The sequence below is a fragment of the Limanda limanda genome, chromosome 8, assembly GCF_963576545.1.
Source record: "Limanda limanda chromosome 8, fLimLim1.1, whole genome shotgun sequence".
Lineage (NCBI taxonomy): Eukaryota > Metazoa > Chordata > Actinopteri > Pleuronectiformes > Pleuronectidae > Limanda > Limanda limanda.
Window position 1 is genome coordinate 9,993,010 of NC_083643.1, and position 72,089 is coordinate 10,065,098.

At 41.6% G+C, this 72,089-nt stretch overlaps 2 protein-coding genes across 4 annotated transcripts; both read right to left on the minus strand.

Moving 5' to 3' along the window:
• Positions 1-1,302: 1,302 nt before the first annotated feature.
• On the minus strand, positions 1,303-29,009 carry pdhx (pyruvate dehydrogenase complex component X). The gene is made up of 11 exons (XM_061076285.1): positions 28,870-29,009; positions 26,255-26,338; positions 22,789-22,889; positions 16,233-16,429; positions 15,227-15,325; positions 9,952-10,120; positions 9,219-9,366; positions 7,362-7,420; positions 5,715-5,873; positions 3,071-3,135; positions 1,303-2,197 (listed from the first exon to the last, which is right to left on the minus strand). The coding sequence occupies exons 1-11, from the start codon at positions 29,003-29,005 to the stop codon at positions 1,942-1,944; spliced, it is 1,473 nt and encodes a 490-aa protein (XP_060932268.1). The 5' UTR covers positions 29,006-29,009; the 3' UTR covers positions 1,303-1,941.
• Positions 29,010-33,061: 4,052 nt separating this feature from the next.
• Positions 33,062-41,238, minus strand: ehf (ets homologous factor). Of its 3 annotated transcripts, none has more exons than XM_061076706.1 (9): positions 41,075-41,238; positions 37,950-38,062; positions 37,216-37,473; positions 36,058-36,102; positions 35,925-35,969; positions 35,752-35,814; positions 35,589-35,633; positions 35,296-35,491; positions 33,062-33,592 (listed from the first exon to the last, which is right to left on the minus strand). In XM_061076706.1, the coding sequence occupies exons 2-9, from the start codon at positions 38,050-38,052 to the stop codon at positions 33,493-33,495; spliced, it is 855 nt and encodes a 284-aa protein (XP_060932689.1). In that variant the 5' UTR covers positions 38,053-38,062; positions 41,075-41,238; the 3' UTR covers positions 33,062-33,492. The 3 variants fall into 3 exon arrangements, with proteins under 3 accessions (XP_060932689.1, XP_060932688.1, XP_060932690.1); XM_061076705.1 differs by having other exon boundaries at positions 41,029-41,238; XM_061076707.1 differs by having other exon boundaries at positions 33,524-33,592; positions 35,585-35,633; positions 41,029-41,238.
• Positions 41,239-72,089: the final 30,851 nt, after the last annotated feature.

Genomic DNA, 72,089 nt, shown 5'->3' on the forward strand with positions numbered 1-72,089 from the left:
CAGATGATGGATTACAGACTCAATGTGTTATAATAACCTGTGTATAGCTAACAAAACGTAATGCCCAGTTAATATATATATTAAAAAGAAAGGAATTTTCAGCTTAAAAGCAGTTAAAATATAAGTTGTTTAACAAATCACAATGAAAAACTAGAAAAATACCACAAAGCGGTTGTTTACCTCTTGGTGCAGGTTAAGTCAACATACTTTTTTTATTTCCCCCAAGACTCAGGTCACCGTGGCCTTTGACCACTGACATCTAATCAGTCCAAGGGTAACTATTCACAATGTGAAAGAATTTCCCAAAGGCAGATTTGTTTTTCAAATGCAGAAAAAAAACATTTGTGGTCAGTTGATCGGTTAGTCTAATTGAACATTAGTGAGACATTCATTAAGCATCCTTTAGACCAAGTGAATATTTGTACCAAATTTGAAGAAATGTCCTGAAGGTGCTTTCTCCGTCACTGAGGCCTTAAAAAGTGCATGTGCACTCCTGTGTTTTTTCAAGGGCACTGTTTCTTCTGTCATCACTTTTTATGGAGCCTACCAAGCATCACCGTGGTAACTAGCCCTGTTGAAGGTGCATGTGTGTCTTCAGAACAGTAGCCACACTGTAGAAAACAGTGGGACTGTGCCAGTTGCCTGTATGGCCCCCATGTACCCTCCCTGTATGTCTCCCTCCTAAACGCAGAGTCACGAGAATCTGATTCCACAGCAACCACAGAACAAAATGTCCTTGCTCCAGTCACTGAGAACTTGGTGTAAAGTTCCAGCAAAAGCAGAAAAATAGAGAAAAGGCCCTTTATGGGGTCAATATCATGCGAGTAACGTAATCAGACTGGGTAATAATTCAGTTCCTGTACCTTGTCGTCCTTATTTCACCTTAGAAACCAGCACCTGTCCTCATTGGTAGATTCTTTCCATGTAATATGTGAAAGACAAATCTAAGACGGAGACAAATGAAAGACTGTGATCGCAGGTTCTTCCTTTATCTCCAAAAGAAACAATACCGGACTCTGCTTATGAATATCTGGGATAAGCTCTGCCTGACGGGTGCTGATACATACTGTATGTAAACAGCTGTTCTGCCCACGCTTACAGCAAAGATACACATCTGCCAGTGGAGGCTGACCCGGACACTCCGCTCAGCAAATTATCCTAATTGGCTTCTTTGAAATAATAATTATGTAATCTCTTTAGATTTTAATTAAATAGGAACACACACACCCACAGACACACACATCTGTGGTTTCCCTGATCGCTGTAGGTGGGAGGAACATGTTATAATGAGGCGCAGACATCTGAAGGTTGAACAGTGTGTTTTATTGGCATCTGAGGACACCCAAACCTAAATGGTTGTATTTAGTCTGTATACACATGGATTTAATGGATTAGTTCTTTTTAGGGGATATCACAGCATTTGTTTTAAATAAGTTAAAACATATCAACATGAACAACGTCTGTTTTTTACTTTGAATTTTGTAACAGGAAATGTGGGTTTACCCTTAGTGGGCACAGCGTCGCCAATGATGTTCTGTAATAAATATTTCGGACAAATGTACATAGAAGGTTTTTCAGTCCCATCTTCCATTGCATGTGTCTGAATAGTGACACAGAATAGATGCACTGGTACTGAAAAATACAACTTTAACTTTATATATATACACAAACTGGTGTGATAGACCAAACATTGCTTTTACAGTATGCGGGCTCTGGGCTGCGTCGGTTCGGTCTTGGTAATATTTGGCACCACTGCTAGAACCCTGTGTGACAGAAGCCCACTTCATCACAATGCTTGGTTATTATGTGTGAGACACTATATACACAAGACTACTTTCTCAGCCTTAATCCAATGGGAATCAGATTCTTAAGAACCGTCTGATTGTGGCCGCATGAGACAGGCGTTATCAGGAAGGTGTTTCTTGCTCAGTCTCTGTGTTTTCAGGCGAGCGCCATGCGTTGGGGTCGTTCTAGGTTAGCTCGGAATTTATCCAGAAACCGTGAGGCTAATTCGTCGTCCACTAGTCGTCCGTCGCTGGACAGAGTGACGGTCATCAGCTGCAGGGTGCGCAGGGTCTGGTCGTCCTCGCGGAGTCGCAGCTCGGCCCTGGAAGTCCCGACGGCGAGGATGCACGCCTGAGGAGGGTTGATCACTGCGCTGAAGCCACTGATGCCAAACATCCCGAGATTGGATATACTGCCACGGAGAGAAATGGAAGAAAGAAGTCAGACTCAGCGGGGGGGGGGAGGGACAACGCATCAAAATTAACTAACTGCACATAACCGTGGTTCTAAAACCAGCTCCTTGATGCAAAGAAAAGAACATTACCACATTGAGAGAGTGAATTAAAAAAACCAGAGGGTGAATTAAATCTATTAATTATAATTGGCTGTGAGCATCTAATTTATACAAAACAGAACACTGATCAGTAAAGATTCATACGGCAGATCCAGCCTTCTAATCTCTTCCTAAACGCGGTGTAGGGTCAGTAAGACTGACCGGGGGGTGGGGGGGAGGGGCAGTTTGCCTTAATGAGAACTCTAGCTCAGGGGGGAAGCAGGGCAAATGAATGGAGGGAGGGCAGACCCACACATATCCTCAGGAGGACATGGAGGACTGCAGCTCCATCGGAATCCATCGCTCTTGCCTGACACAGAAACCCCATTTATGTCTCAATGACACCATTAATTCTAATGGGCTGAAAAGCCTCCCTTTCCACTTTTTTTGCAATTGATGGTGCAGCATCTAATGATCCTTGTCATCCACGACCATGTTCAGTTCAGTACCGCATGAACTATAGGATATGCATAATACATATTGACTCCTTGTTAAATCTGATTTAAGTTATGAAAGTGGAAACAGATATAATATCACTGCGTTAGAAATGAAAGAGAGAAGGTGTTAGAGGTGTTAGGGTGTTAGAGGCCTCTGTTGCCACACATCAGGAAATCATTCTGTTGACGTCATGATGTCACTACTGTTCATGTGCCTCTTGTTTCCCTAAGAACTCTTGTGTCAGGTTTATGTTTACAGAAATGTTTTATGTTCTATTCAAATCTAAATGTTTACCTGAACGAGCCTCCCTGGTACTCCTCAGGTAGAAGTTTTCCATCTCGAGCCTTCTGGGCCAAAGCCTGTGGAAGAAGCATTAATGTTCATCATTTACACAAGACATCACCAGAGATCTTGATTAAAGAAAACTTTGACTTATTGGTTGTTCTACAGGTAAAGTTCAGGGATCGACAAATTCATTACATTTCAATCTCTAGGACCCATTGATACATAAACAACATTTCATGGCAATACATCCAATTGTTGTTGCACTATTGGAGTTAATTGGGAAAACATAACAAAAAGACCTCAGCTCTATCCCAACAGTAATACTACTAGCATAACAAAAAATGTTTCAAGACAAAATGGACGTATAATTTTTGTAAAGCTAGACACTAACTATTATGACATTTGATATTCTATCAACTGTGGTGTAATAACACCAGAGCTCATCTAATCCAACCAGACAAAAAGCCACAATAAGCTTTTAATTTAGACAAACTTCTTATTCACTGCAATTCAGCAAAAGTGTTGAGAGTGGTCAATTTTGAAATACCATGTTTAAGTAAATGATCCAGTGTCTAACAACCCGTGAGATAAATGAAAACAACCAGACTGTGCAATGCTAAAATGAAGCAGGGGAACAGGACAACGCCCGGAGGGAAGATGAGGAAAACCAACACATCACTGCAGCCAGTTCCTGTGAATGCATGTTCTATCAGAGCATGAACCAAACTGGAGAAAACACAATGCATCTGTCAGATGAGAATAAAGTATGAAGATGGTGTCATTTCCAGTGCCTGGTGTTTGCACATTATCCACTTTATGTTTGCTAAGGAGGATTTCTGTGATCCAAGAAACATACACCGTCGTCATTTCAGATTTAATCTTTTAAAATCTGATGAAAATACCGGCTCTGCATTAAACTCCAGACTTTGCTGAAGGACTGAGTGAGCTACTGATGAAAAGGTTGTGCTCTGTGAGGTTGAAACTGTTGGTTAGCCACAGCATCTATATCTGGCATGAATTTAGGTCAAATGTTAATGTAGCAAAAGGTTAACGAAGAGGTTGCAACCGACACAGAACATCAAGTGTAAGTATCCGGATCTTTGAGACACAGTGGGACATGAGGAGCACATTTGAGATAAGAGTCGTCAGTACAAAAAGAGTACGACATTCCTCTCCTTCGTCAATAGCTGGTGGCAGCTGACCTCTCCAAGCCTCAGTCAAACCACATGTGGATTTGATACCATTAAGGACTTGCACGTGTAGATTGAGCTCAAGGCAGATTTTAACTAAACTGAAGAGCAGTGGGAGGCAAAGTGCGTTTTGAAAACTCAAGGTGTTTGAAGAAATGTCTGCAGAGTTCGTGCCAATGCCATATACCAGCTGTTATATTGTTGTTATCATCACACACAGGGTCGACAGATTAATTTCTTAAAAGTTCCAATTACAATGCAGTTATAATATTCTGCACTGTATTCTATCAAATCCCACCTTCAACACTCACGTAAGCCTTTAGAACCATTTCTTTGTGTGAATGTCCAAATACAACTACATCCTTTCCACTAACTCTGAGACATCATATTCACAGCTGGATTTTTCTCACGGCACAATAAATCACTGATTTGCTAAATTACCTGTCCAGACAAACAAACAAGCAATTACAATCCATTTCAGCATCTGATTGCACCATGACTGTGTTTTCATAACTGCTGGAATGTGAGTAAAAGCAATAAAGATAATTACACACCCACTCCCTCAACTCAGCACACAGCTCTCAATGATAGGTACAAACATGTTGTGTGCTTTTTCCCCAAAAACTACAGCACATATATTTTTATATTGTCACTGTTACAAATAATCACCAACTTCAGCCACTGTCACGGGTGAAAACATGAACTTTCTCCCCTTTTCTGCTCCGTGATGTCGTCGGAGCAGACACAAAAAAACACCTGTCCACCACAGTGCTGCTAAACCAGAAGCACCTAAATCTAAACTGGCCTCAGAGAATGTGCTGGGCCTTGCAGGTTTTGTTGTTCAATGAAAATCATATCTTCATAAAGACATAAATAGCAGCCCTGACCATTTGTGGAATATTGGACTGGGTCACTGCTGTTGAGAAACATTACGTTGCATTACCTTGATCTTCAGAAATATATTTTTTTTAGAGTTCCGTGTGTCTCTTCAATAAGGAAATGGCTCATAGAGAGTGTGTCTGTATATGAATTTCAGATTTAGATTTGTATTTGCATGTCTGTCCCCAGCTGCTGACTGTGGGCAGGGAAAAGAGCAGACCCTGTAACTTTGTACTCCATCTGTGGCCAGTGACAGCTGTGACCTGCAACCTAATGGCACAAACATCAGAGTGTCTGAGATCTAATGAGATCTATCAGGCTGATATGAAGACCACTTCTACTCTACACGATCCGAATAACAGGAAATAGACGTGATAAGTGACCCACAGTTTGTGTTTTCACATACAGTTGGGCTACAGTCGAGCCTGAACTCCCTGATCTATTCCCACAAACAAGCCAACAGCAAGACCCCACGTTATCCTGAAGTGGAACACGGAAAAGCAAACAACCATGAGGGAAACTCCCACAAAGTTATCCATTAACAAACTGACAGAGTTTCTCTGGAGTCTGTGTTTTTTTTTTACCTTTGCATTGGCTGAGATCTCCTGGACCCCTTTGTTTGCAGCATCCTTGATGATGGGGGTGATGAGGCCTTTGTCCGTGGCCACAGCGATTGAGATGTGGATGGAATCGAGCGCTCGGGGTCCATCACCAGACCAGGTCACATTTACTTCTGGCATCTCCTGCGATAAAAATTCAAAAAGGTCAGTGCAGATTCTGACAAGGAAAAAAACAACAACCAGACAAAGACAGATTAAAAAGCCGACTGCTTCCTGGTTACATGGCGTTTCCATGCAGTTCATAACTGCAAGTCTGATATAACACCAATAATACTGTATGAGACTTTTATAAGTAGTAATATCTTGTATGTTTTTCTCCAATAAGGAAAAATGACCACCGCTCATCCAGGATCAGGCCTGGCTGAGGTGCTTTAGCCTAAAGAACTCAAACTACATGTTTATAAATATATAGATATGTATCTTTATATAACACTAAATGCGGAAGAATTATAAATCAATTTGTTGGTGATTGTACACACTTTATATCAGGAAAATGTAAAACATATTTAATGTATCTAAACAGATACAGTAGATATGTATATAAATCATCAGAGTCAGACTGTGACAGACTTTGATTATGATTAATCTAACATAACAGGTTACTCTACATTACAAAGCATCCGCGGTGAATTCCTGGGTCAGGTGAAGACAGAAAATGTTTATCTGCTCGCATTAACTAGAGCAGATCACTCTGCCAAAGCATGCCAGTTGGTTAAAGTGGTGACACAAAATTGGCCTCAGATGCCACTTCCTGATGTACTTAGATCAAAGAAGGAAGTACGGTTGTTGTTTTTTTTTTACAGTTTTCGGGGGGAACGTAAGTGAATCACATATTTCAAATTTGAGCAGAAGCCACAGAGGTATTTAAGCCACATGAGGCATTGGACTAACAGTACCACAGTGTTTAGACAATGAGATAGTCTTGTGTTGCTTTGCTGGGAAACACGTCAATGTTTCACATTCTTCACATTTAATGTCACACTCCCATTGAGGCTTCACACGACACGATTCATACATGTCGTCTGTCGTCTGGTACATTTAGATGCTTAAGATGGACACATTCACTGAAGCATGTACATTATGCCATGCTAAATAATAAACATAAGTGGGTTGATAGGCTGGGCTGCTCTTATCAGATGCTGCTGAGACATTCCTCGCTGTAATAATTAAATTACCAGAGGGCCACATCTATTTTTAACCTGCATTTCCCCCCGTCACACATTCCTTAGATCAAGCAGTAGCTTAAGTTGCAATAATCATTTACAAGAAAATATAAATTAAACATGTATTGAAGAGGTGTCCCTCTATCTGTTTGGGTTTTCTTCCACTCTTCAGGGAGTTGAATACCATAAGTAATTCCTCAGAACTTCTAAGAAAAAAAACGATCTGAGAATCTGCGTATATATTAATTTCTTTGTATGATGGCCAGGCTCCTGCCACCAGTTGAAACACCAGCTGAAAATGTAACCAAGGAAAGCCACAGAAGTCACACACTGTGTGGCCGCAGACTTTAGGCACAGCTTCAGGGGGTGATTTCATAAAAAGATTGACCTCAACAGATTTAAGGGACAAAATGACGGCAAATGGAAAAAGATTCTAAACAATACTTACTTTAAGTGTGACCGCAGCAGCCTTGATAATGAAATCATTAACAGACACTTTGATCTGTTCTGAAAAGACAAAGAAGACACAGTGTGTGAGCCTGATTCAAACCCTAATGAGAAGTAATTTCTGCTTATCACAACCAGTTAGAGCTGGTCTGGTAGATGGTGTCAAAGAAGTGCCAAAGACAGGGATGACAATACGACACTGTATTCTGCTCAACACATTTGACATGTGCTAATGTACAAGGTCGATTTGTTATGGCATTTTGCTGAATGAAAAATATTTGCTGAAATAGGCCGAAAATTGTGTTGACCTATAGTATCCATCCCTCTCTATCTGAATCAGTCCCTAGCAATTGTTCTGATCTTCCTTTTCTCTCTCTCTATCTCTGTGTGTATGTGTGTCACAGCAGACTGAGCGGGTTCGGCCCGGCAACGCTGCCAACTTTTACTAGTGTCCATTAGTGCTGTACTAGACAGTCATGAATGCTGCGAGCGGGATGATTAACGAGCTAACCGTGAAATCGCTCTGCTCCTGAACAATGAGGGTCCGCAAAAACAACCGGAGAGAGAATCCCTCATACACACACAACCTTCGCTAATAGGTCTGGTATGGCCGAAACCGTTTCCTCCGCCAAAGAGACGGAACCCAGAGAGATTTACCGTTTGTTTGACAGCTTGGCAAAGTTAGGCTAAATAAACCCAATTAAGAAATAGTGTGTTGAACTGTTTAAAAAATAGGAAAGTGAAAAAGCGCTCGCTATATAAACATGAAAAAAAAAAAACGGAAAAAAAGCACAGACTACATTGAACGAATCCATGAAGAGAAGCTGTTAATGATAAATGTCCTGTAGCCTCAATGTGTCAGAATGCTGAAGGGGGAATGTTGTGACACATGTTCAGCTTAGAAACACACATCCTGATGGCTGTTGCACAAGAACTTGTGGTCGGCTCAAAAACAGTTGCCGGAAGAGGATGTGAGGCGGAGAAAGTATTTATTTTTTTTAAATAGTTTTTGTATTCAAACTCTACCAGACTCGTGCTAACCATACAGTACAGACCTTACTGACACTGTGGGGATTGGACACAGCTATCCGCAGGCACACGTGCTCTCTGAAATATCCCTTTTGATGCGCTTTGTTATCGTGAATACTGTCGTTTATCGCACAGGGTGTACCGAAGAGAAAACACTGGAAAGAATCAATTTGCAATACTCTGACGCAGAGAGAACCGATTACTCTGGTGGAATACTTCACTCTTCTGTAAGCACAAAAGAAACAGCTATTATTATGTAACTGTAGTTTTCAATCACGGTTGTTAAAGTAAAACTGCTTCCATTCCTAACGTTAGTTGTCAGTGAGCTTGCTTGTTGATGTCATTTGTTGTCTCAACTGTAGTGAGCTGAGATAGGAGAGGCAGCCACTGCATTAATCAGATGTGAGAAACTGCAGATAAAAACTATGTTATATGATGATGACTATATGCATCTTTTCAAAATATGATCAGCCTTGTTGTGATGTGTAGTGTGAAGAAAGATAACTGATTAAAATCACATAATGCAACATTCAGCCCAATTTATATCCACTTCAGAAACCACAAAGCATGTTATATATATATATGTACAGTATGTGTACATCAATTTCTCCAAACATGTCTCTGAAATGGAGATGTGTGCGATGTTTGCACCAGGGGAACATGACTGGGAGGACATTTAACTCAGCTTCTTTCAATGACTGTCATCTTTGTCAAATGAGCAGTCATGTGAAAACCCTGAAATCTAGATTTTCATGGAAAAGTTTCCTCCAAAACAGTTTAATTACAGCGCTAACGTGTGTGCGCTCCCTTGAAAGTCTTGTGTTTTCACCTTTTGCTAAATCTTTGCGGAGCTTGGTGACGGCAGCCATGTCACAGTCGACGGAGGCGTACGCATGGGGGATGGTGGTCTTCGATTGTGTCAGTCTCTGAGCGATCACACGGCGAACATTCGAGGCTGGGATCTCTGTGAACGTGCCCTGAGGGGGAACAAGGGAAGGGGAGGGGTAAATAATGAGGAAAGGAGTGAGGGAAAAAAGAGATGGCAGTTTGAGGGAGACAACGAGGAATAATGAGGATCAAGAAAAAGAGTGATAGACGTGTCTCACCTGCTATCTATCACTCACAACATGCAAAGGGCTGACGATGTTGAGATTATATTGACAAGTTTGTTACAATGAGTTTAAGATTGATTAGGAGTGACCATGTGGAGATGTGTCCATCTGCTTACTTAGAGAGCCTGTCTCTCACATCAACGGTTTGGATTTTACAGCAAATGCACCAATGAAGACTAATGACCAATGAAAAACAAAAAGGGCCTGTTAATAAGATTTAAAGACCAAACAATAAAAGAGCTATCAGAAGCTGTTTCGATGAAAACTCAGCCTGTTCACACAGAGACGATACTACAGGTAGAGAATACTCAAGAGGGTGAGTCATCAATCCCTTTAGTTCCCTGACATGAGACATAAGTATGACAGGTTGTTGAGTGTTTTAATTGTTCCGCAGCACTATCTTAACAAGACAATGAGGTATGTCAGTGAGTGAGAGAGAGGAGTGCTTACTGGTGCTCCTGGTTTCCCTGGTACAGAGAGAGGAGGTATGTTGGGTCGGCTGCCTGGGGCTTGAGGGGTAGCGACCGGGATGGGAGCAGCACTCGGGGCAGCTGGAGCAGCTGGGGCCGCTTGTGCTGCTTTGGGGGCAGGAGACGTCTTCAATAGATTCATCGCATCTCTGGTGAAACAAACAAAAATAGATATGGTGAGTAAAAACAATCAAAAAATACACAGGTCTCATTTCATATAGAAATATCGATGCAATACATTTAATATAATCATAAAACTCATACAGGACTGAATTATAATGCTATTCTCTGCCATGACTGACTAGAAACCCAAATACTGCAGCTCACTTTTTGACAGCATGTCTGTCTTAGTGACGGGCTGCAGAACTGAGTATAGATGTGTGTAGGATGAAATATTATTGATGTTAACGCATTTATAATCAAAAACATGTATATGGGAACAAGTGCTTCTCACGGTATATTCCAAATATATTATGCAGACTAAAGTAACGTTTTTAACTTAAATTTGGATCCGTCTTTGTACACTAGCTGATTCCCAGAATACCGCTGGTGACCAGATGACCGATGCAATTTCAAGCCAAGGACAGACTTTGTCTTTTCATCATGTTTGTCTTCATTTCTGATATAACTATTAATGATGGCCTTATTATTGTTACTGTTGCAAACAAATCAAACATTTCATTATTACAAGAGTATTTAACAATGTACTGTGATACATTATTAACCCATCTGTTCTCACTTGACAAGCTTATACGTCGCTCTCTTTGTCACTTTTGTTTGGTTTCTATTTGTGTCAGGCTTGTAGAGAGCAGGGTAACTATCGGTCGTCCTCCAGTGGATGGGCGTCATGAGAAACATTTGTAAGTCACAAACAAGCTCCAGCGGAGCAGGAAGGATCAGGTGACAGCTGCAGCCACGGAAAAGAGGTTTTGTTTTTTTCCTTTTTCCCTTTCCACTGATATCCCTACTTTTCATGTGGCATTTCATTAAATACTAGACTAATTCAATGTTGGTGCATATGCCTCATGTAAACCACCTTTCTGCCATTTCATAAAGTTTGCATGTCTGATTGTACAGGACTAAGACAACTATCCTGTTTTTTTTTCACTCGCTAGTTTTGACAGTGAAAACAGTGGGAGGGTCAGGTATCAGGTGTGCCTGCTTGAAGCATTGTGGCACGAGTTCAATTCACTCCAGGGTCCATCTACCCATATGCATCCCGTCCTTTGTCTGGACCAGCTGTCTCTGACCTCATCATGTAGCCAGGAACAGTCTAGGCCCGGCAGCTATTTTCTTCTTGTTCAATATCCGAGCTGCTGTTTCTTTTTTTTTTATCTCAATCACAGTAGTTCATTCTTTCATCTCAGTGATAGGAGTATTTGTTTGTGGAGGGACTGAGGCAATTTGGAAATCCCCCAGCTAACTTGAGAGGGTTTAATATTGCAGATCACCCAAACATAAATAAGAAAATGCAACATGTGACTTAAAATGATGTGTACGTAAGAACTGTAAAAAGAATTAAAGAAGAAAAAAAAATTGTTTCTGTTATGAAATAAGAGGAAGTCGGGTCAACAGCAGCCTACAGCCATTTAACAATGATGATACCATAGATACGTTTTGTGTAGCTGGCTGGCATGTGCTTTTCACACCGACCATTTACAACCCTAATGACAACCAAGGCAAAGGAGCCTCTGAAAGACTGCAGGAAGGTGACTGGAATATTAAAGAGGGAGCAAGGCAGCGCTCACGCTCACGCTGGCACGCTCATAAAATGAGAACCGAATGTAAACAGACACACTTGAATAAACTGTGTCTTCTACTGCCACCTAAGAAAGGCTAAGATGGGGAAAAGAGAGTTTTAGTGCAGTGCACTGAAACACAAAAAGACAATTTATGAACAATTTAAAATAAAAGTACTCTTAAGGCCAGCTCCACTACCACTTATCCTCATCTTGTAAGTTGTGAAGTACTAAACTGCTGCCGTAGAAAGCAAAAAGTAAAATAAATATGTCTCAATTTACTGAGCGCCGGAGGGCCACTATCTATTCATATCTAGACAAATTGATATTTAACTATTGACATCTATTTTAAAGTTGAATTCAATTTATAAGGCACTTTTCTTATCAATGTTACAAAGTGCTTTGCAACGAATAAACAACACCAGATAGATAAAATGAGAATAAAACAAACAAACATAAGCATAAAACCGGTGTAAATAAGAGCTTAATTTGCTAAACCTTTTTATAAAAGTGAATTTAAAATAAGCTGGATAACTCAACTTCTCTAAGTTTCTTAGTTCAATGGGCACTGAATTCCATAATGTGAGGGCTCTAATAGCAAAAAGTCAGTTACTCTTCATAATAAGGCAAGACCTGGGACTAACCAGTACGGCTCTCTTTGTGGATCTTGGCGGTCGAGAGGGCACATACCAGGGGCAAGGCCATTTAAGGCCTTAAAAGTGACTAATACAATGATTTAAGCAATACAAAATTTAACAGGGAATCCAGTGTTGAGGCAAGCACAGGAGTATTTCCACAATTTACATACTAGTTCTGCCTATAAGAAAATATAAAGACTGGTCGGGTTTTACAAAAGCCATCAACATCTTGATCTGTTGCTGTGTTAGCTCTGCCTTTTGGCTAACATTGCTATTTATGACAATGATAAAAGATAAGGGGAGAAAAGGTTTGTGATGTAAATGGGTGTATTTGTACCTAAACTGTTTTTAAACCTTGCGGTGGATTATGTAACATGCTATGATCTCATCGCTGGGACTCATGACCTCTGTTATTCACGTCCACTATAGAGGGGCCCCACGGAGCAGAGGGTGGAATGGGAGGGGAGGGTACCATTCCCTGGTTTCAGTCTTATCTGATGTGCCACAGGACAAAGAAAGGGAGATAAGGTCTATTTTACCCTTTCTTGAAGGAGCTAAACCGATGCGAAACTATTCACACAAGGAGATTTGGTTTCCAACAAGAACAGAACTCTTCAGTCTCACAACGTATTGTAAAGCTTTGGATTTAGACTTTTTCATCCAGATTTCTAAAAGACATTGGCTTGCAAAAAACTCAAGTGGCTGCTGGATTTGTTCTGAATAATACGAGAGTACAATTCCAGACAAATACTCAGCGTCTGCTTTGCCAAAGCTTTAACTGAACAAACTAAACTAAACATAAAATGCTCAAGTAAACAGCCACTACACATTGGTCCTTGATCAATGCATCCGTTTAGCCAATAAACCCAGTTTTATCATTGACAAAGCTTTCATACAAAAGGATGTTCCTGATTTGAAATTGTACTGGAAACTCTCTACATATCACATTCATGTTCATCCATTCCCGAAATTAAGTTTTCCACAGCTTGAATTGAGTGGTTTCTTCAAACAAAAGTAGACAAAGAGGCTTGGTAGTGCTTTAAAAAGTGAGACTTTTGAAGATATCTTCTCTTTTTCTGTGCCTTGGTCAGCACAAACTGCTTGAATCAGCGTCATTCAACCTGTGAAGTCCTCTCAGCACAGAGACACGCTGCTTTTTCTTGCACATCTTTCTTTGCAGAGTCTCATCTGCTCCTTCTTTAAGCATCAGCCTCCATTTCTGAAGACTTTCTGCGCTAATTACTCAATAAGAGAATAAGTGAGTCATTTATAGCTTTAGAGGGAAACTCAGAGACTGCATTTGCACAATATTCTTCAAAACCTAGAAATCATAAAAGTCATTGTGGTTATACCATTAATTCAGCTTGAAATCAGCCTTTTTGTGACATTTTAAAAATGGTCTGTGGTAGGTTAACTATTATTAATTATCAAATGGAGTTATCATTCATTACAGTGTTAGGTTTATTTAGCGTCACATCAATTTCTCTTTTACTGTATAACAAACACACGCCTAAAATACACATGGTCTGTGTTACCATGGTCACCAGTGGCTCCTGGAGAATAGGTTGCTATAGCGACAGAAGTTGCTTAATGAGTTTCCCCAGCAGGGTGTTAGGTGGGTAACGAGAGCATTCAATCAGGCCCCCTATGACAGCAGGTAGCCATTAGAGAACGTGTGTGTGTGTGTGTGTGTGTGTGTGTGTGTGTGTGTGTGTGTGTGTGTGTGTGTGTGTGTGTGTGTGTGTGTGTGTGTGTGTGTGTGTGTGTGTGTGTGTGTGTGTGTGTGTGTGTGTGTGTGTGTGTGTGTGTGTGTGTGTGTGTGTGTGTGTGTGTGTGTGTGTGTGTGTGTGTGCGTGCGTTCACAGCTTTCTTTAGTCTGAATTCACTAGCACCTTAAATGTTAACCACGTCTTAGTCACAATGTATATGACAATAAATCTATCACCACATGACTTGCATCATGACAGGTTTGTTTGAGATCACTTTGACCTCATCACCAGGAATAAGGTCAAAAGTTGCAAAAGAGAAGAAGTGTAAGATAAAAGGATGACATGACAAAACAAGTTCTGGGGCGCAATGCTTAATATAGAACACATCTGTCTGTCATCAGTAGGTGTTTAATTCTCGCGAAAACTGCCAGTGTGATAGGTCAATCTATAGGCCAAGTGATTTTATGAGTCATTGCAATAGTTTTTACATGTCTGCAACTCCCACCAAAATAAACAAGAAAGGAAAAAACATGTTTTCACAATGAGTGTGTTTTCTGTGTGGGTTAGTTTTCCTAGTTTCAGTCAGAAGTTATAAAAAGCTCAAACTAAATTTGTTTTGTGAGTAATATTTTGTATTCTATGTTGTTTGCAATAAGAAGAGCGCATCGTAAATGTAGTGTGACTTAGCCACACTAATATGTTTATATTTTAAAATGAAAACTAGTATTTTTCATGTCAGAATCAGTCTGTGTCCATTTTATCACGGCTACAAAAATACATACCACGTAACGCTTGTGCGTGTGCATGTGAACTGTTGCCGATTGCTCAAATAATAGCTCGGCTCATGCACATAGGCAGTTGCAGTATTAGAAAATGAAGAATTTAAATGCAAAACAGCTGCAAGCAAAGACAGGGTCAGCAATGCTTGTAATTTGTTATCCATGTTGCATTCACCAGCGGTAGACAAGGCTGACGCCGTTTGTTTTCATCTGGGAAAAGGTCACATGATAGGAGCGTGACGAATGAGGGTAGGATAAGTTGTGACTGATAAGACCCAATCAGGAAGTCTGTACTTTTCTGCCAGTTTTAAAACTAAAGCAAATCCTGAAGGTTTTTTTTAAGTCCTGGTTTTAGCTTGAAAAAGCCTTAAAGCCTTCAGGTATACTCACTCCTTGGTGATAAGTCCTCTTGGTCCAGTGGCTGTGGCCAGTTTTGGATCCAAACCATGGGTGTCCAGGATGTGTCTTGCTGCCGGACTCAGGCGTAATCTGAACAAGAAAGAGTGTATGACACAATTATAAAATAGCTCCCCTTTAGGTGTTAAACTATGTGCTTTTACTTTGACTTATTAAAACGTTAACTTTTAGAAACACCAGAATACTGATAGTCAAAGCGAATAATGATTTTTACTTAAGTCAACAACTCGCAAGTCTACAGAGGTCTGACATTTTAAAACCGTTTCGCTACTGTCCATACTTTTAAGCATTTAGCAATATGTCACTGTCGTTTCTCTTCCAGTCTCTACTGAACGAAGTTAGTGGTAAACTGTCAATTAGTGACATTAAGATTGACTGTCTTAAAATGTCTACATCTATTTTAGGATAATCATGCCACCTGCACAGCACATCCACCTTTCATCTTTCACACCTGTCAAGCTGAGGCAGCCACGGTGCTAATCTGAATATGTGAACGGGCTCAGCGTAAAATGTTTGCATTACAAATAGGCCCTGTTTGTTCTGTGGCAGCTGCTTTGCTTTCCAGGAGATTATTCAAAGGGTAAACAGGGGCAGGTAGGATCACACACATGTTGAAATGTGAACTGAGAAAGATCATCTTGCTAAGAGCGTTAGATGATAGGACCTTCAATCTTCACAACTGTAAACTGAGTGTCTTAAGTCAATTGTTTGTGTGTCTTTATGCTACCGAATCTGGTGTAAGGCTGCTTTTATGTTTTAACACCATGAGAATGAGCTGATTCACACTGTGGATAATATAACAATACTGATATATGAATAAAATCTAAAGTTACCCTCCATTACTGCCACATTGAGGTGTGTGTGCACATAGACCTCCATTCACTCCATTAACAAATTACTGTGAATTGGGATTATTAAACAATCTTTACACTACATTGGTATTATTTGAACAGTTAAACTGAAATCAGATAGCACTCACGGTCCTGATGTGGCCGGTGTTGGTGGAGGAGGTGGTGGTGGAGCAGCAGGGGGCACAACTGGGGCAGCGGCTGCCTGTGTGGCAGGTGGAGCTGCAGCAGCTGGAGGGGGGATCTCAACCTGCTTCCAGTCCTGCCCTTCGTCCACCATGAGGGCGATGAGGGTGCCCAGGCGCACGTTGCGACTGCCCTCCTCCATCTGTAAAGAGGGCGAGAGAGGTACTTTTATATTGAGGACTAATTAGTCAGTTCAGTCATTTTTAATAATAATAACTTTATTTGTAAAGCATTTATCTAAGGCTAGAAAGTGCTTCACAAAATCCATGGCAAAAAAAAGAATAAACAAAAATAAAATGTTTTCAATTCACGCCAAACACAACATATCAAGGTTGAGTCCTTAAAATTCATAGAGAAACTCAGCAGTTCCCACAATGAGGAAGCACTGTGGAGACTGGAGAGAAACAAAACTCCCTAATTAACTACAAGAAACCAGACATCATTACCTCGATGCCTTTAAACCAAACACATACTGTCATAGGCAGCAGAGTCAAAAGCTGCCCCATTTGGGAAACTACATCAAATATAGTTGCAGTAAAAGTAAGATAAAAAGGAATTAAAACAACACGGTAGCACCAGAGTAAAAAAAATCACATTTTAAAAATGCTTTCCTATAAAAATATGTTTTTTAAGTATGGGCCAGCCCACATTCTTTTAAACAGAACAGAGATTGCAGTAGTAAAAGGTGAAGGACTCCTGCTGTATCTTTTTGAAGCAGAAAATAAATGAAGGGTTGTAGTGATACTGACGTTAATCATTTAACCAGTGGTCGTCGAGCAGATAAACCTTTGACATCCACTATAAGGGGGGCCTCTTGAAAATGACACCGCCTTCTCATTCACATCAATTTCAATCACTCCATTTTCTCACTCTCCTTAAAGGGCAAAATCCTGGCTGTGCTGGAATAGGCTCTTGGAGTGCAATGGATGTGTTTTCATGCTGCTCGAAGCTGTCAACCATTGATCCACTTTCTTGTTACAGAGCAATCCAAATCCACAGTAAGCCTTGTGGTACGCTGCCCAAGCTGTGCGAGGTGATGTTCCTCAGTCAATATTGATCAGTCTAAATGAAAGACCTGGGCAAAATACACAGGGCTGGGCTGCTGCGCTTCATCTCCTTTACGAAGGAATCCACTCAGTGTTCTGTCTCCTAAAGATGCAGCTCAATACAAGGAGAGGCGAAGGAGCAGTCGCATTCATTCAATTATCCTGCATTCATGCACTCATCAGCCAAGAGGTGATAACCTGCAATTCTAGATAATAAAATGGTGCAAACTGAAAGTACCACTAGTAAATCCACAGTTACCAACATACTCCACCCCCACCCTGCCTTTCGCGCAGGCATACACAATCAAAAGCAGCATAATCATATCCACCTAAGTGGAAAGAACAGCTGAATATATGAGCACCTGCGCTCACTGTTCCGTCTACACTGAACTACAGCAGCACAGAACAGGCAGGTCTTCCTGACTGTCCTGCAGCAAGGTTACAGAGACAAACATGCAAAACAAACCAGTAAATCATTTCTCAGGTTCAGACAGTGAGTAGCCCTATTGTGCAAAGTACTTAGGTTTAATACATCTGACTGGTAAATAGGAACATTACAAACTGAATGATGGTGGTGGACACAAACCTATTATGTATATATAACCAAATACAAAGCAACAGAACATGTTCCAGGTTGTAAAATGAGTAAACCTTCTGATGCAAGACTAAGTCCATTGTAATGATATTTTTTGGTGAATGTGTATGCATTAGAATGTTCTGCCGGGGTTACGCCATGTTTTGAGTCGAGGAGGTGAGGAGGTCCATGAGGAGGTGATGGATGAAGGTAAAGCCTAAGGGCTACTCAGGGAAATCAGAACTACTGTAAAATTGGACAGAAAGTCCCTCAGGGATTTCGTTGTAGAGACCCAAGACGCAACGTGTTTCCCATAACGCTGCAATATGTGATCTGTTTTTAAGACAGTTGTCAAGATGTATCAAGATAATCTGAAGAGAAAAAAAATTGCCCTGAAGTGACCAAACTAAAAGATACATAATAAACTGAATGTATTCATTGCAGTGTGAAATGCATAGAAACAAACAGGAAACAGCATGTACTCATGCGTCATCATCTAAAAGCCACAAAATAGCAAGAGGGCATAAGAAAATGTGTCATAATTCTGATGCCAGTTCTTCAACATAAATCAAAAACAATCATATAATACATATATTATTTATACCCACTCAAAAATGCATCCACCCAAAAAGGCTGTTTGTCATGTACGTGACAAGTTTGTGAGAATATAATTAGAATTACAGAGAGGGTGAACTTAAAATCACAAGCATGCTTGTGAATTTGTTTTGCACCGGATTCTCGTAACTCAATATAGTTTGAGGCCACAAAGAAGTGAGAAGAGTAATTATAAACCCTGCAAACACACAGACAAACATGACTGCTAACTTAGTAATTGGGTGGCGTCTCACAGTAAAGTCATATGCACTGTAAACAGTAGCCCTGGTGGGTTGTTGCATAATCACATGCTAAGTTTACTGCTGTGATGTGGGGCTCAACACTGCCATCAAATGGTTATAGAACACAGTGAAACATCTAGGAAATGTAATGATGCTCATGCTTTAGCATTTGCAATGGTTCAGAATCCCTCAGTTTGTCAAGGAGGATTTCAATTATGTACAAAGAGGTGCAGCTGTCAGGGAAGAAGCCAGTAGTACAATTAAAGCTTTACTGTAGGCGTGTCAAATTAAAAGAAACTTTAAATTCTCTACTGCCCTGCTGTACTCTGAACTGGTCTGGACAGGTAATATGGTTAACTCAGACCTTAAGTAACACACAGGAAGTTTAACGTGTGTATATATAGACTGGAATTAAAATGAAACTGAACTCTTCTACGGCCTTTTAGGAATGAAATCTTTTTGGAAACATGCGACTCCTGATCTTTATGCCCGGTCCTCACAGCCTTTTCCCTTAAGCTTTACATAAATGGCCTAATAGCAGTAGAGAAAGTCTGCGCGTGCAGACGGGGCTCTGAAGGGACCTCTTCAGAGCCCATCAGCGAGGCTAATGATATTACAGAGTCAAACTAGACCTTTCATGAGGTTTAACCTACTTATCACCAAACTGTTATCATACAAGTCCCCTGAGAGTCTAAACCGCTCAGTTACATCGAGCTTAGTCTCAACAGTTATCAACATTTCTTTCAACTTTGAATGATTGGATGCTGTGAAGCTTTTTGAAAGATTCCATAAAACTGGATAATTCCAGCTTTGTCGCTCAGTTGTTGCAGAGGACATCAGTTCATGGTCAGACGGCATTGGAAGGTGTTTTAGTGTGCGAGTAGGTTTATTTGTATCGGGAAGACACACTCAACCTCAGCATGGCAATAAACAATGGGAATAAAAAATACAATTGTGGTTAGGGGGATGAGATATGGGTTGTCTCTGATCAATGGTGCATGGCAGATATCACACAGAGAAGACAGCTGCAACATCATTCATGTCCGCAGCAGTAGTCTGCCAGCCAAATGTAATATAAAACACAAAGACACAACTCGTGCCAAAACTACAGTCTATTCTTTTTTTTTTAAGTTTTGTTTTTAGACTTGTAATTATTAGCTTTCTATTCACATCATTGCAATATTGTTGGTTTAGTAACAAACCTTAATTACATGTAGGCCTCTCTTGCCCAGGATGACACGATACATAGAGTAAAGAACAAAAATTCAAAGTCACCAAGCACGTAATATAATGCAGACTTTACTTTTCTCTCTTGCCTTATCCATAGGACCCAAGTTTGAATTAAGAGGCCAAAAAGATAGCAACTTGAGGACGGGACAAAATATCTCTGCAAGAACGCACTCTGACGTTCTTTGATACAGATACAAGTTGACAAGCTAATGTTAAGATGTATTTGTCCATTTAGAAGTGTTGCGTTCTGATGGTATGTAGCCACCGTGACTTTGTAGGATAAGGACAGATCCAATCTATGAAGGCAATACAACTGTTAACATGGTAACATCTGAACAGCTCATCTGCTGGTCTTCCCGATTCCTCCAGTATTTACAATAAATCCTTCTTTGCCACCAATTTTGACCTCAGAAGGTTAGGGAGTGATTTATTAAAAAAATATTGATTTAGAGGACACACAGCTGCTGGTGTTTAAATTTATCACCTGGATGAAAGAGTGGAGATGAAGAGAGGAGGGGAAAGGAGCTGATAAATGGGAAAGTGACAGGTTAGTATCGCTGAATGTGCTGGATATCTTCATCAATTTATCCATCTATTCAACCACCTACCTACTGCATCTATTCCTCATATCAATCTCCACTTCATCCAGAATACACCTACCCATGAATCCATCTTGAGTTCTATATTTCGTCCTCAGCAGCATTAAATGTTAAATACAGCCGAACACAGAGGAGCTATGTGCTGTGTATGTATTTGTCATTTCCTACAGGCTATGATTGATTGTACCCAAGGCAGATTTTCAGATTGAAGCCCTCGGGTCAGGGTAGAGCCACACAGTAAGAGTATGATGAGATACAGTAATGTGTGCTCATGGTGCTGTTGCTGCCTTCCCCCAACCATTACTACCCAGTATGAGCAGGCTCCCTCCCCCATTCTCTCACCCCCAAAAGCCATGGTTGGAAATTGGTGGAGGGCCATTGTGCTATTTGACCTCATAAATAATCCCAGTGGAGCACAGGAAGTCCCACGTCTACTGTGGCATGTCCAGGCATTTGGCCACAGGCGGGTAATTACGACAGCCTTTAAATTAGAAACGTAGTGGGTGTTTAAAGAGCCACAATTACACCACTGTGGGCTAATGTACTCTGACCCAGGCAAAGCGGATGCCACTTTGCCCATGCCAAGTATGTGCGAGTGTACAGATCTCAGAAATAATGCCACAAGCTGCAGTTTCATTATTAAACATACGCATCCTCTCTATCAAAGAGAGACACAGCTAGGGGGCTTATCGAATGCAGACCATCTTTCTCTGCCAGCTTCAGCAGCAAAGCCCTTACCCCCAGTTCTTGGGTGGTTGCTATGGAAACTACCTCATCCCCACTACTAGCTAAGACAAGGATGGAGTAGGGGAATGTGGAAGAATGGAAGTGAAGTGGAGTGAAAAGCAGCAAAAATTAGACACAAGCCTATGGTTTATAATGGATGCTCATCCCTCTGATAATTAATTCAATAATTTAGCCACCTCTACATGTGTGACAGAGCATGTTAAAGCACTTTATATTCTTCAAGATAAATGGATCTGGATGCAAATTTGTTATGTTCATCTGCCCGTCATGTTTCTTTTTCTTGTTAAGGTTGTACAAACAGGCACATCGGCCAATTAAACCCCGCTCCACTCAGGCGTCACCAGAACATTAGCATGTCCAAATACACAGCTAAGGAGCATGTTGTGTTATTAGATAAGGCTCTTTGTGGCATGCAGCAAGGCTTGCATTCTTGTGCATGCATGGGAACAAACAACTAAATATCAACTGAAACTGGGAAAGTGGATTTACATTTTGTATAATTGAATCTATTTCCTCCCACTTTACAACTGCATTTAGCTCTCCCGCAGATCGGTCAAAAAGGAAAAGAAGATAACATCCTCTTCTTGTTTCAGTGCTGGCGAAATGAACATGTGGTGGAATACTGATGAAAGACAACTGATTGCTCTGTCTTCGGCAGCCGATTAAAAATTCAAACAACAAACAGCAAAACCGAGGGGATGGAGGGAGAGAAATATTTGTCACTGGAGACATCCTGTCAAAGCTTTGCTGTCACTGCATAGAGAAAACACATTTAGCAAGTGTACCCAATTAGCATACGCAAAGAATGAACCCTGAAAGACACACACACACACATTTTACAGGACTGCACTCTACATTGTGCATGGTTATGTTATTTAATTAATTATATATTCAAATAAATGTCTGACTTAACATAGTTTGACGGCATAATATCAAAAAAACTCAAAAACAATCTTGTCGAAAAGAAGAAACCTGGTGCTGATACGAACACATCATTTAGAAACTGTTGGGTTTCTCTATACAACAGTACGGTCTTGATCTTACTATGTTAAGTGAATGTTAATAAATAAAATTGAAATCAACGGAACCATCTGCTTTCATTTGTAACGCACCAAGCCGAACTAAAGGCTTAAAGGTTCAGTGTGTAAGATTAAGTGACGTCTAGTGGTGAAATGTCATGTTGCAGCTGAATACCCCTCCCCTCACCCTCCCTTTCCAAACATGAAGGAGAACCTGTAGTGTTTGATTTGTGGGGTAAAGGAAAGAACAATTATTACAATTTAGATAATAACACACTAGTGAAAGTATATAGGATTATTTAATATTCAATTTCTGCCAATACATCCGTTTCACCTAAATCTTACTAACTGAACCTTTATGTATAACCTGTTGTTTTTCAAATAAATGATGTTATCTAATCATCTCATGCAGAGGAGGTTTATGGTTTGTTTTTTGTTTTGCTCACTCACCAAGATCCTTGCCAAGATACCATCGTCATTAGACTCCAAGGTAACAACGGCCTTGTCGGTCTCGATCTCACAAAGGGCATCGCCTGCTGCCACAGCCTCACCTGAAGAGATAAAGAAACACATATAAGAGCTTGCAATAAAACACAAACACTCTTTCTAAGAATTTAACTAAAGAGGTTTTAAGTGCAAATCAAACATTTCAGCTGTGGTTGGAAATAAATGCATGGATCATAATCACCATCAGCAAAGACCTGCTCTTTCACTGAGACTTTTTCACACAGAGAACAAATTAGTTGCAATAAGAATGAAAGGACTCCATTCAAGGGACAGAAAGGTTATTTGGGAAGAATATCTGCTCCGGCTGAGGCTGACATATCAAAGGCAGAGCCTAATCAATGTTTCATGGGAAAGAATGTGAGATACGAAAACGCAGCGTGTCTGATAGAAGGAGAGATCTTTGCCTATCCGTGGAGTCCCAGTAGATTCCCATTGGTCTATCACACGAGAGAGCTGGAATAAATTACCATCTGCTTAGTAGTGGGAATAGGACGGCAATTAGAAGCCACTGCTTCAGTTCTTCCATACTCCTACATGCATTTTTTAACATTAGGTGGAGCAGCTCAAATGGGCTTGTAGTAAGAAGACACAGTGACAGATTGACCTTATAGTTCCCATGGACAGAAAAGAAGAGCAGAAGACAATCTGCTCTTCAGGGTTCAACAGAACCAAAGTTTGTGAAGGGCAAGTTGACTGACCACGCCTGATAACACAGAGGAAAAGAAGCTTGCTTCACTTTAAGAACTGTATGGAAATTGAATCCCAATATGTCACCAATGCGGTGTGATGAAGGTAAATTAAAGTCCAGAACTAGTGCAAATCGTCTCATTATACTGATTACACCCATGTGCGTGTGTTAATGAGCAGGTCATCTCATATAGAGCAGGAGACTGTTAGCCCTATTATGAGGAGAGATAGACTGCTATGGGAACCACTGAGGTTTAAAGCTTAGCGACCTGTACTGACATGAATAAAAATATCTGAAATTACCCAACAGATCTTTCTATTCCAGCTCCTCTTTTCACTAACCCAACAGCAGGAAGTCGTTTGTTGCAAAAATATCTCAAACGGAGACTAAATAAGTCACAATGTTTTGTAGTGTTACATTTAATCCACACAGCACAGATAGCAGTTTAAACAAACAACGTGACTCATGGGTTGTGTGTCTAACATAAGACGATGGTGTTCATTAGCTACTCCCCAAACAAACATGGTGTCTGGAAGGAAACGTTTGATTTATTGTTCCCATCCAAACCAGGTTACTGGACTGGAACACTATTCAAGATGTTGTTAGCATCAGACAAGCGCGGTTAATGAGAAAAAACAACACCAACAGCAATAGTAACAACAACAATAACATCATCCCTACACTGCACTGTCCTCTTTGATTATTTACATTATGTCTTACACTGTGCAGTAATGACTGAAATCTCTTTTTACTGCAAGTGTTGCAATGTGGGGGCTCTGCAGGGCCACTGAAAACATACAGGAGTCCAATAAAATCCTGATCTACCAGCCAAGAGGGACGGTAGAGGACAAATTATATTGTCAGCTGAACAGCTCAATTTAAAAGGAAATGTTAGAATCAATAGAATACTGTTGAAGAATGCTTTGGTTACATTATAGCCCCCAGCATTCATTTAGACAGTCTAGGTAATGAACAGGATGATCAAATCTTCTTCGTGACATATGACGATTCGTTAAGAAGCAGAGAGGTAAGGGTATATGAGATAAAGGTCAAGGGTCATCTAGGTCTGACATGTAGGGACGTTTCTATCTCCTGGCAGTGAAAATAATGGGAGTGCTATATGACGAAGGCAAAAATTACCTTGTGAAATCTCAAATTAAAAGCTAAATTGAAACAGACATGAGCATATAGGCCGTGTTTAGGGTTGGGAGATGTGTGGGAAGGAAAGTGGGTGCGTCAAGGGAAGAGGAGCTGGGGATGGGTGGGGGGAAGGTTGAAAGAGCACAGGCAGTATTGACGTTGGAAGCCCCAGAGAGTAAGCAGTAGTGGAGTCAAGATTGGATTTGTATGAGGCTTTAACACCACATGACCCCGGGGGTTAGGTGTGATGTGCAATATTAAAGATTAAACATGCGACCCCGAGCCTTTTCACCTCTGCTCTGCCAGAAAGGAAGTGGGAAAAACAACAACAAAAATAGACTGTTCTCTGCTATTTGGGTCAGTAAAGGAAGCATTCTGTACATTGCTTGTGCTAATTGAAATATAGATAGTGTAGCTTTATCACTTTCACAGGGAGAATGTTGCCATTTAAAACGGCCATTGACCTTTTATTTTATTTTACTTGATACTATATATTGTTGGGCAGGAAAGCGCTAAAGCATAGAAATACTGTGAAGCACTTAGCAGTTAAAAAAAAAATCATTCTGGTTGCCATAATGTCATGCAGCTAAGAGACTATCGAGTGTTTTCTGTTTATTAGTTTCCCTCCTTAGGTTTAATTTTTCACAAACAAACGAAAAACGTCAACGAAGGAGCAAAGTGTTTGATTTTTGAATTGTGAAATTTAGTTTATAAACATTACTCAAAGCAAGCAGCAGGAATGGCACATAACATTATTACATAATTTCCTGCAGAAATAACTCACTTACTAAATGTAAAAAATGGGCATTCATTTAAAAACAGGTTATTTTACAAAGAGAAAATATTTAATTTCATGATGAATTCTAACTCAGGGAGCAAGACGATAGGTGCTTTTCTAAACTTCAAAACCACTTGAAACACGATTCCACTGTAGTTTATCACAGTGGTATCATGAAACATACATCCTGTTTTGTAAGCTCTAATAAAATTCTAAGATGAATCTGGGGGCAGAAACATTCCGGATGCGTTTTGCTTGTCACTGAGAATTTATCTTTCCTGCTTCCCCCCTGCTTACAAACACATGTACACATCTCACCCCGAGCCACAGAAGCACATGGCAACACGGCAGAGCAGCCAATCAGAATTCACACTGCTATACCTCCTGATAAATGAGAGAGTGGCTGAGGCGCATGGCCAGGCAGAGTTGCTAAGCAGTGATGAATAGTGACTACTGCGCTTCCTTGAGCCAATTAGCCACCAGAGAGCCTCAGGTGCTTCACTGCACAGGCCTCTGCATGACAGAGGAAAGTGGTGTCAAAGAGTAAATGATTACTATTGGTCGGCCATTGTGGGAAGAGAAATGGAGACTCTTGGAATTACACATGTTTTGACTGGGAGGGAGAATTCAAAAGTTATTAGAGTTAACAAAAGATAATGAAAAAATACATGGAGAAGGACATTAAGCCATACATTCCTTTAGATAAGAAATTATAACAGACATCAGGTTTAGCAGGTTGGTTTAGAAACGTCAAGTTATGATGAAGTCCTAATTAAATCCATTATGTAATTTGTTTCTCTTACCTTCCTTCTTCAGCCATTTGACTATGTTCCCTTCCTCCATGGTGGGGGACAGAGCCGGCATTTCCACTTTGACTGGGGTGCCACCTAGAGGACAGAAACAGAACCACAGTTAACTTAAGACAAGGCAGTGGTCATGGGTTATCAGTCAGAAAAATAAAGCAAAAGTATTCCCATAAAAAAACATATTCATAATCTTCCTACAACCAGGTCTTCAACTTCAACTAGGCTATGTGTATGCCAAAATAAATCAAGCACCACGCCCAGAAGTTGCAGTGTTTGGCTGCAACAAGGCCTCAGGCAATGACAGAGGAGCGCTGGCAGGTCACATATATAATTTGTGATTGTGGCTGACAAGGCACTTGAGGCTGCAGAGTTCCTTGTATTCCTGCAGGCCTTTGGGCGGCCCCCAAAGACCCCGACTGTCACCAGCTGCAGCCACTCGGGAGGCCAGAGTTTAACTGGCTGGGAGCAACGTGTTGGACACTGTGTCTTCAGGCTGCCAGAGGAAAGCACAGATCCAAGCTGCAGTGACATCAGAGCTTCACTACAGCTAGCCTTGAGTGCTGCAGATGAAAGCACAGTCTGGGTAATTGCTCAAACATGACACGATTCCAAAGAAAGGCCCCATTGTCTAGTGAATTCTATATGCTCAGTGAAATGCAAAGATATGTAATGTATAGATAGAGAAAGTGATATAGATATGATGGACACTTGAAAAATGAAATGTCCTTGAGATATGACACAGCTTGTAGGTTTTCACCACAGAAACTAGATGAATTTACTACCAGACAAGCTTTTCTTAAGGTTTTACATCTCTCTTTTACAATACTGATGTTATTTAATCAAATAAATCATGAAATGACAAATGCTCCTGACATTCTGGTCTTGTCAACACAGCAACTTATTTCTTCCAGGATTACATATACTGCAAGAATACTTACAAATATAACGAATATATTTTAATCAGTTTGGCAAAAATAATGTAAAAAAAATGTCAAGTACAGCAGGTGTTTTAGGGCTTGTGGGGTTTGCTGCCTTAGCCTCATACTTGTGATTAAACGTTCCAGAAAAATGAATGTGGTCTATGTTCAAGTTGTGTGATGCTGCCATCTGGTGGATAGTTGGTAATATCACAAAACCTGAAGCGTATGCAAAAGAAGTTGAGTACATGACTTGAGTTCCTACAAATTGTTGCTACCCTCACCCTTCTTTAATATTCTTTATTGTATAAAAATTAAGAAAACTGCTGAATATGTTCTGTTAAAGAAACAATTATTATGAGCTAGTTTGCTGAAATCATTGTCAATCACTTCCCCAACCCATTTGTTAGATGTGAGTTGACCATGAGTAGTCTAACTAGTTAAATGTAACTAGAGGGGGTATGAGTACACACATTATTTACTCGGGGGGTAGAAGTACTTGTGGAGAAGGACCAAAGTTAAAGTATAAGTACTGCTTCAGGCTTTTTACTCAAGAGTGTAAAAGTAAATGTTCTGAAATAATACTCAATACCGGCAGTGTAAAGCAAACTGAGACTCATGTCACAATAATAACGTTTGAAGACGCTTTATCTTGAACCAATCTTACTTCAAATAAAATTAAAAACAGTGGAAGTTATCAAGGTTATCAGTAATACTTCTGGTCACAAACGTGTGCGATGAGCCTCTTCTCTGCACTCGATTCTCCCTCTAGTCTGTTTGGTCTTGATCTGCACTGATAGATGCAGAAAAAGGAATCTTCTTTTCTGCGTTATTGTCCATCTAGGTTGAAATCTAACTTGATGTTGGAAAGGCAGCGCTCGATGATGAATTACAACAAAGGTAACAAGCATGTGGAGGCCTCTGGCAGGAGTTGAAAGTACATATAGTTGTGTTAAAATGTAGGAAGTAAAAGATTATCAAAATAATAAATACTCTGAAGTACAAATACCTGAAAAATCTACTTTAGTACTGTAAGAAAGTATAAGATAAGATACAACTATTTATCCACACACTGGGGGGAAATTCTGTTACAATAGCAGGCAGATCAGAGTGAGGTAGACAAGAGAATAAAACATATTTTTAAAAAGGCAATAGAATACTAGTGTAATATAAACACCTTTCACTGTAGTGGTTTGTTTATAAATGTCCTAAAGTAACAACCCCTGAAGTTACTACTACTACTCCATAAGTTGACATTGAACTATAACAAACCTGGTGGAACCTGTGAGGGATCAGATGATGACAGATGACTCGTTTAATGCTGAATAAACAGTCGATGGACCAATGAGGCTCTGTCTCGAATCCTTAACACATTATGAATGTTTCTAACCAGCTTGATACCTGAAATCTACCATTTAAAACAGAGGAACTTGGATTTAACAACCTTAAAAATGTCGTTCAGAGGCTTCAAGTCTATTTTAAGTAGGTTAAACGACATATTTAATTGTGTCTCTCTTGTCACACAAACTACACAACATCTGAACAACACTACCTGCGTCACACTACTCTTCACCCTTAACGACACTGTTATTTAGTTGTTATAACCGAATCACACCATTAGCCAAACTAGCGACGATGGTGAATGTCAGGGGAGAAAAGGACGTGTCATCCTCCTGTTTGGCCGCCATCACTCACCGAGGACCCACGGCGACAAGAAGAACCGTCGGACCTGCTCCTGCCATGGGTTTGTCGTCCGCACACATTTGTTAAACTGAGACAATCTCAGGCCGAATAAAATCCCTTGACGACCCAGACGCAAGGAAGCCGCCATGTTGTCGTCCTCACTCCTCGGTGAGAGGTGTCCCTTTCAATGCCTGACTGTAAATCAACAGAGGTGAGGGAAGGGATGATCGATGAAACATAATTATTCATAGACAAAAATAGACTCGAGAGAACTTTAAAACATCTAAAGTGAACCGCGATTTGTTTTTGTTTTGCACAGAAAATACATTTCTAAATAATGTAAATATGAACAACTAGGCCAAAAGAGGTCGCTGTTTTGGGTCCTTCAAGGACCATCGCTCTTTTCTTCTGTTGCCTTCAAACGATCAGAATAACCAGTGCTCTGATTTCTACTGCCCCCTGCTGGGTGGATGTCTCAGGTTCCTAAAGAAAGTAGATATGGGCTTTAGAAAGATAGATAGATATAATGTATTGATCCCGAGGGAAATTTAGTACTTAAACTAGTCAATTAATTATAAATTCCTGATCATTACATTTAAAAACAAGAATAATTGTCATAATTACTATATTATTAATAACTGTAACTCCATCCCAAACTTCTTGTTGTGTTTTAGAGCAAAACTGTTTTATTGTTATTGCTGAAAGAACGTTTTATAAATTCAAAACATCACACAAAAAATACAAACAGAAAAAATACATGCACAAAAAATCATATTCGAATCCTCTTGTGTTTATGCCATGAATAAATAAATTTGATGCAAAAGAGAAAGAAGAAAACACTAATAAATCGGAATTTTTGTGAGTGGGAAAGGATTCACACCTATCCCGTATCCTCACATCCAAATCCATCTAAATACATGCATATAATTAATTAATTGAATCTATTTTAATAAATAAAATTGATTTTATATAATAATGTTTTATTTATCAATAAATTAATATTGATAAATATGCAATTATTCATTCAGCTTCGTAGCACATTTTTATTTATTTCTCTTTCTTACCAAGAATGTGATTCCTGTCAAGTTGTGAAAGTGCGGTTGTGGCTGTGTTGTGAGACAAAACATTCCAGCACATGCAACCTCATACGTTTACATTTGTATGAAGTAATCATGTGCAATGACATAAAAGTTTACACATAGATAAGTCTTAGTAAATCATTCATTTGACTCTGTGTGCCAAAGAGGAAATCAAGTGACTTTACTGTCAAGAGCACGCGGGGAAAATACAATTTGGGGGAATCCGAGAAGGAAATAAACTGGCTTCACTACAGGCTGGAATTACCATTGTTGCCTTGTCATGCATGTATTACACTTCCTTGTATATTTAGTTCTGTTTCAGCAAAAATTCAGGGAATGTAGACATGTTGGTAAATTTGCAACAATGATTGTTAAATGTTAATGTTAGCACATTGACTTCATGGTTATTTTTATTTATCTAATTTAAATGCAAAATTAGTTGTTTGAGTCTAAAAAGCTGATTCAGCCCAAGTGCATCCAGACATCTGGTATTATTTTTAGTTTCACCATTAAACCTCCACTCTAATGCTTTTTTCTTCTGATAAGATAATAAAGTGGTGAGTTGTTTCTAAACGGGCAGAGAACTGCGACACGAGCCCGCAGAAAGCAAAGCTGGCATCACTGGCACTGTTCTAATCTGTCCAACTCACTCAATCTGTCGGGGCTGATCGTCTGCAGGTCCATTTGAGTGTGAAGAGAAAGTGATAAGGGAGCCTGATAAGCTGGGCCTGTGTATCTGCTGAGAAAACACAATAGTCCTACTGATGGGGCATCGGACAGACACAGAATCCCAGCTGGCTGTGTTCATGGCCCATACTTTAGCTATCCTCCATCACTTCCCTGTTTTTCTATCTGATTGAATCAATCTTTTTCCTTTTTAATGATAAAGCAGCCTTAGCGTTTCTCTGGCTATAAGAGATAAATGCAATCATGGAGTGATATCGCGTGTAGTTTTGGGGAAAACAAAGGCGCCAATTGTTTCAACGGTGCAGCCTGTGGTGTAACAAACAGGGCAGAAGGCGTTCAGTTTATTTTCTTACAATTCATTGTCATCTTTCTAGACAGCTGTCTGTGCTGTCACATTATAATGCTGCCCTTGTGCAATGAAACAACTCACCAAAGAACCCAGACCCATGGATTAAATAACTCCTCTCAGGTGCACAAGGGTTTTTGTCTTCCTTCCCAGATCTCTTACAACTGGTTTGGGTGCATGTTTGCCAATGTGCCATCAGTGCCTGCTGCCATGTGCCCTCCAACCAAGTTTTGTCATTTCTCGTCACACTGGTTTAACTGTTTTCCCCACATTGGTTTGGTAAATTCTCCTCTTACTTGCAGCCAACCTTTGTGAACCATAAAGTTCACAGGCTCAGAGAATACATCACGCCGTATTGTGCATATTAAAGTCTCTGGATTTGAATCAAATGCATGGGGCTGACCTGATCTCTCACTGGTATGTAAAGCTGGGGTTTGCATCCACAAGGAAGTAGTGGGCTAGGAAAATCGAGCTCCGGTCAGTTTTGCGTCGCAGCTGCCCGATAAGTCCGAGCAATTTGCCTAACTGTTCACCAATCTTCGGTTGGGCATTTCAAACATGTTCCCATATCACAGCAGCACGCACATTATTCAAACCTGAAAGTGAAGCCAGATTTCAGAACTTCAATGTGCTTCTGTGCTTCTGATCTTTCCATGGAAACTAGCCTTACTTTCTATTTTAACCAATTTGTGCTTTATCAACGGTCAGGTACGATTACACAATATTATGGTAATAAAATGAATTGAAGCCAAATGAGGGTAAAGGTTAAATAATACAACATTATATTGAAAATGTTTTACCTTGTTTGTTTGTGACACCTAGCTTCACAGCTATGAAACATTATTTCCTTCTCACTGTCATAATGGAGGCGTTTAAAACATATACACCTACAATAGTAAAAAAACAATTATCGCAGTTTTGTTTAATCTCTTGAATTAAAAATACATTTGGATCACGACAAGTGCTGCTCGAGAGAATTGACAGCGTGATTGCTCGATGTGAAGTGTAACAACACAGTATCTAAACAATGGGTATTGATGGATACACACTTTAATTTGAATCCCGATTCCTGCCTGTTTTCCCTCGGCAATCAGGCGCTATTATCTCCAGTCGGCGACTCACCGTCTCTGTACAAAATCCTGTTTACTTTATCCAATAATCAACGGCATATGAAATTACAGCAAACTCCTCTAATCAGTGACGGTGTCGTGTCACAGAAAGAAAGGAATAAAAACATCAGCGTAAATATTTTAGTGCATAATATTTATAGATAAATACAACAGGGGCCAGGTGGGCCCCCAGATCTGATAGACCTCTGTTAAAAACACAGAGCTATGAGTGAACAAGGAATTTTTTAAAATTGCACCTCACTGAATCAGGAGTTGTACATAGATGTCGGACATTTAATTGGTCCCTCTTTGTAAATTGTGGCCCCTTCATAGACACATCCTAGGTCCGCCACTGAAATAAAACAAAACCTCATTATTATGGCTTGTGCAATGTAAAATCACTGTGTTCAGCTCCGGTCGTCACGGTGCTAGTTTGTGAAGCTGATGTGTGTCAGAGCAGAGTGACAGAATCCAGAGGCATGTGACAATGGGCAAATTTAGAAGCCAGCAGGACCGATAGCAGCAGAATGTGGTGTCAATCAACGGCAGGCTATGTAAAGAGGGGAAACCAAATCAAGATACCACAGTGAAGATTAGACCCAGATTTTCCAACACAGGTAACAGAAAGGACCTTTTCATTTTTGACACTGCTTTAATCTTGTTGGACCATCGAGATGAATGTGGTTCATCCAGAAAACTGCCTGGCAGCTAAGGCATGCACTGGCAAGAGATCAACAGTGTGGCATCTCACACAGTCATGATAAAAAAAAAACAGGAAAGATCAGCACTAGCTCTGAGTGCATGTGGCTGAGATCTGAGTCACACTGTGTCGACGGTTATTACTGATCAACTCTCGTAAAGAACAGTTGCTCTACATGTTCGGAGACTGGAGACAAAATGCGGACTTATACAGCGCAACCCAGAAATCGTCTTTTTCTTGAATTACAACATCAGACAGTCAAATAGTAGTAAATGGCTTTCATAAAGTAAAAAAGATCACAAGCTTTATTTATAATAAACATCAACAAACATGTTCACACTTTCTTTTCAGTTTAGTGAAAGCAAATGAACAGTAGAAAATATCTGACTTAGAGAGAAAGAAAAGCAAAGGAGCATCTGTCATGTTTCCTGTCAGTTCCTGACAGAGTCTTCATTCATCTGATTCTTCAGTAAATAGGTTTGAGCTTAGACTGCGAGCATGTATCATAAGCAAAGTTTTTTTTTTCAATAAGGCACAGTAACATCTCAGTGCATTGTCACAACGAAGGGGTTCATCTAAAGAATAAAAAAAGGCAAACATACAATAAACAAGAACGTGTAAACACTTCAAACACATCGTCGTTAGACACAATCAATTCAAACCATAATAAAACGTCACATTTTTACACACAACATCAAGTAAAACACATATTAATCACTTCTCTGACTCCCTCCATCCTCGGGCATTCCTTCCAAACTTGTAGACCAGTCTGCGTCCGTCTACTCGTTCTAAGATTTCTCTTTTGTAGTAATATCTGCAACACAGGACATACGGCACTGACTCTTATATCAAATTCAATAATTAATTTTTTACCGATCATCTGAACCATTAAAAAAAAGTCAACATTCAACCGACAGTTCAACTACTTTCTTATTTGTTATCTGACATTTCAAATGCTTGTAGCTGTCTGTCAGTCAGCTGTCTGTATGCCTTTACATGTACAGCCTGAGGAAAATTCAGCTTTAAACTGAACACTTAAATACAAAAGGGAAATCTAAGTGTATTGGTCTTAAGCTCATGGGGCAAGTGCATCTGTGGAGCATGTTCACTTAATTCTAGTGGCAAAAAAAAAGTTACTTCTCCACGGGCATGGTTAAAAAAAGAGGATGTATTAGGTTAATTTGGGCATAACATACATAAACCAAACAGAATTCCATCTCCCATTTTCCTATACCCCAGATGGATCCATTGCTGTTAAAATGGTTGATTTGCTTGGTCGTGAGAGACACAACTTTTCTGCAGAGGAAAAGGTTTCACTTTGTGGACGAGCTTGACAAGCACACTAAGCAGGTTGTGGACACGCCCATTCGGACGCATATTACTGTCTCAATAACTCTTCCTTGATTTATGGTTTTGGGCAACGTGCCAAGAATGCACACCCTACCGTGTTTTAATAGAAAGAAAACATGCGCTCAAGTGGATCTGAAATTTGAACAACGAGGGTGATGAACTGTAAATTAACTACTTAATGGCAAAGACATGATTTGCCAGAACATTGATGTTTTACGTGATATGCTTCTACAGATTTTAACCGTTTTCAGCTTTCACAATTCAAGGGACACATGCGCAAATTTCACTGGAGGGTCTATTACTTCAACTGACACTTCAAACCATTTTAGTGAATTAACTACAGGGGCCACTTCAGTTCATTTATGTGCTTAAACTGAATCTGAAACTCCCACTCAAAATCTCTAATGCTAACCATTAACATCTAAAGACATGTTTGTTTAGAAAGTTATTAGCTAATAACAGAAAAAGCACAAAAACGATAACTTGCATTAACAAGACATACAGGGCTGACATTATTTAAAGTAAATCAGAAGAAAGAAAATTGTTTGGTTGTCCTTTACTTCTGGTTTCTCTGTTTGGTGATCATCAGCATCAAGCTGTGAATCCTTCCGCTGCACTACAGTAAATAGAAAATCAGTTTTGTGGTCACAGTACCTGCAGGCGCTTCTAGTCGTTCCCACTGGTTTGCGATGCATTAAGATTAAACTCGTTAGATTCGTTAATTTGGAGGTAAAGCTGTGACTATTGCAGCAGCAGCTTCCGGGAAATTCTTCTGAGGAGAACGGCCATTTCGGTTCACTTGGGGAAGTAGTGAAACATTCACCGCTCCTAAATGGGTCCATTCGAGCTAATCAGTGGTTGGGAATGGTAAATGTGGGTTTTTAAGGGGTTGAGTTCAATGGTTTTAGATGTGTAACTCTCAATGAGCCCACCACTAAGTTCCTATTAAGTAAATTGAATGAGCAACAAATGCAGTTTACATTTGTTTCCCTCTTCACAGAACTTAGCCTTGTGTGAACGTAGGACGATGTGTTGAATGTTTGAATGTATTCAAAGCTGCCCTTGCTGGTAGAGAAAGTTTGCATGAACCTAGTTAAAGGATTAAATTGAAATGACCACATTGCCTTGTTCTGTGTGTGTGTGTGTACGACGGACACGCAGGTTTACCTCATTGCCCGACTTAGTTTCTCGTAGGTCATGCTGCTGTTATTCTTCTTCTTGCCCCACAGCTGCGCCACCGCCTCGGACTTCAGGAAGCGGAAGACGCCCTCCGTCCGATCCTCCCACTTGATCAGCCCTGGGTTTCGCTCTGGGCTCAGTAGAATGTCCCTGATGAACTCCCACAAGTGGGTTCCCCTTGGGTCTGTGGAGGGTCGGGCCGTAGGTTAAATAGTTGGCTTAAACATATATGTTCCAAAAAAAGAAATGTAATAAAAAAGAAGAATAATTATCTTACTTACTGTGTTTTCTGACCTGGTGGGGACGGCTGTAGGATCTTTTTATGTCTGCGAAACAGAAAGGACATCATTTTGAATGCTTATGTTGATTTGGCAAACTGTGACAGTTTGATTTCCGTTAATGCAATAGTCAGAATTTATGTTGGTCGTATTATTAGTTCCTTACCAGGACTAGAAGGGGTGGGAGAGGCGACCGGTGCGAGAGGGTGAATGATGGGATCGTAGATCTCTGAGTTAAAGGGTAAAAAAAAAAATTGAGGTAAAATTTGAAAAATAAACCACTTGCTACATGATGTGTTTCAAACTTAGCCTCTGTAATGAAGCAGATTTTTCTCGTACCTCCGGGTGGATAGCTGACATCTGGAAATGGACAGGGGAAATCTACTGTAAAAGGAAGAAAAACAAAGGTAAGATGAAGCAACATTTATATTAAATTCTTGTTTTTATTTGCTGATGTCTTAGAGAGTCTTACACTCTTGTTTGAGTTCCAGCTGTCCTAATTCCACATGGCACTGGGCTGTTTAGGGATGGGAAGAAATGTAAATTACTTTCATGTATCAAAACATTTAATTTAGCAGAATAATGTAATATTTAAAGATCAATTATTCACTACACTTCATCAACAATCTATGAACCAAGTCATTACATCAAACACTTAAAGCCTCTTTAGGGCCTTAAATGCATGTGAGTCATTCTGAGATTTCATGCAGCACTGTAAAAAAACAGATATGTCCATTTATAGGATATGTAGAAATTGTTACACAGCCCAACTGTGCCACAACATTTTACTATTTGAATTCTCATCTATTTCTCTTTCAGAAAAAGAAGAGACCTTGATTAAAATCTTGCATCTTGCGCTCTCGTCTCGCCTGGTTGTTTCTCACAATAACAAAACAGAAACACAAGACGGTTTTCAACCAGACGCAACAAGGCTACTCTAATCAACGTTTTGAAACTCTAACAATCCGTCTTACACAACACCATGACCTCAATTATTTTGTGGTAATTATAACCGCCAGTTCAACAATGTCAGCTGTATGAAAATGTCAGATACCGAGCTGGTTTTGTGCAGACAGTAATGATAACAGCATGGCGTTGTGGTTTGGTTTACCTCGGAAATTTTCCTCCACCTAGAGGTTAAACCTGTTGTACCTGGTCTCATGTTGCGCTGTTATGAAACGCCATCAAGTTCAGATGTGTAGTTGTCATTTCAGACATTTTTGTTCTTTTAATTTCCTCTAAGCCACATTTTTAATAGTTCACAAAAAGGGTGAAGCCTCAGGACTGTAGTTACTTTAATACCTCTCAAATTCCAATTTAAAAACAGGGGATGAGCTCACATCTCAGCTGGTGTCTCAGCTTCACACCCCCTCTGTGCTTTGCAAGAAGAACCACTCCAGCAAGAGCAAACAACAAATACATCATCCCCCTCGCTTTGAGCGCTCCTTCACCTCTCCCCCACCAGGCAGCGTGACCCCTGGCCGACTCTATGATCCCTTCTCGGCATCACTTCATCAACACTGCCCCACAACAAGCTCAAACCAGCTCCTCTTTTCATCTGGACCAATAATCTTCTTTTGTTTTGCCCTTTTAGTCCCCCCCCACTCCCTTCTCAGACATTCGGACGCACCGCTCCACTTGAGCTCTGTGAGGCTGTGGAAGAGAATGGTTCCCATGCTGCCAGCAGCACGGATGAAGTCCTGGTAGGTCAGGCTGCAGAGCTGATGGCCGTCCATGTCAAAGTTCTGGAAGGGAATGCTTGCGGCATCGATCTGGTGCATGTCCAAGATTTGTTGCAGCCACTCCCACACCTGGTACTTGCTCCAGAACTGAGGCTGGGACTCGTGAGACCACATGCGACTTGTAAAACCAGACATCACCATCGGCACTGGAGATAGACGACAGCAGTTAGCAATGTACGAACACACTGTAAAGATTGTACTTATCTACATCAGTGAATTAATCTAGCTTTAATGTAAATTTACATCTGATAAGGGAAACAGGAATTCCACCACCGAAGGTATTTGTCAATAATTAATCTGCAGAGCAGTTTACTGAAAGAGCTGCTGAGCTGCTTCTCAGTCGGGAATCTCTAATTCATGTCTTGCGTGAGCTAAGCTCTGGGCTCACCAGGTGAGCAATACATCAGTTGCTAATTGTTGAATGATTTTAATTTTCCATCGTTTCATAACCAGCGAGCGGGACTGATGAACTGAGAGCCAATTAGCATATTTTCTTGAGGCGTTCTTAGAAAAATGTTTCTGACAATTTAATTAACCGATTCATGTCACTGGAGAGTGTATGAGGCTCGGGAGTCTCACAGCAGGATTCATCATGTGTGTTTTGTGTGGGTCATATCCTCACCATCAGGGTACGAGCTAGTGGGGCTCCAAGGCGTGGTCAGCATGCTGTCCAGGGTGGTGGTTGGAGTAATGCTCATTGCAGCGTCTAAACTGTGATGTACCATGGCTGAGCGGCTGAGACAGAACAGGAGTCATAAAATTATCAAAATGAAACAGTAATCTTTACAGATTGAGGGCATCCAATCATAGAGCAAACAACCAAGGTGGAACATACAACCCTTCCAATGGTTAAATTGTGGTTTTTACTTTAAATATGATGAAAATATTCTCTTTAATTCAACTGGATGTTCCGGTCCATCAATGTTATTATCCTTTTCAAATCCAGCTCTTCTGGGGTAATTTTTGAAAATAGAAAATTGATATAGTATTGTTAATATTTGTTATTTTACTTTCAGCCACAGGAAATGCAACGTGTCATCACAATCAGCACTAAACATCATTTGCAAAGCAGCTGCTCAACGAATCGATTTTGTGTTATTACTCTTTTATTCCTGCTACCATGGTAACCACAGGACTGACCTGGCCTGAAAGCTTCAGGATTAGCCTTCATCGTAACACTGCATAAAACAAGTACTTCAGTGCATTGGATTTAGTGCTTTTCAGTGGTGAAGTTGAACATTGCAGTCAAATGAAAAACTCTTGTGTAACCCTCCCAAGTATGTAGGAGAAACTACACTGGTCTTTAGGTTATTTAGAAAAACTTTCCTCTCTAGACAAAGTGTGTAATGACTCATTTCAGGTGATTAATGAAAACATAACTTTGAATATAACAGTCTACTTTTGCAGATAAATCTCTCTGAATCATTTACACTGCACGTTTTAAACATTTATCTGGCTGCGTTTAAAAATTCACCAAAAGGCACTAAACAGTAACTAAGAACTCTACGCAGGTAGTAGAATGGTTTTTTGAGCTGTTTGAAATACAGATAAGTGAATAAGTTAAATCTTTAAAGAAGGTTCATTTGTTCTGACACAGTCTAAAACATACATTTACATCTGTTTCCATCAGCTCTGGAATCATATCTGTTTTGAGCTGCAATGCTTTTAGTACATTAAATGCTCAAACTGACCTGAAGTTATAATATTTTCTACACACGTTTACACTCAATGTTCACACAAGTGCTTCTTTGTGAGCTGTTTTGAATGTGCAGAGGCTGCACCCCCACTCATGCTGCACGCCTACAGTTATTACTCAGAATTTCGCTCTAAACACATAAAGATAAAGATTTGCTTCAGACCCTGCAGCGTCTAACATATTTGCATCTCGAAACAGATACAGCCTGTCAGAATTTAATCTCTGCACTGAGTTGTCCAATCGGAGATGGAGAAGTGTTACACACACATAACAGCTGAGTCATATTTGACACTGTCTGGTTTTATTTGGAACTAGCTTTGGATTCTGAATGTTTTAGACATGAGACAAAACATCTTTTGTTTTTTTACAAACTGCAAACATAAAGATTGAGATTAATTATGATTAAGATACATTTTATTATCCCACACACATGCACAGACATGCACAGGCACACTCATGCAAGGGGAAATTTAACCTCTGCTTTTAACCCATCTGATGCAGGACACACAGAGCAGTGGGCAGCCGTGTACAGTGCCCGGGGAGCAGATGTTGGGGGAGTAAGGTGCCTTGCTCAGGGGCACTAGACAGGGTAGGGAGAATCCTCTTAGATTTTTGGACAGATCAATCCAGGTTTCGTCTTTTTGTTGTTTCTCCGTGGAGTCGAACCAGAGACAAACCAGAGACCTTTTCTGCCCATAGTCCAAGTTTCTGCCACTAGTCCATAAATAAATGACTGCTCGAAATTCTACAACCTGAATTATAGGTTTTGTTTCATATATTGTATTATTCTGCTGTTCACACTATCCCTGCCTCTTTCAAACAATTCAAATAAATACATTCTGTCTAAAATTACCCAAAACTGTCCTCTGACATCTTAATCAAGGCTGACTTCATCATCTCATAATCAAACTAAAAGGGCAACCTGACAAGAGACATCTGATCCATATATCAGCACAGTGAAAGCAAATCTTTACACAGTGATCCTGACTTCACCTACTTCCCAGGAAAGCCTGGTCACACCTTTGTGTTGGGTTATTAACAAAATTACACCAAGCCTTGTCGCAGATTTAAGAAGTACATACTGTGCTGCCAGATCAATATACAGGGCATTTAATCTCCTTTAATCTCCTCACCTGACAAATAAATTTTAAAACAAAGTATTTTCGCCCCCGGACAGGTGACACATGCTCTCATTCCAAAGCAGATCATCTGCCAAGTCTGCTTAAACACCTTATCTTGTGTTAACCCTCGACGTTGTTTACTTCTACAGAACAGGTATCAACAAGGTAGCGAGTAATTTCTGTCAATACAACAATCACGGAGCAGTGCTGCAGGAAAGGAGATGAAGGCGTAGTCACAGTTAGTGATCGATATTCTCTTAGCTGAGTCATGGTGGAAGAAAAAAAACCCCACTGCTGCATATGGGTTTGATGACATGAGGACATAATCGATATTTAAGCACCGAGTCAACTCACCAGAAGACGGATGGTTTCTTTTCTGGCCTTATGATATCATTGAACTTGTTCTGTTTAGATTCTCTTGATTATTACTTTTTCTATTTGAATTTACTCTTTCACTGCATGCATTGCTTTTAAAACAAACCTATTATCAAATATTATGTTGATGCCTCAGCAAATGCAACCGAGTTGTAGGTGATGTGAAAGCATTGAAAAAAATGCATGTGTACAGGAGGAGATTTTGAAGTAAACACACATTGTGCATAGTATTGAAGGACAACGTTATATTTTTTTTATCGAATCTGATATTCTCAGTGAGTGTGAGCAAATGTCCGATGCTGCTCACTACAATGGTCCACATGTGTATTCTTTACTTCTATAATTGAAGGTTGTTGCAAGAACAAGATAGCCCGAGGCCTGAACCCACCTGAAGAGAAACAAATCCTGAATCTTTCATGATGTGAGAAAAAAGTTGCTCCACATTTTACAGAATGTCCACATCTGCCCAAGTTATCAGAATTTAAAAAATGACATGGCATTGAGCGTACCTTGTTTCTGAAAAGCTGTTTTCCCAGCATCAATATAACAGCCTACCAGAGCAGTAGAGTGATGTCCAACCAGGCCTGACAGAGGTCTCACGTAGATCCGCTCTCAGCTGAACAGAGATCAATGCCGTGTGTGGAGATTCCAACACTCTACAGGACCCGTGTTTACAGTGAGATGAGACGAGTCCTTCTGCTGCCCAAACATTTGAATTAACAGAGGTATGCAGGCGCACTAGGTGCTGCCCCGCCACAATGGCTTTTTTATCCTCCTAACTTCCTTATCATGCTCCAATTGGCTACCTGCTCGGGCTCATATCAGGTGAGTATTTGCATGATGCAACACCCACACACCGAGACACAAAAAACACACACACAACTTTTATGTCCCCGACTGGCACCGTTCCCTCGCACTCTTTCAGAAAGGCGCACGCTTGCGAGGAGCCGTATTCACCAGGCACGGATCCAAACACACTCACAGGCCCACAGAGGCTGCGTTAAATTGCTTAAAGTCATTCTTCGTGCGGTTGCTTAAAATAGTGTTTAACCTTTAGAGAGAATTTCCCCCCGTGTTATTATGTAGCACAACATTTGTTTTCCTTATTTCATCATGATGAACGAGGTGCTGACAGTTTAGGTAAGAGGACCTGAGAGAATTTGTTTCTTCCCCTTTTTTTTCTGAAAGTCACTGGGACTGGCAGAAGAAAAGAAAAAAAGCACGAGTGGCTGTGTACCTGAAAAGACTGTATGAAAATACGTTTTACAAATGTGTCATCATATCCAACTATCAGTGGCCTCAATTAGCTTTAATCTTGCATGTTAGCTTCACACGTTGTGAGCGCCGTGAATGGCTTTTTGAGGACAAGTTTATTTTCCCATGGAACTACGGATGACCTCACTTTGCAGCTATCAAACTTTGATCAGCTGTATACATTCCAACGACATGCAGCGATCCACAGGTGTCTGAGCGGAGACTGTCAGGTTAATGATTAACTTTGGCATGTTTCCTACAAATCCAAGTAAGCGCCGCACAACAATGACAGGAGTGGAGAAACAAAAAACTCCTTTGTTAGGCGTGCATTCTTTGCCAGCGTTCAATCACACGTGACCGTTTCGCTGTCAGGTAGCGTGGCACTTTGCCGGGTGACACTCACTAGATATGTTGTCTTTGAGGAGGACATCACATAGCACTGTAAATGACATGATACATCGAGTCAGATCAAACAGTGTTGTACACAAGTAGTTTTTTCAGATCCAATGCACTGCAGGGCTGTACCAATATAGAAACACTTTGAATCTGTCAATCATTGCTTTCTGTCAAGTTTCTCAAAGATTTCTACCGTTTGGTCGTTTTTTTTCCCCGTCAAGTTCAGAGCCTGTCTCTCTAAATCAAAACTAAACACTTTCTGTGCAAAATTATCCAGGTTTAAAAAAAAGCTTTTTAACAGAACTATGCCACCTTGTTATATATATATATATATATTTGCTGTTGCACTGCACACACAGCGATCAGGGGGAGTTCAAACAGGCTATTTTTGCGTGACACCAATTAGCGGTTTGGGCAAAATGTAACATGTTTGATCCGAGATCTAAATGCGATGTGTAGCATTGTACTACTATAGAACCTCCCGGGACCTGAGGCACTAATGGTGGAATGTTGATAGTCGAAGTGACTCAGAGCAGGGTTGAATTGTATAACAGGCTGGAGCGCTGGGAGGCCTGTGAGGAAAGTGTGCCAGGTTTCGGAGCAGAGTCACGTGGAGGGGAAACCTGACTTGATGCCGAAACAGTGAATTATTTTGTTCTTATTTAATATTAGCACGTCGAGTCACGTGATCGTGTCGGGCCAACTCCGAGTCTTAATGTTTAATCATCTCGAGAGAGCGGGAATAAAACATGTATCGCGCTATTAAACAGCATATCTTATTATCCCAAGTGGCCGACATTAATGGGCTAAATTCATTCCATTCAAGCTCTCTCTCTCTCTCCCTCTCTCTCTCTCTCTCTCTCTCTCTCTCTCTCTCTCTCTCTCTCTCTCTCTCTCTCTCTCTCTCTCTCTCTCTCTCTCTCTCTCTCTCTCTCTCTCTCTCTCTCTCTCTCTCTCTCTCTCTCTCTCTCTCTCTCTCTCTCTCTCTCTCTCTCTCTCTGTCTCTCTCTGGGACTTGGACTCCTGCCCACAGCTCAGCCTCAGAGGTAATGAGGGAATTCAGAGTAAGCACGATTATTCCCCCTCATCTCCCCGTGCACGCCAGATCACTAAAGTCCTAATGGTACAAAACCTACAACTCCTGATCTCCCCGTGACTCCCTGACACCATCCAACCTGCGCAGGTTAAAGAGAAATCGCCTGTGGCCCTCTCTGCAGCCTGTCTGCTGCCTATTTGTAACACAGGTGCTATTTTTTGGATTTGTACCCATTCTTTTTCTGAGACGGGTAAACCGCCTCCAGGGTGCAATATGGGACCTGAACTTCATTCGCCGCTGTCCCACTGTGAAGGCCTGCCACAGATTTTTATTGAAGTAAGATTAATACGACCATCAGCACTGAATTGAACTTCTCATTCTGGTCACCAGTGTGGCCCGCTTCTCGGCTTCTTCTCTTTTTGTTCTTTCTCTATCAAACCCTTTTCTTTTTTGTGCCATGTCACAAGGAGAGCCTGGTACTTGGCATCTCATTTCATGGATCTTCGTTCTGCTTTTTCAGGGTGGATGTGGGTCGACATATGCAGAAGTCCGCTGGGGGAATAGCAGAAGGGGGAGAAAGAGAGTGGGAGAGATCAAAGTCTGTCATATCAACTCGGCTCTGTGTGAGTCAGCCTCCCGACATCGTGAGAGAGGCAGCGAAAGACGACGTCCTCCCAGACACACAACGAGAAATGTCATCAAAATGCTGGCACTATAGACGGCGTAATCTATTTTTAAATAGAGAATCAAGCAGAGGCTTATGTCACCCCTCCAATAATAGTACACTGCTGATCCATTTATAAAGAGGCTTATAACTTGCTTATTGGTGGGATGATTTATTAATGCTTCATGCGAGGATGCGGTCAAAAGTTGTCCTTTGATGGGAAAAGGCTGTCAAAGCCGTCAGTCACAGGAAACAGCCAAGACAGGAGGAGGGTACAAGTTAGCATGCTCTAATGAACAGGAACTTATTAGCGGGAGTATGTCTATTACTGTCCCACTTGCCTCCCCTCTTTCATTAGCTGCTTATCACGCCCGTTAGTGTCATCTTTAATACTTCACATTTTGATTAGCATATGATCCACGGGGAAAGAAGGAAAATTCATTTTATTAGTGTCAATTACTGTTACAAATGACAATTTCACTGCCTAAATTGTAATTTTACGTTTCCTCCCTGTCAAAGAACAATGGCTGTGTAATTACAGTGATGAGGAGTGCAACAGAAAAATGAATAATTCACAACCCCCCCTTTCTTGTTCTTTTGAACACCGCCGTTTCCATTTGCCTGGCATCCGGCTGCCGGTATTCATCATTCTGCATGAGGAATGATAATACATACAAATTCTGTATGTCCCCCACAAGTGTTATGTTCAGATGAAGAAGTGCTGGAGCATCACATGAATGATGTTGAAAGAGTCTTTTCACCTGAGCAGTGTCCAGGAGCCCGAGCTGCACTGCACTACACTCCTCAAGCCGGGGGTGCAGATCCCTCCTCAGCCCGTAGGGGACACTGTTGTCTCGTACACTGCTGGGCATCTCTGGAGGCAAAGGAAAGGAGGAGTGAAAAAATACACAGATGTGATATGAGAATGTGTAGGCAATGAAACACGCTCCCTGACAGTTATTGACCGCGGTACCTATGGATGGTGCTACTCATGCGGGTTACAGTAAAACATACATTAACAGCTCTTACACGGAGGTGAGGGGCCGCAGCGACTCCCAAAGAGTGAAGGTCCGGTGTGTTGGCTGAGCCGTCCTGTAGGGGTTTGCCACAGCTCTGAAGGAAGTGTTCAATAACACATCACACAGATGGGCCACTGACACATGTTCTTACTGGACATGAATGACAGCTGGTCTTTCAGTGTCCTAACTACTGCAGGTGCCATACATACAGACAGTTAAAGTCCCACCAAGGCTGTAACATGTAACCGGCACAAATGTACAGTGTCATATATATAGACCCTGGACATAATGACACTGTTTCTTTTATGATATATTTCTGTTATTTCCACGTATTTAGTTTAGTTTTTTTTACCTTGTTTTGTTTGATATGCATAAAAGTATAATTATAATCATCAACACGAGTATTTCCTCTCAATGTATTCTTGTTATTGGTGAATAACAGCATCACAATGAACCTCACCTGAAGCTGCTACAATAAATAACTGATTAATCATGATAAAGACTTTGCCTTTTCCTCTCAGCTCCATTAAAAACATAACTACCTTGTTCAGTGTCTCAGTTTTACGGCCCCTGGTCTCGGTTCTCTCTCACTGATCCCATCGGCGCCATTTGCAGAAGCAGCAGGTGTTTTTCAGCAGAGAAGCTCTAAAATCTCCAACCCGCACAGCACTAAACAGCAGAAGCAGTTATCGACTTATAGCTGGTGAACACAGAAGAAAGTGTAGCTGCTAAGGAGCCAGATATTTCACTCAGGAGTTGGTTGAGGGCAAATAGAGCAAAGAGAGTGAGGATATCGGATTCAAAATGATCTCTAACTCTGATGTGTGACCGCTGAATGTTTACATCGTAAAACCGGCTTTGGCCGAAAAAGATTGTCAATGCATTTGTTTAAATATGTTGAAACCTGCTAATTTGACATCCGACAATATTGATGCCAGTCTCTGAACTGAAACGTATTAATTTATCTTAGCAATAGAAAAATCATTACATTAGTTACATAGGGGCTTATTTTAAACCCTCAGAACTATCAAAAATAAATAATTGCTCTGGCTGGATACTTACTGTACATACGCATATCTGCCTAACAGATATCTGCCATACAAACATGACGATGAAACAGAATATATATGATAAAAATATAAAAATATCTCTCCAAGCTGAACTTTCCTCTCTTCAGAGATGCTTTGCATTTACATCTTTTTTCTATAACAAGACTTTACTGAGCATGGAGAACAAGTTGCTATCATATACTGCAGGCTTCATTGATGTCATATTAATGTATATACTTACTATTTCAGATAGCAGCTCATGACTACTTGGTCTGCATTAACATTTCATCACTTTGACTGACTTTCCATAGATCACTGAGTATTTATCGTTATCATAAAAACATGGTAACAAAATATTGAATGGTGTAATTGCACAAACTGTTAATACTACATTACTATGCATGGCAATGGGTGTTTGTTTCCTGCATACAATCATCATTATCAAAAAGCAGCAATAAATTGTCAATGATGTTACCTGGCATCAAAGAGACATTATTGATGATCAGATGGATATTTGCTCGAATGATTGATCAGTTGATGAGCTGACTAACAGGCAGTGGAATGGACATATGAGCTTGTCTAATTAGTCGGACATTGGTGAGGCTTATGGGTAAAGTAGTTACCATGGAAACGCACAGTATGCATTTGATCTTTGTCCATCCCTCACAATGTAAAATCCCCTACTTTGTAAAGGCTGTTGGAAATCAAGGAACTGAAACGTAATGAGTGGGAAAGGGAATATGGAAGGATCGTTCGTAGAGGCAGAACATCATGTGACTTACCAGCTCTGAAGGTTTATCTATACTGTCAGCTAACCTGCACAAGCAGGGGGCTGATATTCTGGTCTTAGTGAATTAGCTGCAGCGCCTTCACAGCTGTCAACCTTTTCCTGAAATTACCAGATACCCCTCACTGAGTGCATATGATTCTGGGATGATAATTCGGTGAAACCACATGTTGCAGGGCAGATTAATCAATTTTGACCCTCCCCCGCGGTGCTAAAGCTGCTGTCGTACTTTGGGATCAGGCAGGATAATATTTTTCAGTTTGGAACATTGTGCAAGTGCTTTACAGGTAACATAAATCAGAAAACAGCAGGTCTTCACAATAACGAGGTGTAATGTTGGTGGTTTGGCATATTTCATTAGCGGAGGAAGTGGGGAGCATGAATTTTTTTTTATTTCTGCATGAGTAGTGATGGTATTTATTTCTCCTGATGCTCGACGTTCACCCAGACCTCCACACCTGTACATTTTGCCCAACACAGCTGCCACTAACAGAAAGACCTGGACAGCCTTTTAATAACTTTTTTTACTCCTGTACACTCAAATGTTACATTTACATTTCTGGGTAAATCTAATAGCTTATATGTTATCTCTGATATTTCAAGTTTCACATTGCTTCTCTTGCTATATAATATCTGCTGTGAAAATCCCTGTTGGCAATAAATGGAAATGGAAATTCATTCTTGGAGATTCCTGGCTTATTTAAAACAAAGCAAAACAATCTGATCATCCAAGTAATACTTTATTTTTATGGTTGTAATGGTTGTGGTCAAACAGAGGAAATGTTATTTTGTGAAGTTTATAATCAGTGCTATTTAAATGTGTTATTCTAGTTTTCTGAAAGCTGGTGAAAGGAGAACTCAGGCAGCAGCTGATGTCTTATGCAGAAGATTTTAATGTAGACTTGATGCATCAAGGAGACCAGAAGGTGGACCAATATACAAACGCTAACAGAGTAACATGAGCAATTGTCACCCCCAAGTCTGAAGATGTCTCCCACAGCATCCCAGTATATCTTCCTCTCTTTGCATCACCCATTCCAACAGCACATCCATGAATGGCTAGAATTGCTGTCACTCTCGATGTTACATGAAGGTGCTTGCATCCTTTTGGATAGTTAAACTTAAATATGCATTCCTAAATCACATTGTGTCCTTGGGTCTTGCCACTGGTGAAATTCGCAAAAGAGTTGATGTTGGTGAGAGTTGATGTTGGTGCCTGTCTGTCTGGGGCATCTGAATTTCGATATGAAGTCCCCTAAACTTAGACACTACTACCCTGGGTACTGCTTTAAGAGAGAATGGAGTATCTGTGGAATTTGACAAGCACTATTCTCCTGCACAGATATAGTGTAAAATACAATATGCATAATAGATAGTGGCATATACACTATTGTGTGAGCATAGTCAAAAATGCAGCAATACAGTTGCAGCCAACAAAATCAGTATCATTCCCCCCAAAATAGAAGCAAATGTGGATTAAATTTTGCTCTGTGTTGCACTTTTGTTCGTCTCAGTTCATTAAGAATCAATTAAGAGAGATTGGAAGGAAGACTGCAAACAACAGCAAGCAAACATTTCAGAGAGACAAAAAAAACAAGGTTACAAGTTCAAATCCCAGGATCTGTGTCTGTGTGTGTTGTGTTGCTTCCAGATATATGCAGATAAGACACCTTCAGTCATTGGAGACTCTCCAATTGTACTCTCCGACTGTAGGTGTGAATGGTTGATTGTCCCTGTATGTTGCCCGTGCGATACGCTGGTGATCTACCCAGGATGTATCCGGCTTCTCACCCAATATCACCAGGGATTGGGAAACTATAAGATCCTACTGGGCAACAAGGTATAGATAATAGATGGATGGAATTCACAAGTGAGTCCACAGATGTTTTTTCCATTCATTATTCAGTGATACCCACCAGGCTGCGTTGCATCATGATGTCCGGCAGCAAACTTTTGGCTTTCTGGTTTCAAAAACAAAAGAGGCAACATAATTTTTCATCCAGGAACTGAGGCATCGATAATGGCAAACACTCAAACAAGAGTAAAGACGCTGTGCAATTACAGTGAGCCCACCTCATCAGTGTGCACTTTTTGCTGATCTATTCCACTAAATTAGCAGCCAGCAATTGATCCTGGAGCAGGTGCCATTGTTGTAGGACATGTGAATAACACATCTTGATCCTTAAAGTGCCAAACGTCCCGGCCCTCCAGTCCTGCCATCGGTACCTTTGCTTTTTCTCTTTGTCTCGCTGTCCCCTCTCCCTTTCCCTCTCTGTCTCTCTGCCTCCATTAGGAGTTAATCGTTTCTCAGCAGGGAAATTTTAAACCGTACTCTGAAATATTTTCTGAACAACTTTGACAGTCTGAAAGTGGCACACCATGCCACCTGCGGAGCTCCCAAACGAGGGGAGAAGGAGGAGGACGTGAGAACCTGTACGGAAAGGAAATGAGAGACGGAGGGGAGGAGAGGGACAATTAGCATTCCTGGGGCTGCATGTGTAGCTAATTATTTGTGAACATTGTGACAGGGGGGGCTGTAGAGTGCAGTAATGGGATCCCTGTTACTTAATGAACATGTCACAAGCTCTTGTCTGCGCTGAAGGAATGAGATAGTGCCTGATGACAAGTGGCTAACCTGTGGGCATTGTGTGTGTTGTGTGTGTTTTTGTGTGTTATGTCCCTTTGCGTGTCGGCCGATGAGCCTGCTTTTCTGGGGGATGGTGGTGCTTGATCGCCAACTCCATACGCAGAGAACAGTCATTCCCTTTTGAGGACAACATTCAATGTATTTAATGTTCACACGACAAATGATTTACCCGTGACAACCCCTGTCTTTTTATGTGTCACCTCTTCTAGTGTCTTCTTTACTTGCCTCCATATTATCAGGAAATTGTGGATTTTTTTACATTTCAAATGCCACCCCTGAAATGTAATGTGTCCCAGGAGAGTCTACGTTTCCAACACGAGACAATCCCTCTTATGCGGTAAAATATATATTGTAGAGAAACTACTCAAATATAATTAAGTCCCCGTAATCACTTTCTGGAAACGACAGCGAGAAGAGAAAGATTAATGGTGTGGAAGACTTATGTGTGTGTGTGTGTGTGTGGGGGGGGTATTCTTCACCATCTTGGCTGCCCTCTCGCCCACTTCCTTTCAGCCTCCTCGTTCCTTTTTGAACAGCTGAAAAGTCTGAGATACATTATTGGAGCTAATCAGACCCGAATGAGGAAAGCGCTGAGGTGAGACAGCAGAAATTACCTCCGTCCTCAGGCTGCCTGTTCTCTGTGCCCTCTTCCACTGAGCCTCCGTCCACACGCTCTCTGATAGAGGTGGAGGGATAAAGGGTGGAGGGAGATGATGGCGGCGGAGGCACATCTGCGGCGTAGTCTCTATTGCACCCCTGATGTGAAGGTGATGAAATGATTCTCTAAGACCATGAAGTGAGAATAAAAAGAAACGAAGGTTACAGTGGAGGGTGATTAAGAGTAATGTAATTTAATTTTGTCTTCTTCGTTGTCCAGATGGTGATAGCTCTTGTGACAAAGCCGGGGCAGATGGTGACTTTACAGAAGTTATTTTAATAAATCATCCCGAACAACATCCCCCAACATAATGATAACACCACCGAGTAGACGTTACAATGACTTCGGTCCTCAATTAGGCTCCAAGTCTGGTAGGTGGGTGTCATGTCTGTCTGTGCAGAGCTGAATATGGATCAGGTTCCTCGGGTTGGGGGCGGATGTCCTGAGGTAATAATGATAGTAATGATGTTAAGGGTAAAAGAAACTGGCCAATATTTATAATAGCGGTGTAGAAGTTGCAGATCTGTATACTGCAGATCTGGAGTCATAGATACGTGCAGAATGAGGACCAATAGAGAGAGGTCAGACAGGAAAGAAACTATATATTTCCTTATTCCCTTCAGATTCAGCTTTGTAGATAAGATAGGAGGAGATAATCCTTCATTAGTCCCACAACGGGGACATTTGATTTGTTACAGCAGCAAAGAGCAAAGTTTAAAAAATGCGGATTGCACAATAGCCATGAATTGCACAGGCAGAAATGAAAAAGTGAAACTTGTGTCCTAAGTGCAGTCCAGAAAATTGCTGCATAAGGGAAAATATCTAGAGCAGGGGTCTTCAACGTTTTTCAGCCCAAGGACCCCCAAACTGGTGGAGAGATGGAGCAGGGACCCCCTACTATATATATTGTATAAAATTGTGTTTTATATTAAACTGGGCCTACTGCCATGTATAAACATAGCTACCCTGTTATAGTGCATTCAATACTAAGCTATTCAAATATTACACAGGTTCATATATTCATGTTTTTAATTTAAACATGTGCAAGGGACAGGGTGGCCATGCCACTGCCATTTATAAACATACATCTTGCATACAACACTGAGCTATTGAAGTAATTCACAGATTCATGTTTTTATTTTAAACATGCATTTAGAAGAGATAGTGAATCCTCAAGCAATCTGTGGATGCCACTCATACTCCCACATTAGTGAGATGTCGGACCCTGATGGATAGCACACAACTTATCTAATCTTGGACGGATGGAGGTTGTCAGGCAGAGGGTCAAATCAGCCTCACAATATGTTGGATGCATGTGAATGTGTATTTAAAGACTTTTTAATTTGTGGGAAAAAATTGGTTCTAAAATAAATACAAAATTATAAAACAAAAATTATCTAATCAACCAAAGATTTTGCGACCCCCCTGCAGTACCACCGCGGACCCCCTGTTGAAGACCTCTGATCTAGGGGGTTGTCAACCCCTGCGGTAATCTACCACCAGTTTAAACATAGTAAACACATCAAGACTGGAGACATGAAAGGGCCAGGGGTCACAAAGCTGATCACATGGAGAATAAATGTGTGTATGTTTGCTAGTTTTAGATGTGTTTATCCCGACAGGAAGGCTTCAAGGGGCCGACTGAGCCCAGGCAAAATGAAGCGACCTCAAACGACTACTCCCCATGTTTATGAATCCTCTGTAGTTTATTGACTGGCCATCTTAAAAGTGGCCGTGAGTGGTTGGTTAAGATGAGTTTGACAGTGGATAGTTCATCTCACCCGCCCACGCGTTCGTGCTCCCACAAACACACGGACGTGGCCCTGTGATACGTGCACCAGCACACTATCACCTCCTCGGCATCTGTCACCTCACGCGATGATCACAGAGTTTTACCAAGCAGTGACAGCCCCTCTGTCTGTTCTCATTGTCCCTGCTGGCAGACCACTTCTCCCCCTGTCCACTTGCATTATCTATTTACACATGGCGCTCCTAGCCTACGGATGGACAAGAGGGCTTAAAAGGTTCGTTTGGATTTATTTTTGTTCACTTTGTGGTTTCGCCTATGGAGCGGTATGGTGGCTCCGCAGCAGGACTGACCCTGCGGTTCAAACGCTCTAACAGCCCATAAACAGAGACAAGGCCTGCAGATGACAACCTGCCACTGCCCCGGCTCCATCATCTGCAGCTCACCAAGCCCTTTAAATAGGTGTCTGGGGTGTCATCCTCTCTGAGGGCTGCCTTATGGGGAGGTGTATAATAAAACCAAGACTATAAACCTGAGCGTAAGTGGCACAGCCTCGCCTGTGGCTCCTGCTGCAACTTTTGAGCAGCGGCAGAATGCCGGCTGTGTTGGTCCTATGAGCGAGGGGGCGAGCGGGGGAAGAGCGAGGACGGATGGGAGAGGAGTAATGAAAGGGAGGCTTTATGACATTAAGAGATGGAGGCAGTAAATCAGCATTAATGTCAGACTCATGCATTCTCTGCACATTCTCCAGGCAGCCATAGCTTTTGATAGGATTGGGAGAATGTCCACCTGTAGCTGTTATACAGTTTTATTGTGGATCCTCACTGGGTCTTATCAAATGCGCATTTTGAGAAAACAAAATACTTAAATCAAAATTTAATTTAATTTAATTCAACACTATATTGAAAGTAGAAAAAACTGATTCTGTCACTCTCCACCTGAAAGTTCTTTGTCATAGGCTGTAAATAAAGATGGATGACTCATCTCCACTTCCTCCCGCTATCTAAGAATTGAACTAAAATATCAGATACAATATTTCTTGTGCATTTATAACCAGCGTCCATTGGAGCAGCAGTAGTGAGGTTGTACCTATACACACGGTCCGACCAATCATGTGTCAGTCTCAGCTGTCAATGATGTGTCACACCGTTTTTATACCATATAATAATGAATTAAAACTAAATGTACTTTCACTTGGTCACACATTAGTGTGATAACAGCTACATAAAATTACAGTGACCATTTATGATTTGATGTACTCTCTGATATTTTAGTTTGGCTCATGTCCCATTCATTAACATGGAGGAGATGGGATTACTTACCTATACTGTAGCTAGCCATCAGGGGGCAATAGAGACATTTTGTCGTCATTTTTGGGGAGCAGTCACATCGTCCGTCTTTACAGACAGTCAATAGTCATAATTGTCGACTCACTGAGCAGTTTTCTCTTCCTGACTCCAAGCTGTGCTCCACCACAGTCGGTGAACTTGGCCGTTCACAGTCTGCCCAGTAATGATGTTTCCCTGCTCCCAGTGTTGAGGAGAGATGGTCTGTCTTTAGCCGTAGTTTTCAAAGAGAAAAAAAAAACGGTTTTCCAGCAGCTATATAACTGCATATAGCAGCAGTCAGATCCCTGGAGAAAAATGGTCCAAAAGCCTTCTGCCAAAACTTAAAACATCGTGAGCAGCTGCCGTGCTTTTATTAATACGTTGACATTTATTTATTTATTTTATATTACGTTGTTGATGCCTTGACCCTCAGATCCAGATGGAAGCGTTCAAGTGTTAGCGGAAATAATAAATAACGGAGCAGAGGCTATTCACAGTCCTTCCGCTGATTTATGAATGCAAATATTGTAAGAGGCCTGGTGTGGGGATTTAATGAGCTACAGTATGTGTGTCTGCGGAGGATGAATGACTGATGTGCTTATTTTTCCCTTCAAATCTCCTTTCTCCATGATGTTTAACAGTGATGGCAAAGGGGGAAAGGGTGAGGAAATGATGCGATGCATTACACGACTACTGACTGATCTTGCTTCCTCTCAAGCTGCCGTATCGTAGCCCATTGTTAACCATCCCATGCATGGCTGTATTTGTTGTTCTTTTCACCACACCAGCGTAATGACCACCATCCTGTGAAGGGTCCCTGTGAGATTCATTATCTCTGATCCAGTCGTCGATGACAGGGAAAAGGGGACGGCGAGGACGGATGTGAGATGACAGGCGCCGTGCTGTGTGATGTCCCCCTCGTGTCTCCAGGGGGAAGACTCACAGGCCCCTATTCTTACCACGAATCCACTGAGCAACAAAAGTAATCAGGCCTCTTCAGCATCAAACTCAGGGATTATGTTTTGTGTTCTGGGAAGTCACATATTTACTCATTGATGTGCATCTTGAGGGGCAGCCCACCAGCTGTGTACATGATAAGATCCAGGTCACTGGGGTTCGGAGGGAAGCCTCCTCACACGCCACATGTTCCATGACATTTAGATAGGATGTTTTATTGTGAGGGGACCAGAGCTGTTACTTGACTCAAGGGCTGCGTGCATGTTGCCATGCTTTGTTTTGCCTGCATGTGCATCAGCAGGCTGAGTTTAGGTAATGAGTCTGTCCCCTTTCCTTTTTATCTTGTCAAAAATCAAAGAGCACCTCTCATCAACACATGCAAGAACGTACGAGCTGGATATTTGATTGAGATGTGTTTGATTCCGAAAGTTGCCTTGTAACCAACACAAAACACAGCTTGAGGTTACATTGCATTGATCTTTATTCACTAGCAGTTTAATCATGAAAATGTATTTTTACTAATTATCTCGGTAAGTGCCAATCTTCATTATTCTAATTCTAAATCGATTCATAAACCCGTGGTGACCTCGGTTTTCTACATCTTGAAATCCACGTCTACTCTCAACCAATCACACACATATACAGAGGACCAGGACATTTGTCATGCATATACTGAATCTATTTTTGCAGTGGAAAAGAGACATTTCTGCATTCAAACCAAGCCTGTTACTTATAAACAATATGCAATAGACATTTACATTCACAGAAACACTTACAGCCGAGGCAGGAAGCAAAGTGATGGTGATACAGTACAGTAAGTAACTGGAGTAGTTAGGTTGCTAATGATAGAAGCACCGGTTAATAATCATAATACTTATACGTATTTTTGCGTCATGTCAAATCTGGATCCTGCAACTCTGGAGTCAGAGATACCTGCAGAATATGAGAGCTAGAATCTTACCTTATCCATACATATGCTACATATCAGTAGTTTAAGTAAGTATCAAGAGTAATGATATGTATTATTCGTCATCTTAATCATGATATATTACTAATGTTGTCCCGGTAGATGCCTTTGTTTACACATATCGATTTTTTGACATCATTTGGGAACATTTTTAAATTATAAGATCAGTGAGACTTTGTCATTCACACTTGTGCGTACAGCTGGAGATGTTTGTGTATGAATTAGCTGAAATATCTCGCTCTGACTGACTGAAGAGTGGAGTGCATTGTGTTCAGAGCTTGTTGCTGTGTCTTCTGTTCTCTCTGTTTTTACAGCTGGCTGAGTTGCTCTGCTGAGCGGGAGCCATGTTTTCTTGTAACAGCCTGGCTGCACAGTCGAGCCGTGCCCGTTGAAGCTGTACTTTGTCAAAGTGGCTGTGTGTGTGATGCCATTCTCTGTTGTCAGGTAATGTGCCACTCTGCTCTGTCTCTTTAGGGCCTCAAGACACCGATCCTGCTCTGTGGCTTCTCCTTTGTGTTTTGACGAGCACTGAAGTTTTGTTCAAGTGTTGTAATTTGGTTCGGTCTCATTGGTTTTAGGGTCCGATTGAGGCAAAGGAGAGGATGAGAGCGTTTTCAGCACTCATCTCTTGGCTTAGTCAAGTTTTTTGTTTTCAGATGTCGCCATTTTTAGCCATATTTATTTGCATCCAGTTGAGTAAGTCAAAAGGGCATTGCAAATAATGTCCTGCATTCCTCCTTGTCCCTTCTCTGCTGGATGCAGCTCTCATCACTCCAGAGTGGCAGGAGTTGTAAGTTTTAAAAGTTTAATAGTTTGAGTGTCTGCAGTATGTGATGTTATCTTGAGATGTGGAATCCCATTATTTTATCAGTTTTTTTCTGTTTACTGGCACCAAACTCATTCATTTCTCTTCACACTAATGCCTGACCTCATACAGTTTATTGATTTTTGGTGTGTGTGTGTGTGTGTGTGTGTGTGTGTGTGTGTGTGTGTGTGTGTGTGTGTGTGTGTGTGTGGACTTGGTAAATGCATAGCTCTGCACCAGCATGTTTGAACTCTTATTAAGTTCTTGTCTCTAAGCCGTTGCCTGGCTCTCAAGAGAAAAATGTTTTATTATAGTGAAAGGTTACGACATTTGGGAAAAAGACACAGATGTAATTAAGATGAGTTGTTATAACACGTAGATTTACATAATAAATACTATGCAATTCAGTGGAGATAGGGTCATTTATTATTGACTCAAAGATAGTGTTCTTAAATTAATGAGTTCAGAAACCAGGCATTTTACCTTGTTTTCACACAGTCCTGTTATTATCTGCTTTGTCTGTCTCCTTGGCATTAACTTGGACTGGGGTTAAAAAGCCCCCCAAAAAACGAAAACAAAACATAAATAGATAATAATGTAACATATATTTATTGGTAAATAAATAAACAGATAAATAAATAATAAAATCAATAGTGATTATTATATTCTGATTGTTAAAACACTGCTTTGTGTCATAATCTTTGGGAACTCTTTTCTGTTTGCAGCCTGTGCACTCGTCTCTGTCGCTTTTTTGACGATCGCCTTTGATTAGTTATTAATCCATGATGTCGGATCGTGAATCCGGATCGTTCCAGTCACTTTAACCTCTGTGCGTCTCTGGCAGATGAACAGCGTTCACGCAAAGTGTTGAATCTTATCAATGTGCTTAAATACATGTCTCATAAACTCGAGGGGGTGCATCAAACAAACACAAAGTAAACTTCAGCGTAGGTCAGCAGGGGAGAGAGAAGGGATAAAAGGAAACAAGGATACCGGACCTATAATGTGTCAGCACCAATCCTGAAAGAGTGACCGACCGCTGCGACAAAATCAACATACCGGAAACCCTGACTACTTAATACTGGACACTGCAATGCTTTTAAAAGACATTTTAATGACAAATTTTCAGTTGAATTGTCAATTTTTCAATGATTTTTCCCAGAGACCCTCTGGATTTCGCACCCAGGTCCCATCAAAGCCTCTTATGCTTTGAACCATCTCTGTAGATCAGGCGGATGAATAAAGAGAGAACTACTATGAAGGAGATAAAACCGATGTGAGATAAAATGGCACCCTTGAGGAATCACCTACAGGCTTTGAGAAACGTGCATCTACAAACGCGCACAATGTGCACATTTAACGGTATTTTTCTCTCAACACAACACCTGCATGCACTCACACATCCCTAGACAGAGCACCATAAAATTGCAAAAAAAAAGATAAAACCCATGGCAGCCATGTGACTGCAGCAAAGAGCGAGATGTTAAAGGTAAAAGAGACGGGCAACGGTGGCAGGAATGGAAATGGCCTTCATTAAAAATTATCTTCTGAAGCTTTGTTTATGACCTTGGAAGTGACATTGCTGCTTCAGCTCGCTCGATGCCGCTCACGCACGCGCAAGCGAGGGGCTGTGAATTCTCACTCCATCAAGCCATATACAACAGACGTCTTGTAAACCATTCCCCGGGTACATTTATATGAGACATTAAACACAGCTTGGCTAGCTTTTGGTTTCTATTTACTTCATCACTTCATCACTTTACTCTGACCCCAATTACATTAGGTAAACTGCTGATCCAAACAACACACGCTTAACAGGCTATTGACAATAGTGGTGATAACCCCATTGAGCCGAGACAATCTGGGAATAACAGCAATTACTGACTCTCGGGTGTAAAATAATTAAAACATGCCACGTGTCTGTTCCTGTTGTCTCTGTAATGATGATCTCCGACGTGTTGAGTGAATCATTTACATTTCATAAGTATGACTGTGACTGTATATTTCATATCCACCCCATTTTGATTGTCGGTGTCCTCTGAGCTGAACACACGATGTTCTGTTAAGTTATTCTTTACCCTGCAGCTCATTACACAGATCACGTCAGCTTTAAAAGTTGTTTAAGCTTGACTGTTATAAGCTATTGCAGTAACCCATTTCCTCTCTGTAGCTACTTGTCAATGAGATTCTTCCTCAGGTAAAACGTGTATAGGTCCGATGTAGGGGTGCAGTGATGATGTGTGTTACAAAAGGATCCTGCAGGAAAGGGGTCACAGAAGCCTGGCATGATTTATTACCTCTTTGTTCCCCCCATTTTTGTGCCACTGAAGACTGTGATGTATTGCGTTTTATCCTCACTGAGAATTCCATTGTCTTCTAATATGGACGATTCTGCATGAGTCGTACAGGACGGCTCAGGTGCTGTCAAGCTGTCCTTTATTTCACACATCAGCGACCTCTCAGTATTATAGGCACGGCGTGAAGGCTTTTTGGGCAGTTGATATATTATAATGCTCACAGATTATTATAAAGGCACAGTGAGCAATCGGCTGGATGTGAAATATGATTTACCTATTATGATATCAAGGATGGGGATTCAGGTTCTGCATCCCATCGACGGGCTCTCGAAAAATGATATCTGACTCACTTTTTAAAGGAAACATGCATTAGGCTGAGATAAGTGATCGTAACACGATGAGTATATCACACTTTATTGAATATACCAGGGTTTATCGGAGGTCAAGCTGTAACTCATTATCACAGACTGTGTATAAAAATGGATGTAGAGACCTTCGGACTGAAATGTGAAGCCAATGACCAGTAGAGGGCGACTCAGCTTGTTGCAAAAATAATGTTGTTAATGTAGAAGTCTATGAGAAAATGAACCAACAACCCAGTGGATTTATGACGTAATCGATAGTTTGTAGTAGATGTTTAAATACTTTATGCAATTGCAATTGAACAAACACTAAATATTCCTCGAGCTCTCAGTCAGACTCAACCTTGATAAATATGGTTACGTCTGGTTTCAACAAACAAGATGGTGTCGCTCGAAATACCAAACTTCACAGCATCAGGTCACAACTCGATGGAAACTTGCCATTTGCTCATTATCCAACAACCCAATTTATTTTGATACTGTGTGCATTTTCTTGTTTGCACAATTCCACCAACTTTCAAGGGGAAAAGTCGACCAGACGAAGTGGAAACTACTTCTGATTCCCCTGACATTGGAGAATCACATCTCTTATCGCCTTGCATACACATGCTTAACACAACATTTCTGGGGCATCACTTTGTTTGCACTCTTTCTCTGTCCCTCAGTCCTTCTTCGTGGCCTCTTCTTTGTGACCTCCACTAATGCCCTCCCCCACCAACCTGGTGTCCTCAGACATGCGCCAGAATTTGACTGGTGAAGTTGCATCTCAGAATCCATCTTATGTCAGCAATGCAGTCTTCCACTTCCCAAGTCACTGGAGCAACACCTCTGTATTGCAACAACATGCCATTAGTGGTCTCCAGTCAACATGTGCACTTTCACAAGGCTGGCAAAGAAACTCTGCTGGGAATTATCCACTCTCAACGTGTGTGTGTGTGCTTTTTTCATCCCCTATAAATCCCCTGAGAGAAAGCATTCACTCTATCTAAGAACACACCACTGAGAGCTGGTCACACCTCATTAATCAACCAGGAATCCTTGTTTTTGCAGCCGTACACCTGTATTCTCTGTAGTAACCTTCACAAATCTATCAACACATAAGGAAGACACAAGGCCCGGCCTGTGTATAAACACACGTGTGCAAGGGGAGAGAGGCTTGATTTAACCTCAGCCTCCATGTTCCTGTCCTTCCCTGTGTTCTCCTCATGACGGCTGTCCAGGTCAGCCCAGATTTATAATTGGGTCCAAGGTGGGACTCCATACATTGGTAATGGGACATCCCCATCACACGCACACACACACACAAACACACACGCACACACGCACACACTCACACACACACACACACACACACACGCACACACACACACACACGCACACGCACACACACACACAACCCCACCTTCACCTTTCATCCATTCTCTCTCTTCAAGGCTACGCACAATCTTTCTGTGAACATGAATCTTTTGAACCTATTAAGGGGAAAGTTAATGTCCTATTATGCTCAACAGTATTAACTATGAGACATGATAAAGGGAACTTTGGTTCTACCTTGAATGAGAGCTTCAGTCAAGATCCTCCTGTGTTCATATTGAGTTGAACCAAATCATCTTGCTTTATATTGTGTGTGTGTGTGTATATATATATATATATATATTGTGTATTTTAAACATATCTGGGAATTTATCAGGATCAGAATATTATTTACTCCTTTATATTGTTACCAGCATCACTCCCCTCAAATAAGAGGTATATCTTTGGGGTTGGGGGATGAGGTGTTTCATTAGGGTTTGAGTGGGGTGGTAGGGAGAGACTGATACTCTGCACAGGGGCTGGGGTTAACTCCCTTTAAGTGGACAACACAGCATACCTAGGACACCCAAAGAGTACAATAGTAGCCAACTACAAGTAACGACCCAAGGGACCTCTGCTCAAGACACACTGGAGAGACCGGACTCTATTTCACTACCACACTGTACTGGAACACTCCCCCATCCCTTCTGACCTGATACCATATGACAGCATTAGAGCCGGTCGAGCGCCATCCGGTTCATGCACCTGAAGACATTGGGAGGTTTGGCTACAATGCCTGAGTTATCCAAAGTCCTTGTCACTGCCTGCATATAGGTCAGTGAGGTGTACAACTCAATATGTACACTGCAAGGACTGAATTCATTGTTACCAGGTGAATGTGTAGAAGCTAGCCAATAGGCCTAGTGTTTACAACAGCGAGCTGGGCAGATGCTAGTTTGTGTATAACAGTTGTAACAATAATATGAACCATCTTGTATCCCGATCTCTGGACTGCTGCTGCCCAATCCTCTATTCCAGCCACTGTAATAACTACAAGGCCATGAACAGAAGCAGCATAGAGGGGAGAATGGAAGCTGAGTCCGAGTATTCACCTTCAGGAGAAGTGGCACTTCATACAATCCAGCGTGGGAGATGGAGTGTGTGTGTGTGTGTGTTCCTTTTTCTGTGTGTTCCTCGCTGTGTGTTTGCGCTTGTGTAACTGAATTATTAATACTTGACAAATGCGAGCCATTTTGAACAGGACCCTCCACTCGACATCGATTAAATATAAACAATGCGCATGTGTGAGCAAATGTGTTTCTACCACTGCCACAAGAGCTGAAAGCCACTTTTAGCCTGGGAGAGTGAGGCAGAGATTGTGGGTTAAAATTTATAACATCAGACAGTCACTTGGTATGCAGCAATGGGACAGGCAGGACTGTTTTCACATAATTGTCCCGTCATCATCTTCTCAGAGATATGCTTTTATTCGCGGATGTTTTTTGTTTTTTTGTTGTTCACATGTCTATCTGTGTGTATATTTGTGTGAGGGACACAGAGGGAGCAGAAATGGCAGACAATACAGCATAAGAACAGAATATGGAGAACACAAGAGTGCAAATTAGGGGTTTATAAAAGAGAGGAATGAAGTGGCAAGAGTTTGTAAAAATTGAATATTTGAGTACACGACCGGGCACATGACAGCACTTGTTGGTGTGGGTGCAGGTGTCTGCGTGTGTCCATGTGTTCCTCCTGTCCACGTTCACCTGGGAGGGAGAAAGCTGAGAATGAGATCAAAGGCAAACAACTTTATGGCGGGCTCCATAATTCAGCAGCCATACCAGGGGTCATAGTCTTTCCTTTGAGGTTGAGCTGCAGAGATGAATCTTTAATGCACTCCTGCCTGAGAATAATGGATGGCACGGGCCAGCTACTTCCCAGCTCTGCTGCAGGAGCTGGGTGCAGGGGACAAATGAATGGGGGGTGAGGGAGGGGAGCGAGTGGATGGAGGACATATGGAGTGTGTGGAGTGGGAATGAACAAGGCTAAGGATGTGCACAGAAGGAAGCACCAGAGAGAGAGAGAGAGAGAGAGAGAGAGAGAGAGAGAGAGAGAGAGAGAGAGACGTGTGTTTGGCTTTTAAAAATATGCCAGGTTGTTTGTTTATCTTTTGCCTGTGTGGAAACAACATGTGAGTCTCGTGTGCAAGCATGCACTGCATGTTTTATCACAGCGCCTGACTGTTCATGTGTAAGCTGAATTTCCCCCGGATTTTTTTTCACAGCTGTATAACTTTGAGGTGCCCTTAGGGTAGGGGGAGAGATTGAGCTGCACCACTCTTCCCACTGTGACCCACAAAGCCTTTCTGGCCCCCGGGGTCCCCTGGCAGTCCCGCCCCCTGTCCACCTGTTCTCCCCGAGCACCTGGACTGGAACGACAGGCTCACTCGCAATACTATCTCTGTCCACCTGGAGGATGGGATGTCTTCTGGACCTCCTTGGTGAGAATAAACAAAGCTGCAGCACAGCAGGTAATGCAGAAGCAGAGGTTTTGTGGCTTAGCACAGCACTTAACACCAGAATAAATCTTTAGCTAATGTTACCAATCAACTAAACTGTGTTTTACAGCTGAAGAAAAGGATCCTCTTCTGTTTCCTCTGTGACACTCTGCAGATTGATCTCTGCTGATTCAGGAGGAGGATTTGTGCTTCCTCAAACATTGTCACCATGTAGCAAGTAGAAAAATGAGCTCAAACAAACATCTACTGTAGTTTATGTTCATGTTGCATTACTCAAATGTTGCACTCCTCATCTCCACAAACAGGCCATCTCCAAGTTAAAGCTCCCTGTATTTATATCCCTGACGGCCCAGATGAGCGTTAGTCCTTCTGATGTTTAGAGTGCTGTCAGAGTGGTGTCATGCACTGCACTAACATGCTAACATACTGCATAGCTGCGCCTGAGGGGACAGAGGGGAAAACTATTGCGGTGTAATAGCAAGAGTTTGCTTTTTCCTCCCAGTGAACTAGTTTGTAGGTATATTGCATTATTTCATATCCACAGAGTGCAGCTTATTTACTAAAAGTAATGTATTAAAAGGGAATGTTATATTATTAGAGTGAGCGAGAGAGAGAGAGAGAGAGAGAGAGAGAGAGAGAGAGTCATACAGTGCTGTGAAACTGGGTCACCCGCAGCAGGAATGAATGGAGCCGGCTCGTCTGAGCTGAAATGAGGTATAAAATACAAACAAATGAGCTGGCGATGCAATAAACCGAGCATCACACATTACCCCAGTCCTTTCCCTCTAGCTCTCTCTCTCTCTCGCACTCGCAGACACACACCTACAAGCACACACTTCACATTTCAGCTCGCACACAAGATTACATCTCAGCATCTTAGTCAATCAAAACCTCCCATTCCCTCCCTCCTCTCGATCTCTAACCCAGCGCGGACTGGAGGCGTGGGCGAGGGTGGGGAGGGAGTTGTGGGGGAGGAGTAACAGGTTTTGGGGGGGGGGGGTTGGCGGTGAAAAGGAGAAGGGAAAGGAGAAAGAAGGGGGGGGGGAAACCGCCATCTACAACCTGACACAAGGGAGAGAAGGAGAAAGCGAGACAGACGGAGAGAGAGAGAAAGAGAAAGAGAGAGAGGGAGAGAGATAACCCTTTTCTGTAGCTCAACATATATTCCATGATCAGCGGGTGTGAAAGCGGCTGGACACACGGTAGCAGAATGCTCAGAACAGTGGAGGAGAGTTCATTATGGAATGACATTGACTCAGGCTGATATCCAGAGACGAATCAGATTGCAAAATGAGACATATATATTTTCTCCTCTCTATTCTCGTTCCCCTGTGTGCAATGAAATATTAACTCGCCCTGTATGGCAGCCCCTTAAATTGCATGTGCGGCTCACACAAAGGGCCCAGCAAATGTGCCATTACCTCATTTTAATCTGAACCATTTCCCCGGCTGCCTGCCTGCCTGCTCGCTCCCGCCCACCACGAGGATAGATTGTTGATCTGAGGGATCGAAATAGGGAACAGAAAGACAATCCCATTCCAGACTCTTAAAATCCACTCTCACCTCCGTTTAAAGACATCCCTCAGCCGATGAGCATCATGTCTTTCATCAAAAAGAGCAGCTAAATCCTGGTGATGAGCTGTCAATGAGCGTGTGGTGACATGTGAATCTTCACTCTGCTGATGAAGATGTAGATGACTGTTGACCATATCACTGCTGAAATCATGTTAACGAATGGATTCTGCAGTTACTTCTTTCTATGCACACGGAGCCACACGACACAACGGAACACAACATGCCGTTATATACCAGAGTGTATAATGGCATCATTTTTGTATGCAATAGAAATGGAATTCCTGCGGTACAGGATACTACAGGTAAAGATAAGATTTCATAAAATGTGCAATTAAATGTGGTAAATATAATCACTTCATTCTGTAAAGAGGAACGTTATTGTCATGGTTAAAATAGCACACATTCGGTTAAGGCTGTGGCATGATGTAATAATGTTTGTGCGAAATGTGTGTGTTTTGCGGATCCATCCAGCCCAGTCACATCCTAGAATGGATTGTGTTGATCCTATCATAGTTAACACAAACACTAGAGGTCACCTATACCTAAGGGTCTTGATAAGTCTCTTTGTGGCCTTCCTCTTCTACGGATTTTCGAAGCAACATGTTTACGTTCAACGAATCCCTATATAGTGGCCATGTGGTGACAAAGGTCCCCACAGGAAGGAGGTCAGGAAGGATGCATGGATCAACAAACAACAACAACCAAGCATGGCCAAGGTAATTTCATAACCTTAACCGAATGTTTGTTGTTGTGACAATGAGCATCGAGATCCTATAACAGTGGTCTTTCACAGAATCGACAAAGTACTCGTGACCCAAACCTTGGTCCTGCCTTTTGAAAGACACAATGATGTTGTCCTTCCAACTGGAGCATTAGATCAGAAAACACATTAATACGGACAAACAACATCTTTGTTGCTTCTCTAGTCGTATTTTTCTTTAACTTGTTATTGTAAAACCAAAAAAAAGCCAGTGATTAAGATGATTTACTTCCATCTTTTCCCACCACCATTCTTGTATGCTTGCCTTAAAAATTGACTCTCAGAAAAATTCATACTTATTCAGCAGTTCTGTAGGATCAAGTCTTTTAGCCACGTGTTTTTCCACAATAGATTCAAACAAGCCAGATAATTCTCTAGCAGTCTTACTATATCGTATTCTTATTATCTCAACTATGGTGCTACTACCACACCTCCGGATCCCCACCTAATGCGTCTCTCAGGGATTTTCTTAGGGCCCTAATTAGCCATGTTGATGGATTGTATGGAGCGTGTGCTCTGGTCTTTACGCAGGCTGGTGGGCTGTGAGACTCTCCAGAGTCTATGTTAACGCAGTCGTTCCCTTTTGGAGAGTGCTGGCCATTAGCAGGCTTCTCACCCAGCCAACACAGGGGATTATGGGAATAAAGGCATGAGACTGCTTGACCTTGGCCTCACACAGCCACTCCAGCCTCAGCACATCGCGTCCGGGTGGTGTGTGTTTGTCTGCTGCACCGTGTGATGTTCGCGTGTGTCCATTCACGCTTGTGTGTATGTTGGGAACGCAAGTGCGGTTTTCTCGGCTGTGAGGAAAAAAACAAAGATGGGCTGAGGGGTTCACACATAAACACCTCCTCCAAGGTCAGCCCTTAGAGCATGGACCACCTATTCTCTGAGACCTGGGTGCCGTCTTCGGCATAAAGTCAAACAGGAGAATAACACAGATCTGATCATATGAAAGCTTACCTCACTGCTTGCTGAGGCACTGACATTCTCCACAGGATGAGCTGAAATTTCCAGGGAGACAACAGGGAACGGGGGAATTGCACCTCAGACTACTCAATAGGAAGTTATACATTTTGCTCTGTCTCTATCAACCTATCAATTAACAGAGAGACAATCCCATGGAGCCTGACAGCCCAGCAGAAGCTTTGTGGTGTTGAAAGCCTCATTGTGGTGTTACCTTGTGAAAACACTCCGAGCTGACAATAGGTTTTCCTGCTGGAAAACAGGCAAGAAGACGGACATGCAATGAAATTCCCCTTTTTTTCCCTATTGATGTATCTTACGTGCTGAGATGTGTGACCCGGCAGAAGATGATTTCTGTCACAACTGATCTGTTGCGCTGAACCCTCACTCGCTGCTGCCGGCAACTCAATTTAAGGTGAATGCTACACATCCATCACCTGCAGAGATGAACTGCGGGTGAGTGCTACATTTACAAACCATTTGGTTCTTTTCTGTTTGCTGCCGTCTCGGCTCGTCCCTCCCTCCACTGCAATTCAATTTCCCTGTCAGTCTCCTTCTTTGTCTATCGTGACACTTCTTACGCCACACTACACCAGCACAACACAAAGACACGCACAAGCACAAATCAGGTACACTCGGCCAAAAACAGACACACTGACATGGAAATGTGCACGTTGCCTGGTGAGGAGAGCGGTTGCACCGATAACCAGTAGAGGGAAACAAAGCGCTGCCATTTCCCCCCCCAGTGAAACTGTTGTCATAGTGGCAGTTATCTGCTGTTGTCATGGTCCCTTTATCATCCTCCATCCACAAAGATCTGTTTGGGGATTTACTTCTGAAGAGAATTAACTAAAACCAACATACAACACCTGTATAAAGATTTACTTTTGCAGAGATCTCATATGATACGGACAATAATGTTCCATATGAGGATAAAGAGGCTGTTTTGTCGGACTCTATGCAGGTTTATAATACTGCCCAGCAGCTTTAAACAGTGATTATGGGGAGGGAGGGAGGGAGGGGGGGCCTGCACTCACATCACATCCTTCAATCCTGCCCACGAAGCAGTACAGATGTACAGGTGATCAGTCTCCAGTCCCAAAACTTATTCTGCAATGCATTTAAAATTAATCAAACCAGAATGTGTGAGATGGAGAGACCCATTTATTATAGTTATCTGCACAATACTAGAAAAAAAAAAAACCCCTTATCATTTTCCTCCACAATTTCTTTTTCTTATCCACCGCTGGACAGAAATGGGAACAGTGTGTGTTGAAGTGTCTTGACCTGTGACCTTGTGATTTGTGCAGCGCTGGAAGAAGAAGAAGAAGAAGAATATCAGATAATGTGCCCCCCTCACACACCCACCCTCCCACACCCCCCCATCACTGTCTTCATTTAAATACTGCACATCATCGGAATACATTATTCATACAATCAACTTGCTAATCATCTTTTATGGAACATCATCTAGGGAATGGCTATTTTTACTGTGCTCATTTCGATGCCTTGTTTTCATTCACTTCCAGCTGAGCACAATAATAACAATTAGGTGGATGCACAGAAAAGCAATAGGTGAGCCGAGCACCGAGCGCTCATTGAGAGTCACGCCTATCGCAGAGCTGTCACGGCGTCACTCATTTGATGCTCATCCTTTCCGCCTCCACAAAATCATCCGTCCAGACCATCGAGACCGGAATTTCGGAGAGGGCCACAGTACTTTGCACCTCAAAACTCCCGAAAGAGAAGTGAGGAGTTTAACAAGGTGGACTAATATGTCACGACAGGTGCCAATGTCCATCATATCACTGGGCTGATATGCATGCTGCTTCTGTAAGCCAACGTGTCAGGCCCCGGCTTTTCAATGCAGCCCCTCACTCAGCGTTGACAGGTTAAAACAGCTTTTTTCCCACCGGGGTAACACGGTATGGCTTGGTTAAGAAGACTTCCTGTACAGTAGACTGTTAAAACCGGGAAGAGTTTTCTGATAACGTCAAAGCAGTTCTCATGTGTCGGAGGATTCGATGCAGTTTTGTGACGATCAAGGTGAATCTGGTCGGACTCTGTTCATGACTCTGCACAAAAAACACATCGGAGTCTGTGGAACTTGGCGGAGACGTAATAAAGCTCCAGGATCCTGATGGAACAAAAGAAGTGTACCTGTTGACAAGGTAGAGGTCAAACATGTTGTTGACTCAGCCTGTGTCTTAGTCCTGATTGACTTTTATCGTTTATTCCTGAATTTTTATATTTCTCTTCTATTCATTTTTCTACGGCTGGTTCCTGAAGGTGGAATACTCATTAAACCTCATTCATGGGGGAAGATGCAAGATTCATGCTATTTTGCATTTTAAACTTGATATGATATTTTCATCGGTCCTCGTGCTCCATGTTTTTTCTTTACTTTCTGATTTCCCTATTCGTGATATTTCTTTCAGCGCGTTAAACATTTATACGAAGGCTTAAAACAGGCGCTGCGCTGGAAAGATAGCAAAAGGAATTAACAGCCATTTCACGCTAGCACCTCGGTGGCCGAGCAGGGCACCGGGAGAAGGAAGCAGCTTGGGTGTAGTCGGGCCGCTGACGGCCCCCGAGACACTCTGTAATTGTCCTGCTCTGAAGAGCAGGTAGGTGTGCAAATTACCAAATGTGCCGTGTAAGCCCATTTCAGCCAGCTCAATCATCGTCAAGCATTTCCAACTTTCGAGCAGTTTCATTTTTGGTTCATTTCTGGATGTCTCAGTGTCATGAATGGAGCAGACTTTTCCCTGTCTGTTAAAGGTTTAAATGCTACAGAGATGAAATGGAAGATGTGCCCTGGCTCTTGGCCCACTGAACATTACATTTTTTAAATACCAATTTAATCAATTCATCAATTATATTAACAAACCCCCTTTGAGCAAAGGAAATTTCAGTTTTTAACTACTGCGCATATAAAGGTTGTGTTCACATGCTGTGCAAAATTTGACTTTACTACACCCAGGAGTCTTAGGAGAGGTTTATTCTCACTAAATTAAATTAACTAAGACTTATGGAACATTACCAGCTCTGTATAGGTCTACTCAGAAAAAGCAGAATGATTTCCTTACATGTCGATCAGCATTATATTTCTCTTCACATTCCACACCATCTTGTATTTCCTTTTGCCACTCTGTCCAACTTTTAGCTCGACAGGAATTCCTCCCCCTTGATATATTGCCTTTATATAAGAAAGTGTCAAACCTGCAGGAATGTGAAAGATTGCAGGGCGACCAGGGAGCGCCTCGGGGTGGGCAAGAAATACCAGCTGATGTCACTTGGGCTTCTGCTAACAGAGCTGCAGCCACTGTAGGTGGCATTGGGGTTGGGAACAGGAGAGAGAACAAAGGAAACACTGACCTATGGGTGTGTGACACTGAAGTGGCACTGCAAAACAGGGCAGGCTGTACACAGAGTAGTCCTGGCACCTTGCACTATGATTTCTATCTGGCCTCTCCGAGCCTTCCCTGTCATCCACAGGCCAGTTTTGGGGCAGGCGCCAGGACTTCAGGGCACAGATCCTGGAAGCTGTCTGGTGTGGGGAGTAATGCTGACAGAGCAGGGGTTGGAGGTGAATAGACCACACCACTGACCTGAAACACTGGAACAGCACCAACGTCCTTTCACAAGGTAAGTTCAATGAGAGGTAGTTGCTGTGCTCAGCACTCTTTATACTGTGTTCTATGAACAGTTAGTGAAGTGGAGACATTTATTTTGTGTTTTAATTTAAGTTGCACTTCTGTCTGTGTAATGGTTGGAAGGTTTTAAGTTAGACAAAGTAGACTGACATTTGGGGAAATAAGCTTATTCTATTTTGGGTCCCAAGTTACTATTTTATTTGTTTATTTGATCGGGAGAAATGCACGTTAATGAAGATAGGCTACAAGATGTTCAAGATGCCAATTTACATGTTCATTCATAAAACAAGAACATCGCAGGTTGAAATACAGAAAGGACAAATATATCATGGGATCACAGATGTGGTTTGACTTCAGTCAGTGTTGTTGAGATGAGGAATATGTAAGACACTCCATAACTGCAAATGGGACGTCATGCCAATATTCTTTACTTCCCTTTATTGGCAGCTCAGAGACATTATCTCCTTTAATATGAAGCCACTATAATTTGATCCTGTTTACCAGCCTAAGACGATGAGTGTTGAAACATGGTCACAATTGGTTAGTGAGCCCATTCCCAGTAGATGCATGCAGCATGCTCTCAGTGACAGGTACACAGGGAGAACTGGCAAAGAGATGGAGAGGGCTGGTCTAAAGTTTATATGAATCCATGGACCAACGGATACGGTGGACCACCTGGATTTGTCCCAGGACGCCCAATTGCCAGACCAATGCTTCATCTGCCATCTGCACATGTCCAGCTGCTGTAGAGCGGCACTGAACATAACGGTGATGTCTTAATACCAATATCCAGTACTGATACTCTGTATGTTCTGTTCGGCTCAAATGTGGCTTACTTACAAAAGCTTTCAAATTCAGATTCACATTTCAGATGGATTCTGCCTCTGACTTGACAGTTGATTTTGCAGAAACTACAGATTAGTAGTACTAATACAACTAGCAAGTTTTTTTATTTTCTGATTTTCTTTTATATTCTTTATGTTTTTTATTAAATATTTGGAAACCAAACAAAAGCCATAATATTCACCAGCCAGCTATGGGCCCTATCTTGCAATGTGAAAGAAAGCGATACAAATATCCCTGGATCCACCGTCTTATCCAGATTAGTGCCAAATTGATTGCTTATATACTTAAACCAAATTTCAGAGAAATCCGTTCAGAAGTTTTATGTAATCCTGTTGACAAACTTACCAACCAACCGACCGACCAACAGACAGGGGTGAAAACATAATCTCCTGAGCAGAGGTAATAATGTCAGGGATTTGTATTGATCATTATACCTCACAAGGAAACAGTGAGAAAAGCCTTTTCCAGTAGATTTACATGGGAGAAAATCTTCAAAACATTTTCTTAATTGTATAAATTAGCATCCAAGCAAGATAGATTTTTTGCATTCTTCAGCAGTTCTTTGCCTTCTCTCTGCTCTTTGGGTTGGGACATTTTTCATTTTTTTCCATCCTATTTCTCATCTATAAGCCTGTCACACTGAGACATTACAATAGAATTTCCTGTGTCAAGTCACGTTGCTCTGATGGCTGAACAAATACCTCGGCAATAACAGCGAATAGCCACAAGAAAATACTCTTACTCCAGTGGCCACATTCCGCCACACTCTATGGCCCAGAGTGCCACTCAGATGACGTTTCTTGGAGCGTTGCATGGGCCACCAGCATCTATGGAGAGGAGCGCACTTCAACTGTAAAATTGAGCAGGCATGTTGACCCACAAGCTTCCGCCTGGGCCGCAGCTCCTCAGTATTCATCCGACCAACCAGATCAGAAGCAACACCGTCTCCTCCACTCATCTCACAGCGGAGAGCCTCTCTGTCCATTTCCCCCAAGTCCGCAGTGCAGCGATAAGACAACGTGTTGACGTGTGGCACCTAAATCCACGTGTCATGGTCGAGAGTGTTTTCCATTCTGTGCCTGTCACTGTGGTGGGTGGCCGGTTGCTCCACTCGATCGGTTCCCTGAGTGGACAGAGATACTTCGACAGTGTTGTCCAAAAGAAAATGGAAAAAGAAAAATCGTTGTGATTCACCAACAGCAATCTGTGTAAGAGAGTGACTTCAGCAGACAGGCTGCTCTGCTTCTGCTCTGACTCATCACCTTAAAAGCGAAAAGGTGATGAATGTGGAATTGTAGGCCACTGTAGAATGAGTATCGGGCACAGCGACTGCAGATGAATCGTCGGCGATACTTTCAGCCGAGTCATCTGTGAAATCCATATCTTGCTATATTTACGACACCCGCCGCTAATGTAATGCACATTTTCTTTTTCCATTGGCGTCATTTGCCCTGGGAATACAATAAAGTCACTACTAATGAAAACACAAACACGGGACAGTGGGCACTCAGGACTTCATCCCTCATCCACAGAGGGGGCCGAATCAACCGGGCTCTTATCTAAATGTTGACATTTGAACTTCAGAGTAATATCTTGAGGAATTATGGGTGTAAGCCGCGCTTAATGGCCGAGGCGATGGATCGAAATCAGCAGTCATCCCGCAGCAGCAGGCTCGCCCGCCCATAGAAACACAGAGAAGTGGAGAGGCTTGATGAATAATATATCCAAAAGGGGAGGCGATATGACAGCAGGAAATTAAACACACTAATACTGGGAATGGAGGACAGGGCGATCAGGACTTAATTAAAGACCTCGAGGAGTAGAGGGCATGATTTAAGGCCAGAGATATACTACTTTCCTGCTGACATGGACGATGAGCTAAGGATTATGGGGCCATGGTAACTGGGTCTGCTTCGGTAGACCTTGTGCCCTCGTATGACTCTCATAATGAGCTGCTATTTCTGCTGTGGCATAATTACCTTC

Coding starts and splice junctions, on each gene's coding strand:
- pdhx (XM_061076285.1), bottom strand. CDS start 29,005: ATGGCGGCTTCCTTGCGTCTGGGTCGTCAAGGGATTTTATTCGGCCTG. Junction 10,121..15,226: donor AGAGGACTTATCACCAAGGA/GTGAGTATACCT, acceptor TTGTTTCACCAG/AGATGCGATGAATCTATTGA. Junction 5,874..7,361: donor CTGCTGCGGTCACACTTAAA/GTAAGTATTGTT, acceptor TTTTTATCGCAG/GAGATGCCAGAAGTAAATGT.
- ehf (XM_061076706.1), bottom strand. CDS start 38,052: ATGGTACATCACAGTTTAGACGCTGCAATGAGCATTACTCCAACCACC. Junction 37,474..37,949: donor CACTAGCTCGTACCCTGATG/GTGAGGATATGA, acceptor GTCTATCTCCAG/TGCCGATGGTGATGTCTGGT. Junction 35,815..35,924: donor TGTCAGCTATCCACCCGGAG/GTACGAGAAAAA, acceptor CCTTTAACTCAG/AGATCTACGATCCCATCATT.